Here is a 72,089-nt window from a genome sequence, read left to right on the forward strand (position 1 = left end):
ATTTACTTTTGATTCTTCCTTAGAGTTTCCATATCTCTGTTTACTTTACTCATCTGTTCTTTCATGTTGTTCTTTTTCCATTAGCACCCATAGCATATTAATCACAGTTATTTTAAACTCCTGGTCTGATAATTACAAAATCTCTGCTATATCTGAGTCTGGTTCTAATGTTTGGTTTATCTCTTCAGATTATGTTTTTTGTCTCTTAGCATGTCTTCTAATTTTGTTGTTGAAAACCAGACATGGTATATTAGGTAAAAGGAACTTAGGTAGATAGGCTTTTACAATAAAGCTTTATGTTTGGCTGGCGAGGAGATAGGCTATGCTACTTTTTGCTGCAGTTGTGGTGTCTGAAGCTAAAATTTTCTCTAGTGTCCTTGTTTTTGTTTCTCTTATTGTTTTCGGATATCCCTAGTGATTCTTTAAATAGGGTCTGAGTCTTGCAGTTCTTTTAGCTCTAATCCCCTGTTATTACCCAGGAGCCCTACTGATGTGGTGGTATGGTATGGTAAGGTGTGGACGGAGGGAAAGCGTTCTATAATCCTATGATTAGGGCTCAGCCTTTTTGTGAGCCTGAGTTGAGTATTTCCCTTCTCTCATGTTGAAGGCTAGAAGGGGCTGGAGTTGAGTGTTCCCTTTCCCTAAGGTAGGTTAGGCTCTGGTAAAATAGCTTCCCTTGAGGACAGATCTTGTTAAGAACAGAATGCTCTGAAAGTATTTCAAAAAGGTAATTTCTTCTCTAGCTGTGCAAAAAGCAAGAGATTTTCCTCAGAGCTTCACAGTGATTATCTGTTAGGCTCCTGGAGTTGAAACTCAAGAAAGTTGTGGGGCCCCTCTAAGGCTGAACCCCCTTTGTAGTTTTTAACTCTCAAGCTGGTCCACACAGAGCCTCCAGCATTTCCTCACTTGCAGTTTAAAGTGTTCCTACTGATATTGGCTCCAACTGTGATGTTGACTTCAGCTTCTGGCTTCCGCTCCTGGTAAACTGTGATCCTCTGGTAAGCTTTGATTCTCTATATCTGTCTATCTGTCCCTCCAGGTTTCAGGGTAGCAGTTTGCCCTGTGACCTCATTTCCCTGGTGGATCTAAGAAGAGTTGTTGGTTTTCAGTTTGTTAAGCTGTTTTTTCTTATTGCAAGGATGGATTCTTCCAAGCTCTTTTTCAGAAACTGAAAATCCTTTGTAAATTTATGCTTAAAATGTCTATCATAACTGAAAAGTGCTAGTGTCAAAATTTCAGTCTATTCTTATTCTCCAGAATTTCAGACAAATATACATATTTATTTTCTGTTTTGATCCTTGAAAGAAAAAATAAAAGACTTTTAATGTCTATTATCTGCTAAGCACTTCCTTCCAAATGATATGCTTTTTTGTTGCTCTTAGAATAGAATAGATCAAGATGGAGGAGAGGAGGAGCACTAAGGATAGTAATGAATCAGGAATTACTTATCAGGCTTCCCTGGTGGTGCAGTGGTTGAGAGTCTGCCTGCTGATGCAGGGGACACGGGTTCGTGCCCCGGTCTGGGAAGATGCCACGTGCTGTGGAGCAGCTGGGCCCATGGGCCATGGCCGCTGAGCCTGTGCGTCCGGAGCCTGTGCTCTGCAACGGGAGAGGCTGCAGCAGTGAGAGGCCCGCGCACCGCAAAGACAAGAATCACTTATTGACCACTAGGTCTTCTTATATAGTTTGATACATTCTAAATTATCTGAATCTGATGTGTTTCACTCTTTAAAAGGCTCAACGCTCTATGTTATTTAGTACTAATCTAGATTTCAAGTTTTACCCTGCCTCTTCCTGAGTCACTGCCTAACTTACTACTATAAATATGGGTTAAGGGTCAACTGAGTCATTCGCAAGTAATCTTTCAGCCTACTTAGAAAGTTCTGCAAAGTGGCTTGGAATGAAATTTGGACACTTACAAAGATTAGAAAATAATTAAGTAAGGTTGTTCGTTAAGGTTTATTCACATTATAATAACTTAAATGCATTTATTAATGGGTGTTTATAAAGAGGATAATTTAAAATTTTACCCCATAGAAAGTTTTGCTTTTTAGAATTCTGTTGTTTAACAGGATTGATTGAATTAGGGAACACTATTTAGCTACTTTGTAATTATGTGAAAACAAGTTGAATATTACCGCTTTCCATGTTCATATGTGTGAGTATACACATATATATGTCTACATACACACAGAAAATACCATATTTTATACATTTTTCTGAAAGCAAAATTGAACTTTGAGGCAAATGTAATGACTATTCAAAAATATCTTTTGCTGATCGGATTATCATTCCGCTTTAAACTTTTTTAAATGACTTAGATTTGGTATTACAAAAGGCTCACTTTTTGTTGTTGTTGTAATAAACACTATACATGTTAGCTATAATCACTGGCCAGAGAGAATTTCTCACCAGCATAATGAGAGGAAATGATTGAAGATCTCTGCCATCATGCTCATACACAAGGGTGGGAACATTATGGGCAGTTCCACAGTTGAAAACAGAGAATACATGTGAGTTTATATTAACATAATTGGCATTCTTAGGAAGTTAAAACTGGCTGAACTGCAGTAGAAGCCCAAGTAATTATCACTAGCAGAGGCACAAATTTGGGGGTAATAATAATGATAAGAATAATGAAAACAAGACCGCCAACAATACTAATGGCTAACATTTATTGATAGCTTACTATGTGCCAGGTATTGTTCTAAGTACTTTACATGTATTATCTCATTTAATCATGCCCAGATTCTATGGCATAGATATAAATTAGTAAACTGAAGCACAGAGAGGTTAAATGACTTGTTAGAAAGTGTCAGAGCCTGTACTCAAGCTCACTCTTGACTCTGGCATCAGTGTTCTTAACACTGAGTTTTCAGAATTTTAAATTAAAATGTTTTTAACTTACAGAATTATTCTTTCCACAATTAAAAAAAGAAAAACATGAGTAATTATTTTTGGTCCTTTCCTTTTTTCAGGCATTTCCCATGTTACTTTTCAAGAAGACTTATCATTCAGTGTTGTAGATCTGGAAAAAAAAAAAGTAGCATTAAGATCAATCTTTAACCATATCTCTGGATCTGCTGACCAGTTAAGAGGTGCTATGTGAATTGATTTTTGTCTTACCAGAGTTTAATGCTTATGCTACGTGGACCATTGTTTTTACATGACAATATAATTGAAATCTACTACAGATATCCACATTAATTTATAACCCAAAGCTAGATTGTAACAATATAACTAATAAGGCAAAGGTGAGAAGTAAAATAATCTAGTGCCAGCTAGAGATATGTGTGCAGTGCTTCTTTGTTTGGCTCAAAACACGTTTCTTTTTCATTTAAAAGACTGACAGGCTTGAAATGTACGCTTCAAAAGCCAAAAAGTGATTAAGTCTTATCCAGGAGCTTGCAAAGTCATGCTAGCAAACAGGCAATAGTGGCTGCCACCATATCGAGTTGAGGTCCCCTGCTCAGGTCTCGGTGCCGGTTTTGGAGTCTCCTTCCTCTTTCCTGTCTGCACAGTGAACTCACTTCAAGGTGGTAAGTCTCAATTCAAGGTGGTAAATCGTCTTCCCCTTTTTCTAAATCCACCTAAGATTATTTTCCACTCTTTGAAAAGTACCAAGAAAATAAATGTCAACCTAAAACCATTTTTCCTACTCTTTTTTTCTTTTTTTCTGAAATTCGGGCTTATACTCTTTTATTAAAGTCACATATCTATTTGTAATGCTTAAAATAATTTGATTTTAAGAGTTCCTGCTACCTTAACTACTTCCCTTGAGAGGTTTACAGCAAGAAGAGTTTATTTTATATTTTTATTCGTATTTACGCAGTAATCAAACTTCATCACTGAGAAACTTAGGGGACAAAGAGAGTACCCTAGTGTTCTATGGCAAAGGCTGCGGTCGGTGACATGGCCCATGGTTGGGTAACCTGGCAAGAAAGACCCCACCGTAACACAGCTGAGCAAAGGGACCAAGGGTTTGCTGCCACGAAGCGAAAAGTCTGCTTCTTTAAACTGAGACTTGGCAGAGCGCGCGGCAACCCTGCACAGCACAGCTGCCGGAGAAAAAGACAGCGGGAGACTTGCTGCTCCGAAATCAGGAAGTGTGATGCAGGCTTGGGACCCAAAAACCGAAATCCCTTCTCAGCAGCGCCTCCCAAAGCCAGCCAGTGCTTTCCCTAGGAGAAGGCGCAGAGTCCCCAGACCCAGGCTGGCCGCACCCCCATCTCCTTTCTCTTTCCTCCGCAGCGGCACACAGACGAGCACGTGAGCTCGGCAGCTCGTCCCAGCTGTGCCTCAGCTGACCGCCTCCTGATTGGCTGAGACAGACGTGGGCTGGGGTGGGGACTGGCCGCCTGCGTCGCTTGCCATTGGTTCTCAGGGAACCCGCCTCCCCCTCAGGTGAGGCGGGCTTGCGTGTGCGCGCCCTGTGCTCCGCGGGCGGGCGCGCCCCCGACACTCCCTCCCACCCCCCGCGCGATCGCGCGCCCCCCCGCGCGCCTCCGCCTTTGCCCGCCCCCTGCCGCTGCCTCAGCTCCTCAGTGCACAGAACCGCCTCGTCTGAGGGGACGCGAGGATCGCCCTCGCTGCTGCTTTCGCCAGTGCGTTGGGCCGGGCCCTGACAAACTGCCCCAGGGGAGGCTCTTCGGAGCCGGACCTGGACCCCTGCGATAGCCGTCTGCTCTCCCGCCTCTGGTCTCACGAAGGGTTTCCCGCCTCGCACCCCCCACCTCTGGACGTGCCTTTCCTCCCCTCCTCGCGTGTGGAGGGAGCCAGCGCTTAGGCCGGAGCGAGCCTGGGGGCCGCGGGCAGTGAAGGCATCGCGGTGACCGATTCGCCATGGAGGGCGCCGGCGGCGCGAACGACAAGAAAAAGTAAGCCCACTCCCCCAGCCGGCCGCGTTCTCCGCCGGCCCTCCCGCCTGCCCGCCCGCCGCCGGGGGCTCGCTGGCCGGCCTCCGCGTTCCGGGGGGCCGCCTTTTTGTTCCTGCCTCTCTCCCCTCCCCTCTCTCTCCCCCAGCCTCGCCGGCCGGCCTCCCCCACTGTCCACGTCGCCATCTTGTCGTGGGGGGTGGGAGACGCGTCGAAAGTGCTTTCAGGGGCCGGGGGCCGGGGGCTGGGCCCTGCTCGCCACCCCTCCCGGCCGCCCGGGCCTCGCACCACCCTCCTTACCCGCCTCAAACCCCCAGCCTGCCCCGTGCCCCACTCCGGGTGGACTTCCCCGAGCCTGAAAACCCCGGGAAGAGAAATGAGCCGCAGCTCAGTCGCCGCCGCTTGCACCCGAGCTTCCGCTCCTTCCCGCCCCCATCCTCTCAGGTTCCATTGAAAACTCGGCCCCGGGGCGGCCCCTGCACGCAGGTCCTGGCTTCCCTGTGGGCTCGGGGCCCTGGGTTTCCGACCCAGGGACTCGCGTGGTTGGATGAGCTTGCCCCGCGGTTGTCCGGCTAGGCGTGTGTCTTTGCCTTTGTGCATTAGGGATTTACCGTGATGGCCTGGGATGCTAACTTTTTAGTTTGCACGTGCAGGTTTGGTTTGGTTTGGTTTGGTGTGGTTTTAATCGCCTTGAAAAACTTGCCTAGAGCGAGAGTCGGAGTAACGGGAATTTAGGGGAATGGCAACATTTTAATGAGAACATAAGAATTGGATACTTTCTGTCACCTGTCAAGAGAGCCCAGACTTTATAAGTGAATTATATGCTTCATTTATTCTTGGAAATATTTTAGTGAAAACGTAGCGGCTGGCTAAATTCAGGCAGACACTTTTAATGAGATTGAAAGAAAAGTATATGATCAGAGCAATTGAAATGCTGCAGTAAAATGTTGCAAAGTTTTTGGACAGACCTGCCTCATTTTCCTGAAATTGAAGTATATTAAGATATACCCGAAGTAAATAATCATCCTGTTAGAACTTAATGCAAGTTTTAAAAACACCTTGAATTTTGAGTCTTAAGTGGTACATTATAGGATTAAGAATTGTGAGTCCAACCAGTGGAATTAAGTGACCCACCTCCACTCCCACCTTTTGGTCCACTCTGGTATTTTAACCTTTGAGGAAATTATTTTAAGGAATTGAAGATTTATGGTAAGAGTTCTGGTTAGTAGGCTGGCTTTACTGTTAAGTCCTCCCACTCGTCTGGGAGAGATTAACTGCCCTAATCAGCATCAGCAGAAGATAAACTTGTTTATGTTCTTGCTATTTTGTGGATTCCTTTTTGGTCTTTATCTAATGGAATGATAAGTTTGCAGTTTGTATACACCAGAGGAAGCACGTATTAAATTCAAAAAGTGAGAAAACAGGTCTAGATTTCCATTCCAAGGGTTGCCAGGAATTAATTGCAATTAATTTTGTAGAAGTGATTACAAGGTTTTTGATGAAATGATGAGGCTGCTATATTGTAAACCTAAGGCATATCATCTCTATGTATTGCCAATATTCTGTCCTTATATGCTGAATCATATTTAATATTGTGCATGAAGTTATGCACCAGTCACTCCCTTTTTGTATGCAGTGTTCTACTTATTTCTCCTTTGCAGTTCATCAGTTGAGAGGAGCATAAGCAGCTTTAATATAAATGAGTTAATTAGCTACTGTGCTTCACTCCCAAGTCTAAACTAGTTCTTAGATTTTCCTCAGTCACATTTGTTATTTTCAAAATATTCTCATTTGAAAATTTAGCAAACTTGGATCAGATTTAATGTTTCTTAATACAGAGGTTCTTAAAACTGAAAAATTAAGTTAAACAATAAATGATAGCTACTCAACAACTTTTAGATGTTGTTTGTTAAAGATGTCTGTTTTTTTTATCCTTTTCTAACTAATAATTTTAAAACTTTTTGAAAAGATAACTGAAAGATTGAGGGGCAGAGATTTTTCTCCTTAGAATTTTTCCATTTCAAGTGAGCCTGTAGAGTGCAGGTGGGGAGACAAATTTGTCATTTTTAAAGGAGGGTTAGGAAATTCAAAAGCTGAAGGATTGGAAAAAATCAGAACAGAGGTTGGGTATAGTTATAATAGATTTAACATAGGGAATTTCATGTTGATTCCTTAATAGTAGGGATTGGACTTAATTAATAGCACATTAATGTTGATTTTTAGATTTCAGTGGAATGTCACGAGGTTCATTGTTCGCTTTCAAGTTTCAGGCCAGACTCCTTCAGTGTTTTCCGAAACATAGTTATTGGATCATTAAAATCTCAGAGAATGGACTTTCCTTAACTTCCTTCTTTAACTTTGGTCATTAAAAATCAAGAAGCTCTCATTTACTAGTAAACTTTTTTCTTGTTACAATTTTACTTTGATTTCCTCTTGAAACTCTTGAAGAGGTTGCCTGGTGGTTAAGAGCATAGGATTTGAACCTGACACTTCTGAGTCTAGCCTTTTCACTTGTTAGCTTTGTGAGCTTGGGCAAGTTACTGAATGCTTGTGAGCCTTTTTCCTCCTTTTGAAATGATGATAATAATAGCAACCATCTTAGTGGTTATTATGAAGATTAAATGTGATAATGCCTAGTGCTTGGTTTAGGAGTCTTGGTAACATTATATACTTGAAAATAGGTGTTACCTGTTAAAGTTTTAGTTTAAACTTCCACAACACTTTAAAACTTTTTTGCAAGTCCTTCCAAATGTTGCTTTGTGTTAGTTCTCCTTCTCCCCACTTTCTTTTCTATATCTCCTAAAAATGAAAAGACTGTCATTGGATCCATAACTTTAAAGGGGATTCTTTTCAGTTAAAACAGTATATCCCTGGATTATGTTGGCATCTAGCGTCAATTATTCTTGAGCATCTGATCTACTGTCTACCTTAGGCCCCCTTTTTTACATTTCCTTACTCCCTTGTTTCCTCCCCAAACAGGCTACTAAAAATTTCCTCTGGACTTTAGAGACTAGAGTCATAAACACATATACTAGTCAGACAGTTCATTTCAGCAGGGTATGTGCAAGGCACTGCAGTCTTAGGAATGGCAGTAACTTAAAACATTTTTATTTTGTCTTGATGCCACAGTTTGGAGTAGAAAATTTTATAAATATTAATCTTTGCTAAATATGATGACTTGATAAAATACTTGTGGTAAAACATATGAGCCTACATAGTAGAAAAACTGTACTTTACTTATGAATTTCTCCAGAGGTAAGATCTTAGGCTTTTATCTCAAGGCAAGGCTTCAAGCCTGTACGGTTTGTCTGATTTTTGTAGCTTGATTTGTATAAAATTTATATTAGTGCACTCTTCCATGTGTATGTGTTTACTGAATTATCATGTTGTTTTAGATTATGTGTGGTAGTTTATTCCTGCGGTCCACTGCAAAGCATTTTGTGCAGTTTAGATAACATCCAGTCTTTCTACCTATTGACTTCCATTGTCTTTGCAGCTCTAATGGTGTTTGGGCTCAAGGTAAAGATTTTGTGGTTACATTCTATTGTTTTATGTTAGGAATGGTGTACAGGAGGCTGAGGAGGATTAGTCTCGACTGATTTTTTTTCAGAAGAACTCATAATAGTTTACTGTGTTTGGTGGTGAAATAAAAAACTTACCATGCATGGATGTTAAAGATTTGGGTTAGATTACTGTGCTTATTTATAGACATGTTCTCTTAAAATATAATTTTAAAAAATTTACATATTTAAAATACTATATTCTTTTCTTGTCTGAGATGGTTAACATAGGTCTGTTTTTCAAGTAGGAGAAAATAATCTGACTTAAATGTGTTGTTGGATTAGTTTTCTATTAAGATATTGATTTTAATTCATAAGAATGCTCTTTTTTCTTGTTTCTTTCTCTTTTTTTTTTTCAACATTGGGACTAATTATCCAGTTGGTGGATTTTACCCAGCCTTCTGCTATTTGTGATGTATGTATGTATGTATGATATATGTGTTGTGTATGTTTCTGCTTAACTAGAGGGTTCGAAAAAGAATTTGAAACTAAGACGAGCCAATCTTCTTGTTGCTCAGTATTTTCGGTGAAAGTATAGTGATAATTTTTAAATCTACTATAGGCCTTGGAATTTTAAAGATAATTGTATCCGTGTGTCTTGGCGCATCAAAAATTAACTATTTTGTATGTGCATTGAGTTTTATATTAAAACTTGTATTTTCTGCAGTAAAAAGTAATAAACCCATATCTGTTTGCCAGACATGACCCTTTTAGGAAAATATAATGTATAAAATCTAAATCTATAAAAACAAACTTTAATGATTACCTCATGACTTATTTTTCCTCCATAGCTTTTGAAGTGCTTGTAGGGTTTTTTAAGTTGTGGTTTTAAAAAACAACATAATATTTCCCATCTTAACTATTAATAACTGTACAGCTCAGTAGTGTTAATTCACATTGTTGTGTAATCAATCTCCAGAGCTTTTTCACCTTGTAAATTTGAAACTCTGTAACTATTAAACAACTACCTCCAATTTACCCCTCTCCCTACGCCGCCCCCCCCCCCCCCCCGCCGGCAACCGTCATTCTACTTTGTTTCTATGAGTTTGACTACTAAATACCTCATATAATTAGAATCATACAATTTTTGTCTTTCTGTGACTGGTTTATTTCACTTAGTATAATGTCCTCAAGATTCACCCATGTTGTAGCATATGTGAAAATTTTCTTCCTTTTTAAGGCTGAATAATGTGTATTAGATTTTATTTATCCATTCATCTTTCGATGGACACTTAGGTTGTGTTGACAAAAATAATCAGTAGACAATCTATAATAGAAACAGGAAAGGGTTTTCTTTGAACCGAACTGAGGACTATAGCCCAGAAGACAGCCTCCCAGATTACTCTGAGAAACTGCTCTGGAGAAGCATGGTTTTAGCATAGTTTTATGACTTGTCAGAACAAAAAACATCAAAAACAAGTCAGAGATACATTCCTTCAAGGTTTCAAAAAAAAGCAGATCAGCAAGTACACAGCGAGTATGGCCTTGGCACCTGGGATGGGAGTCTTATCATCGAAGGAGTACCAGCTTTGGCGTCCCAGAAAGGGAGGCATTTAATCTTTATTTTTAACATGGACATTCTTTACTTCTGGTCAGTGTGCCCTTTTCTGTAATAATTAAAGCAGATGTACAGTGTATATTTGGTAGGCCACAGTCTGTTCTAGTTAGCATAAAATTCAAGTTAACTTATGTATAAGCCAGAATGATTTCCCCACACCTCAACATGTGAACATTTCTTTTGTCAGTTGCTTCCATTTGTTGACTATTGTGAATAGTGATTCTATGAACATGGGTATGCAAATATCTCGTTGAGATTTTGCTTTCACTTATTTTGGATGTATACCCAGAAGTGGATTGCTGAATCATATGGTAACTTAATTTTTTAAGGAACTGCCCATACTGTTTTCCATAGTGGCTGCACCATTTTACATTTCCACCAACGGTGCACACGGGTTCCTATTTCCCCACATCCTTCCCAACACTTGTTATTTTCTGTTTTTATGATAGTAGGTATCATAATAGATTTGTTGAAGTGGTTGTGTTTTTAAGGGTTAGTTTGTGAATAATTAAACTTAAAACTAACAGCAGAGAACAGTTGCCACTGGAAGCTTTATCAGAAGTGAGATTAAGCAACTCTAAAATGAGAATTAAGTTTTTCTAGTGACTTAGAAAGATTTGATGTGCCAGTACTTCTTCAGAAAAATACTTACTGTTTAAAATGGTCTCTACCTGTTCTATTGTTGATAAAGTCCCATTTCATTAGTAACTTTGTTTTAAAGAACTTAAAACTATAATTGAAATGACTTATTTTTATAAAATAACTGTTCCCAAGATGTTATCTTTTAGTTGTTCTGGTGATCTCACCTGTTATTTATGCGTGTCCTCATTTAAAAATTTCACTTGGTTATAATATTAAACATAAAGATTATTTCCAAGTATGATTTTCAAAATTTATTGTTTTGTAAATGGGACAAAAATTAGTGATGAAACATAACTTACCGTAGTTCTTGTAGTTCTACCAGTTGTTTTGAAAGTCACAATATATTTAAAGTGTCTCCTAGCTTATATTGCAGTTTTCACTCATTAGTGACAGTTCCCTGTGCTTCTCCACTTTTCCTAATAGTTTGTGAGAATTTCTTTTTCCAACTGAATAATAGTATGGTAAAAATAAACAAGGTTTAAAGGCAGAACATTTAAGTCTTTGAGTTGGAATATATTTCTATTCTTATATATAGATCTTTTCTCATGATTTCAGATGCTAAGCAAATTTATTTAAAGTGACCCCTTCCCCTTTTTTCAGTTATAAAATTGAAACATGTTTCAATGAGCAAGATCACAAATAGACTGAATTTGAAACTTGTGATGGAGAAGAGATTACTGGCATACAGTGACCTCCTAAGTATTTGAATGAATAAATGAACAAAATGAAAGGATAACTGAATGAACAAAGAAAGCAGAGGACGATTTTAAGATTTTTAAAAGGATTTTTTGGAAGTCGTTATTGCTCTTCTATGTTGCACTTTTGATAGGAATTTTTCTTATGCTGGGGCATCTCTTGTGCTACTTTAGAACTTTTTTGAATCTCGAATTGTAATTTTTCATCACTTAAAAACATTTATAGTATCTATTAAAACCAGGTCAGAAAACACTTTTGTTAATAAATATAGCTAGGTAACATGTACTGGCCTTGAAAAGATCTCAATACCCTATTTTAAGGTATGTTAAAGGTTAGTGCCTGCCAATTCTATGTACTTAGAACACTGAGTAAAAAGTTTACTAAGAGGCGTGTATGGCTGGGGAAAATCACCTAGGCAAATGTGGAAAATATCTTTACCCTTGTTTCATCTTTAGCAAACATTTCTTAAATTTACTCTAAACTTCCAGAAAGTTTAGACCAGTTTACATTCTCTAGCAGTATTTGAGAGTGCCCTTTTCTTGTACTTTATCATCATTAAAGTTTGTTTTTAATATGAAACACTGGCAGTTTGTAAGTGTATTAGGATTCTTTTTATTGCAAGTGATGAAACACAGCTCAAACTAGTTTGGGGGGTGTGGGCTGAGAGGCTGTTACTAGCTCACACAATCTAGCTTTGGTTTAAGGGACAGTTAGATCCAGAGTCTTAAGTGATGTCCTTAAAGTGTAATCTCAGGCTTTCTCTTGAATATTACTTGGTTTATATTTTGCTTGATTTGCATGTTGGCCTCATTCTGCCATTGACAAGCTATTAATATGGTATGAATTATGGCCACTAAGCATTCCCATGTCTGCATGCATACAGTTTGTGATGATAAAAAAAAAAAAAGAAACTCCCTCTGTCTTCTAGTATCCACATATCAGTCCCTTGGATGAATGCCCGTTTCCCTGCTTGGACTATTCATTTTTAAATGTCAATGGGGTTCCCTTATTACATGAGTCAAATGTCTTTTTGTAGATTATTTGATTGTCTTGATGTAGATTATTATCTCCTTATACAGGACTCTTGATCAATGCTGGGCTATAGGTTTTTGTTGCAAATCACCAGAATTCATATTCTGCAGAGTTCTCTATCAAATCTAGTTGGTCTACAATTGTTCTTGCTTTGGGAAAGCTTAAAATCTCTTCTCTGGACTAAGGCTTTCATTTCTTTAAGAAAGATGTAGTAATGAATGACTGATGGCTAAGAGGTTTGGCTCTAGAGGCTGGCTGCTTACTTTTCCACTTTAGCTGTGTAATCTTGCACAAGTTGCTTTACCTCTTTAGGTCTCACTTTGTTCATCCGTAAATTAGGGTAAGGGTAATTGCCTTATAGTATTGTTGTGAGGACAAAAGAGATATTAACCCATGTGGAACACTCATAACAATTCTTGGCACAAAGTAAGGGCTTAATAAACTAGAAACCAATTATATCCATATTATTATTATATTTATTAAGTTGTTTTCAGAAGAGTTTCACTCCCTTGAAGTCTCATGGTATTATTTAGAATCCTTCAAACCTTCTTTAGGACAGTCTGACAAAGGCTGATGTCCTTTTGAGCCAAACCATCAGTGAACTTATAATAGTAGTAGAATAGTTGGTGGTGCTTTTCCTCTACATTGCTATTTTTCCATGAATGTCTGGCCTTTGAAAATTAAGTGAAGATACTTGTTTTTTTTGTGTAGACAGGTTATTCTAAAATAATCATTTCCTACAGTGATAATAGTAAAGGAAGAAGAATATTCTCAAGGGTATTTGTGTGGCTGTTACAGGATGGGAAATTAAGAAAGCCTACTTTTCCATGCTCTTTTGATGTCAGAACTTCATTAAATGTCTATTTAGTCTGTTTGCAGAGGAGAGTTGGAAATTGCCTACCTTTGCAGGTAACATAGCTAAAATGTTTAAATGAGTTATGTGTCAAATCAATAGAACCTTCATTGTGAGTGGAGGAAGGGATATTTTCTTGGATAATATGAAGAAGTTGATTTATCTCAATGATTCAAAAATTTTTTTCAACCCTAGACCACTACTCTAGCACCTAACCACCATGGCCTGTAACATATTATTGCACATTCATTTATTCAGCAGATATTTGTGCATCTAATTTGTCAGGCAGAGCAGTGAATTGTTGATGGCTCAGGCCATAGTTGAACATTCAGTTTTTGGTGTTAATTGATTCATCCATTATGTGTTCCATGTTTTATTTTTTAGTACAGTGTGATTTAAGTTTGAGGTTATTGCAAAATAATTGACTTTAGGATTGAATTTTTTTTATTTGTTTTATTATTTATTTTAATATCAGCCATCACAGGAGTATCTTCTATAATTGTGTTTACAAATTTGCCAGTCTGCTGTGAGAATTTTCTTAGACACACACAAAAAGCACTCTCACATTTTTGCAGCTTTAAATGTTAGAAAGTTCTTTATCCCAGCATTTCTCAACCCTGACTACTGTTTAGATCTCTTCTGGAGCAAAGTAATCCTTGTGAACCTTTGAGATGTGCCCAGTGACCTCAATCTGTGTGTACCATGTTTAAAAATGTAACCCTGTTCCTTTTAGTGATCATTTGGTACCAATTTGATCATAAACAAATGCAACTTCAAACACAGAACGTTTCTAACAATGATAGAGATCTATATAGAGATCTTCTAGATGATCCATAACATGCTTTTTTCCTTTTCTTTTTCTTACATTGCCACCAAAATGAGAATAAGATTTAAAAATTCTTATAGCTTACCTTCAGCACTGCTTAACTCTATTGAGCAAACCCTGCCATGTTGTAACTCCCACTTATTACTCTCTGGAATTGCATAAATTATGAAATCTGCCTTCTGTGTGACATCCTTTTCAAATATCTGAAGGTAGTTATCATGTCTCTTCCTTCTATTCCTAAGTAAAAACATCCTAAATTTCTTTAATCTTTTAATTTAAATTTAAAAATTATATGTTAAGCATCTGATGTGTGGAAAGGCATCGGCCGTATTAAATACAGAGGCATCCTTCCTAGGTGGAATCTGAGAGCTGCCACTTAATAATAGTATTACTTATCCTCTTTTTATAGACAAAGAAACGGGATCAGAGGGTTAGTTGAAATTTTAGTTGGTAACATTGGATAGGATGGATTGGTGTAGGTGGAAAATCAAGACATTTGCTTCAGAAGAGCTTCTCTTTTGTCATCGTTTCCAGAAACTTCATCATGGTCACGGCTTAGAACTGAACAGGAAAAATCTTCAGGGTGTGATTTCTGTGTGTATACCTTCATTCCATGTGATTTTTTTCCTACTATATAAGAAAGAACTTGATTATTATAACTTACGTATCGTTATATTTAAGCAAATAATTAAGGATACATTTTTCTGAATATACACATGCATAAAGTTTAATTTCACTGACCTTGATTTCCAGTCTCAGTTCTACTACTATCGGAAAGCATATGATAAGGGAAACAGAAAGGCATTTACAAGCTGAGAGGGAGGTAAATGCTAAGGGAGAAGGGTAGTAGCGTAGGTGACGTGATTTCGGGAAAGCCATTAACACACAGCTGTTACTCACGGACAGTGAGTCTCAATCCTTTGATGTTTGTGGCATTCATAAAGAGTTTAAAAGGTGATTTATAAAAAATTATTACAGAGAATTGAAAAAACGTCGCACCATTATCACATTTTTCATTTGGTCATCTTTAAAGCCTAATTATGCTCTGATCTTTTTGAGGAAAATTATGGTTTTTACTAAGCACATACTTTATTACTGGCTTGTCATTGAGTGGTACCTCTAGCTTCTTATTCCCAGCAATTGTACTTCGTTCTACATAGTATTGCCCAATCCACTCAGTTCAGTGTTCTGCCTGACAAACACAGTTATCATGGTATGTGTAGGTAGCTGCAGCTACAAATAAATTTTTCTGTTTTCAGATTTGCTGGCTAACCTGTTAAACTTCTGCTATAAGATCTGCTGATGGTTCTCAAATTTCTGTGGCTTAAGAATCACCTGGGTGTTTAATTAATATAAGGGTTCCCAGGTACCCATCCGCAGAGGTTCTGATTCGGTAAATTTAGGATGGGACTCAGGAATGTGTAAACTTTACAAGCACCTATAAATGAAACACAAACCTTGAACAGCTAGGATTGCTCATCAGAATCACCTGGAAGATTCTTTTTTATTTTTACTTTTTAATTGGACTTCGTCTATTTTTTTCTTCCAGTTTTCTTGAGATATAATTCACGTAAAGCACTGTATAAGTTTAAGGTGGACAGCATAATGATTTGACTTATATACATCATGTAATGATTACCACAATAAGTTTATGGAACATCCATCATTTCACATACATACAAAATTTTTTAAAAAGTTTTTTCTTCTGATGAGAATGCTTAGGATTTACTCTCTTACAAACTTTCATATATAACATACAGCAGTGCCAATTTATTAATCATGTTGTACACAGAAGACTGTATTTTAAACTGGCATGCCAAGCCTACAAGTTGAATTTCCAGGATTGGGATCTAGGTACAAACATCTGGGGGGAAAAGTTCTATTGGTGATTGTGATGCAGACCACAGGTCAACCATTGATTAATTTTGTGTAAGTCCATATTGTATTTTATAGTTACTGAGTTCTAAGTATGTGGCTATGTTAATGTCTTAGAGTCTGGATATGTTTTCCCTGTTTGTAAAGCATTTGGGCAGATTTTTAAAGAGAAGGTATTTAGTAGACAATTTTTGAGTGTTGATGAACAATCTTTTACTTCTCTGGGCATTTTTGAAGGACACATAATGAAGTATTTTCTTAGAGCAGAGGGGCTCAAGGTATTCTCCAGACCAGCATCTTTGGTATTATCTGCTAATTTATTAGCATTGCAGATTCTCAGGCCCCATCCAGCCCTTCAAATTGGAAACTCTGATTGTGAGGGAAGCTAAAGTTTGAGAACCTCCATCTTAGAGTAATAGCTTCACATTTTTAAAATTTATCTAGTACTTTATATATTGTAGGGGATCAAAGATTTTTTGAGAGGCTCAATACCAATTCTGAACTGAGAGAGTTGATTTTTAAATCACTAGTTAAGAATAATCTAAAAACAAAAGCATATTCTTTTTCCAAACAGAACTTCAATACACAATCATTAAACAGATGTAAATGTATTAGCTAATTAATTTAATTAGTGCATAGATAAAACATTTACATATTAATGCTATCTCAGATGTGATACAGATTTCATTTTCAGAATGTACCCTCTAATTTAAAAGTGATTCTTTTTCCCCCTATTTATTTTACTGCAACATTAGAAAATCGAGTGTTAAAACTAAGCATTTTTGTGAGGTTATTGGAAAGTGAATAATCCATCTTTCTCTAATTGTGGACATTTAAGAGATCTTAAGTTAGTAAGTTAGTAAGATAATTATCATCTAAACCAAGAAATTTTAAAGCTGCTTTCAAAAATAATACAAGTATATGTATTCTTAATATTTTTTGTTATAAACCATTTCACCTGCCTTTTGGAATTTCAAATTAATTACAAAATGATGAATTTTCAAAATCTGAAAATTAGATTAGAATGAGAAACTGAAAATACTGAATTATATTGCTTACTCAGTTTTACTTTCCATTCCCTGGAAAAAATATGATTGTTCTTGCGTTATTCCAAAATGAAGAAAAAATTTAACTTGTTTTCAGTTAGTCTTTTTAGAAGACAAGTTTAAAAGATGACTACTTTCAGATTTTTCTGACAAGTGCAGGTGTCAGTGTTAGTGTTAGTTCAGTGGTGGATATTCTTAAAGAACAAAATAATCTGTGATCCTGCCATCTTGAAACTGCTATTGTTAACATGTGTAAACTTTGCTAACACTTTATATATTGTATCTTTCTGGTTTTATCTGTGCATTTATAAGTTATACATTTATTTATATACATAAATATGCATTATATAGACACAGAGAGAAATGGATTCATACTCAAATTTTGTTGTAGAGCCTGCTGTTTTTGCATACTACTGTATTGTAACATCTTATATAACTACAGATTAATTTTTGTAGACTTTGCCTTGTCTCCTAAAATTTTATATTACTTGGTTTTGTGGGAAGATTATTTCTGTGGCTAATGTTCTGTCAGTTAGGGATTGACCCTGGTAACGACTATTGAATAAAGACAAGAAACGAAGACATATTTGTGCTAGAATATAAGCTCCATGGGAGTAGGAACTTGGTCTGTTTTGTTTATTGTACTATGTCCCATGCTGAGAACAGCATCGGTCTCATAGGAGATGACCAAGAAACATTTGTGGAATAAATGAATATATTCTCTAACATGAGTATCCTAAAGGTTCATTTTTAAATTTATTGATTAGAATTCAGAGACATTTTTCTGGAGAAATTAATTATAAATAATAGCTAGCTAACCGTCCTGAAAATTTAATTTGAAATGTCAAATTTTTGTTGATTTGTCCATTAAGAGGGATTTTAAAAAATTAAACATTATCTGAAGTATTCTGGTTTTACAGCAATTACTAGATGGAAAATATAACAACAAATCCTATTTATGATGAGAATACTCCTAATAATAAATCTAAAATACTTGTCTAAGGCTAACCCCCCGTTGGAAAAAAAGCCAATAAGATTAGAAATCAACTTACTGAAAACTTTTGTGTCTTATGATAATAATTACAACAGTTTCTAGAAAAAGATTATAGAAAATAAAAGGAATCAACTCTCATGTTTCCAGCTGGACTAGGAAGACATAAATGTGATAAAGGTATTGATTTAATTGGTTAACAACATTAACTATAACTCATGCATTTTCCTGACATAGATTGCAGTGATAAGGGAAGTAATCTTAAACTTCAAGCTTCTTTTTAGCAGATAGGTATTCTAGTTTCTCAGCTCTCTTCCTATGCTGTAAATCTCTTCTCTGTCAAGATCACTTACTCTCCTTGGTGATGGTATCCGTGCTATTCACTGTTACACCGCTTGGTGAATTTTTTTTATTTTTAGCTTTTTTTTTTTCCATTCTAACATCTAGTATGGTTACTTATATTTGAAAGTGCATATCCAGATAATTGCAGTAAATCCAAATAGTATGCCTTGTTCCCAGTACTGACATCATTATGCTGTTTAACTATGATTGTAATCTATAGGATCACAGGAATGCTGGTGAATCACAAATTCAGTGATACCAAAAAAGAATGTTGAAGGGGCAGTTAACCTTCCATGGACTGAAGTTAAAGTCAAATAGCAGATTTGGGCCAAATACTTAAAGCCACTTACACACATGCCTACTAAGAACACAAAACTGAACGAGGCAGTCTCCTGCCTCCAGGAAGATTTAAGGACTGTAGAGGAACATAAATATAGCAAAATAACCAGAGTGGTCAGATCTAGGGGAGAGGAGCAGTTTTTGGAAGACAAAACAGAGACAAAGTGATGATGGAATTGAATCTTGAAAGTTTCTCACATAAATTTACCAAGTTACATATTGAGAAGGATACCCCAGCAGAGAGAGTGGAGTGAGTGAGCCATAAATGAATAACATACTATGCTTTTGAGTAACTACAATGTGGCCGAAGAAATGTGGGAAATGATGAGGATGAAGAGATGGGCAGGAAACTAGCTAAAGGAGGGTTTCATCTGAAAATAATTAGACTTTGTCCTGTGTACCTTTGATGGGATTTTAAGCAGGACATAATATCAGAGTTCTTCGTTTGGAAGTATCATTGTGGTAGTGATTTGAGGGCGAAATTGAATGAAAATGACAGTGCAGATTAGTTCAGTCAGTGGTTCCTAAATCTCACTGTGTATCATATACATGTTGGGAGTTTTAAAAAACCCAGATTTGGGGGCCCTACTTCAGATCTACTGAATCAGATTTACAAAGGTAAGGCCCAGAAGTCTGAAATATTGACTGTCCCCAAGTAATTACAATGCAGCTAGATCAGCATTTGGGAATATCGCATTAGGTAACTATTTCAGTAGACTAAGTGGGAGGCTGGCTATGCTCCATGAGGGCTGTTCTGCTTATCACTATATTCCTAGTACTTACACAGTGCATGGTACTTGATAAATACTCAATAAATACTTATTGAATGAATAGTTCTTGAATGAAGATGGTTATTCTGAGGTTCAGGAAGGCCACTTCCCATCTAGTGTTTTGGTTCTCTAAAGAGTTATGATAATTAAATGAGCTAATATATGAAAGCATTATATTTAAGTGAAAGCAATACACAGCGCCTAGCACATAGTAAGTGCTCAATAAATGTTAGAAGGGGGAAAATTCTCTTCATCTTTTCTCTCATGGTACTTTGTGTAAATAGGTATCTTGGCAATTGGTTTATGCCTGACCAGAGCTCCTGAAGTAAGTATGCAGATTGGTTTTACTTTGGGGATCTGGATGTTAAGCAAATAAAAAAACACCAACAATAGTGAGCTTAAGATGTTCAAATTAAGTACAGAGATGCTCCTCTGCACAAATTAAAAATAAAGTCTAGTGGGAATGTATGAGTTGATTGGATTACTGATTCTCTCCCCTTAGTGGCTGGCAGTACCCATTAAAGGGTGCTTTGCCTTGAACAGGTAGTCGGTGGGGCAGAAAGGATTGTCATTGTTAGATGCCTTTCAGTTAGAATTTTGGATTTATAAGCAGACTCCAGGAAAGAGCCTGGCCATGAGTTCCTCTGAATAGCTTAGGGTCAGGTCCTAAGTTCCAAAGCCAACCCCTATACCTCTCTTTTATGTCTTTGGAGATGTAAAGTAGACCAATTTTGAACTTTATAATAATGCCCTGGACTTATAAATACTTATCTTGGTTATTAAAATGAGTTTCTGAGAGGCAGCATAGTCTAGTGTTAATAGCATGGTTTCTAGAGCCAGACTGCTTAAGTTTGAATATAGGCTTACCATTTATTAACTGTGTAAACTTGGGTAAACTATTTATCCAGGTTCCATTATCTGTAACATGGTGATGATATAATGGTTTAAATAAGTTAATAGGTGAAAAAAGTTTAGAATACCACTGTGTACATAGTACGCACCATGTATAGATGTTTAGATTTAAAGCTGCAGGCCAAAATGCCAAATAAAGAATGAAAATTTCCTTGGAATTTCCTCTGACCTGAGACATTAAGAAGTACAGGGCAGCTAAAACAATGAGATATACAAATTTCATATCTCAGCTTGGGAAAAATTAAAACAATAAAAAAGACCCATAATATATATTACCACAGAACACATGGGCAAATAAATACACATTCATGGGTTGGCAGAGACAAAAATGGAAACAGATCTTTTTGGTAAAGGATAACTTAAATGCCATATCCTTTAGATCATGGAATTTCACTTCAGAATGTCTATCTTATAGAAATACACAAGAAGTGCAAAACAACAACAACTTGTACCTTCAAGGCCAAAAAGAATTTTTAAAGCCGCAAATAATAGAGCTGAGAGATTTTTTTTTAATTTATACCTTAACTTTATTAGAAATGTCTGTTCATCTGTTAACATTTCGAATGATTATGATCTAACTTCAGTTCTTTTTTTTTTTTTTTTTTTTTTTAAATTTTATTTTATTTTTTTATTTTTGCTGTGTTGGGTCTCCGTTTCTGTGCAAGGGCTTTCTCTAGTTGTGGCAAGCGGGGGCCACTCTTCATCGCGGTGCGCGGGCCTCTCACTATCGCGGCCTCTCCTGTTGCGGAGCACAGGCTCCAGACGCGCAGGCTCAGTAGTTGTGGCTCACGGGCCTAGTTGCTCCGCGGCATGTGGGATCCTCCCAGACCAGGGCTCGAACCCGTGTCCCCTGCATTAGCAGGCAGATTCTCAACCACTGCGCCACCAGGGAAGCCCTAACTTCAGTTCTTAAAGTCACCAATATTTACAATTAGGAATGCCAACAGGCTTTTCTTGTGCAATTAGTAGACAACACAGATGAATTAACATATATGCAATTATTCTGTGTTCTTATTAATCTGAAGAATAATAGGCTTTCTCTGTAAAATGGCTATTGCTTATTCATGAACTCTGTACACAAGAAGCTTAATAAGACAGCAGCTCTAAATGTATTTCCTATACAAAATCATATGAGGATATAACTACTAGCTTCTTGTCCAGTACTGTATGCTAAATAATAATGAAATAGTAAGTATGTGAAAACTATAGTACCACAAAGATTAAGCTGTACTGCTAGTTTACTCAAACATTGATTCTAAAATGGTCATGGAAATGGGTAAGCAAACTATTCAAAAGACAGAATTTTTACTGTACTCTTGACTGATTTCTAGTGTGACTATCTTTACTTGATCTGTACTTAATAAAAACAACATAGATGGAATTGATAATTTAGAGAATAACGGTGCCCTTATTTGCATGCTAAAAATCTGCCTGTTCTGGTCTACAAAACTTTTATTGTGCCATCTAAATAGTAAGTAAATAAATAGTACAGGATTCATGTTTGTGGGACCTAGATTCCATGCTCTACCAGAAATAATTTGTGGTCAATAGTACTGTAATTCTGTGGGGTATGAACTGATAAAAAGAGCCTTCCTGTGAGTAGACAAGAAGCTGGGCAGTTCAGATGCTAAAACTATTAAGAATTTTGGAAGTTTTAGCTTTAAGCTGAGAAATGTTTTAAGAGCTCCTGTAGTCACATGTGAAGAACATCAGATAAATTTCTTCATTAAATCTTTATTACAGGTCTCCTGATTGCTTTATGTCTAGATTGATTATGAATAGAAGACATACTGATTTTCATCACCTTCTTCATCTAATTTAGGTTTGTCAACTCTTGAGATATCATATTACTTGTTTTATTGAGGCTTACTTTTTTTCCAAAATCCTGGCTCATGCTCAAATTCTTATTCTCACAGTCTTCACTAGCTTAAATATATTATCCTTTAAATGTTCTATCCAAGCTCACATTTCTAATGGATTTGTCTTATAAAACTTGGTTGCCATATCTTGGACATTCATTATCTTCAAAGTTCTGAACAATACAACTATTTCTAAAGATATAGAGATAATCCATCAGCATGGTTAGCTTGATCAGATGCCCTTTAAAAGCATATAGCATGTAATATAAGGATTTAAGTTTTTCACCAGGTGTTTCAGTTGGGTAGTAATTTGTTGGTAGCTTAGATTTGGTTGAGTAATTTAAAAGAAACGGCTTAGTAAATCTGATGAAAGTTGCTGATTAAATTCTGATCACCTGGACTAATTGTGGCATTTGAACCAATATTCAGGTTTATCATGAGATCATTGATCATCACTGTTTTTTTGGTGATTTTACTTGAACCAGATAGAAATCTGTTTCCCGCTCCACTGCTGCCTCTTACCTGCCAATTCAAAAGGGAAAAGAAGTGAGAGAAACAGTATCTGAGATGCTAGGGCCAATGGGGACACACTAGATGTCTCTCCCACCCCCAGGAACTTCAGTACATGTATAAGATAGGTTTTTTAAACTTTTATTATTGTACATTTTAAAGTTCAAATTTAATACATTTACTTAAAATCAATGAGAACAATGAAGTTCTAATGCAAATAAAAAATGAAGTTGTAGACTGAGGACACTTGGATTTTCATGTTAGACTTATAGCATCGAATATATTTTTGTGTTTTTAAAAAATTCTACAGCATTGAGAAAATCCTGATTCATATAGGTCAGTAGTTACAAGTAGTAATAATTTTTAATAGCTCACCTTCAATCTCAAGATACTCAAGTTAAATTGATCTACTTGCTTGAATTGAAATTTTTGTATCAAAGTTCACTAATAATAGCAAATGTTCACATTCCTTATTAAAGTATAAAAGTCAGATGAGCACACAAACGTGAGCAAGTGCTAAAATTATATCATCACTATTGTCACAACACCGCTGCTGGAATTTCACTTTGTAATTATACAGCATAACAGGAGCATACTCTTGAGAATGAAGAGCCTTGCTTGTTTTTGAGAATGTTACTTTTATGACTGAACCTCATAACTTTGTAGATCATTGGAGGGAGGAGAGATTTAAGGTGGAGACAATCATGTACTTAATTCACAGAATATAAGGAAGATTAAGTGAAATAATGCTGGCAGGGTTCTTAGCACAGTGCTAAGTGCTCAATAAATGGTAATGGCTATTTTCAACATTTAATAAATAATTGATTTAATTGGATTAGGTTGAGGGTCATAGGAGAGCAGCTGAGTATTTGAGGTAGAAGCAGCATTCTCCATTAAGAAGATAAAGCCTTGTGGAAGAGCAGAGACTTAAGTAAAAATTTAAAAAAACCACCTGTGTTGAAATCCTGTCTCCTACAGCATGGCTATTTTTAACCTACTGAATCCCAGTTTCCTCATCCGTAAAATAGGGATAATATTTAACCTGTTTACAGGTTGTTATGAGAGAACTAGTACAGGATAGTGTTTGACACATAGTAGGTTTTAATAAACAATAGCTATTAAAGAAGAAGCTACGGATAGAACCAGGTTAGCCTTGTTTACCTTCAGCTGGGTCAGGAGGAATAGGTAGTGCTACACAGTGAAGCAAAGGAAGATGGCTCTGCTTGGATGACTTATGAAAATCTTTCTGACTGATTTTATTCTTGGAAGAGTTCCCTAAAGATGTATGATTATATTGACACCCTTATTAGTTTTTCTTAAACTGTTCTCTTAAATTCTTAGTATTATGCCACATCATTTTTTTCTTCCATACGCCTGCATTTATTTGGTACCTTTTGTGCCAGTAATACTGAATAGGTAAGGGGTTGCTAAAGGAGTAAGCAAGCTGAAAACAGTAGCTGATTATAGATGCTGATATAAATTCCTGTAGCTCACAGTCAGTATTGCTCATGTGGTAGCATAGAGGGAAAAAAGTCTCTAAGTTGAGACTACTTTTGAATGGCTATGAAAGTGCAGCCTTAGATATACAGGCTACTTTTAAGATTTTGGCCAAATCAAAAACATCCTCTCCAATTTGATGTGCCAGGGAGGAAACACTTGCTTTGGACAGGTGTGAAGCTTCACCTTGGACTTCTTGTGAGAGTTCCTTTTGTCTGCAGTAATCCAACAATTTGTGTAGCTGTCTTTAAAAAAATACATTTATGTAGTAGGATAAATCTCTCTATATAAATTTAACTACATGGCATCTTCTTATCCTTTCATGGTAAGCAGAAAAATGTAAAATGAGTTTTATTCAAGCAGACGCAAACTAACGTATTGTCTTTTTTCTCTCCTCCTCCTCCTCTCTTTTGTTAAATAGGATAAGTTCTGAACGTCGAAAAGAGAAGTCTAGAGATGCAGCCAGATCTCGACGAAGTAAAGAGTCTGAAGTTTTTTATGAGCTTGCTCATCAGTTGCCACTTCCCCATAATGTGAGCTCACATCTTGATAAGGCTTCTGTTATGAGGCTTACCATCAGCTATTTGCGTGTGAGGAAACTTCTGGATGCTGGTGAGTTGGTTTACAAGGACATGATAGGTCTAAAAATTAGAAATCAGAAGTAATTGGAAATTACTTTTAGAAGGTGGTCATACTCTCACTTCTTTTGTAACATAATATCCTTTTTATTACCTGCCTTTAAAGCTTCATTCAGGAATTTTAAGGTATTGGCCTCCCTCCCCCTCTTTTTCTCTTGCTGCACTTACCTACCTACCTACCTGTATCTAATGACATGACCCGTCTCTTTTCAGTGGTTTGCCTTGCTTCATTAGTTTAAATAATCATTAAAAGCCCTTGGAAAATCTAATTTTAGTCTTCCTGTCCTCTGGCCTTGACTGTGTTTTGTGTTAAAAGAATGACAGGAGAAAAAATTTAAATATATAGAAAAAATATATGCTGCATGTATTAAATAAAGTATCTGGGGAAAACTTTATAAAAACATCTGAATATTACTATCATTTAAGTATAACTTTTTAACTAATTTTTTTCTTCTTGTGCTTTTTTTAGGTGATTTGGATATTGAAGATGAAATGAAAGCACAGATGAATTGCTTTTATTTGAAAGCCTTGGACGGTTTTGTTATGGTTCTCACAGATGATGGTGACATGATTTACATTTCGGATAATGTGAACAAATACATGGGATTAACTCAGGTAAAATACCCACATATTAAGAGCCCTTCTGTATGTGTTTATGATTTTATGTTATAAGTCTAATTTTTTTTTTTAATGTTTTTACAGTTTGAACTAACCGGACACAGTGTGTTTGATTTTACCCATCCGTGTGACCATGAGGAAATGAGAGAAATGCTTACACACAGAAATGGTGAGAAGAAAAGTTTATTGTTTGATTTATTGTGACAGGTGGTTTTACCTAATTGGATACTGTCACTAATTTAAAAATTTTGCTGTTGTAACCTAAGGCCAAACCTCATTTCATGCTTAATAAAATGTTACTCTATTCTTTGTTAAGTCCATGTTATTCTATTTTTTAGGAATTTCATAAAAATACCTAAATGTTTTAAAAAGCCCACCTAATCCATAAATAATTATACAAATATAAGAATTGATAAAATGGAAAAATAAATGAAAATCAGGACCAAGGAAGTTAATTTAGAATGTAACTTTAAGGCAAGGGGAAGTCATAATACAAATAATAGGATTTTAGACAGTTATTAAAGTTGAGGTGCCAGTTTGGGCTCAAGCTTCTAAATGCCCAAGAAAAAGAAAAAGTTTCCCCAATTTTAAAGAGTATAACTGCTGTCTGACCCCTCAGGTTGTTCACAATAATTTGAGACTATGCAGTTCAGTTAGAAAGTATTACATTATGGATGCCTCCGCATTAGCAGTAACAAAAAAGACCTGCTCGGACCTTTAACTCAGGAATGAATTGTTAAAAATAATCAAATCTTCCAAGATTTGGGAGAAAAGTACCTTGTGAATTACAAAAACTGAATTAAAGTCTTTTCACAGCTGTGCCTTCTTAAATAGAGTATATAGATCATAATTTGATCTTTCTTTCATGACTCAAAAGTTACCACACTGAAAATTTGTCATTTTGCTCTGTGGTTGTTCTTTGCAGCTCTCCCACTTAAGTGTAAGTTTGTTTGCTTCTACATTAAACAACCTCATTTATATTTCTTTGTTAATAATTTTTTATGGTTTTCTGTTTAATCTCACCTCATTTATACTAATAGTTAACCTTTATTGAGAGATTACTCTGTGCCAGGACACTGTTTTCTGAATTTTATGTGCTTTAACTCCTTTAAAAACCCTGTGAGGTTAACTATTTCTGTTTTACTGAGGAAACTGAGTTACAGAGTTATTGAATAACTGGCTGAAGATTACTTGGTTAGTAAACAGCAGAATAAGGGTTAAACTAAGGTAGACTGGCTCAAGTCCACACTCCTTAGTACTTTAGAGCTCTTTTCATGTTCACCAACTCTCATTACATTCTACTGCCATTTCTCACCTTGGAGCCCTCTTCTGTTATTTAATTTCATGCCGTGTTCTTACTGTGAACTTGGAAAGCAAATGAATACTTTTTAGAATTCTGTGTAAAGGAGGAGTAAATATACTCTAAGCAAGGACCTAAGTGGGCCGTCGATGAGTTTAATATAGTGTTTACACTTTGAGGTTTGTATTGGCAGCTCAGTGCTTCCCTTGGGCTAGACTATAAATGCATGGATATATGGAAGTCTTGTTTTGATTTGGTAATGATGCTAATGCATTATTCTAAATCAGATATAGTCTACTTATTATAGCTTAAATGTATGTTTTTAACCAAATGTTTTTTTAAAGCACATGAACGTTCAAAGCACATCTGCTCTCTTATAATAAATTTGTGATTTAATTATGAACATTTAAAAAAATCATTCCTAATGTTAATGAATTTTTGATATCTTGTTGGCAAAGAAAAATGCAGATTTTCACTTTTAGCAAAGCGCGGCTGCTGCAATGCATCACATTTTGATGATACACTAAGAGCCTGTGGTATTGTTTTTACAGCATAGTCCTATTTCATTTAAATTCTAAAAATAAGATTTAGAGTTCATTAAATTATTATAAAATATTTATTTTTATAGGGCTAAAAACTTAGTTGTTTAAAAACTTTTTTTCATTAGGAAAATGCTAGTACTTTTCACTTACCATAGTTTTTAAATTTATTAATATCTTCATGTCCCAGTTCAAAGGCTTTGGGTTCCCAAAGGTCAGTCCAATTCAAGTTTAGATTTTGAAGGACTGAAAATACCCCAAAGAATTTACATGTGGATCTCTGCTGCTACCACATCGCCCACCCCCCCCCACACACATCCCTAATACCATCACCAAGACCACTGTGGTTCTTGTGTCTTTTTAAAATCCACTTTCAAATGCTTCTAGGGAGGGCAAATTCAGTCCTATTTAAGTAAACCCAAATAACTTGTATCAGCACCAAGACTGCCCCAACTTGCCTATATTCTGTAATTGTGAGTATGAACTAGAACTCTTCTTTCTCAAGAGTCCAGTATTTCTAGCTAAGCAGCCTAAATTTAAACGTATTATCTTGTTTCTTTTCCACATGTTACTTTTCTTTCAATATACTAGGCTCAAAATCTCCAGGTCTTTTTTAAAAAGTTCTCTTCTCCCTTATTTCCATTAATCTTTGAGTTTTTATAGATTCTACCTCTTCACTTGTCTTTTGTTGCCCTTCTTTTCACTTCTACTGCCTGCTGCTCAGCCCCTCATTACCATCATTGTATTCTAACACATCATATATATTGCTGCTAGATTAATGTTCCTTAAGTTCCTATTGTGCTTCCCAACTCAAATTTTTTAGAAGCTGTATTTTGTATATGTAAGGCTGAACTCCTCATTGTGGCATCCATAGCCCTCTATAGTTATAGGCCTAACCATCCCTTCTAAGTTTGTCTCATTACTCCTCTGCATGTACTTTATATTATAGTCAAACTGGACTATGCACTGTTCCCCAAATATGTGCTGTTTTTTCTCACCTCTCTGTTTTTCGTTCTGTTCTTCTGCCTGGAATACTCTTCTTATTCATCTCTACTTACTGAAATTCTAATGTCTATTTTTCTAAGAAGGACTTTTTGGTTTCCCCTTGACTAGATTTCCCCTTGACTAGAAGTTATCTTCTAATCTCTCTCTGTACTCCTTTAAAGAGTTTTTGTAAGCCTTGGGCGCTTACTCTACATCATATTGTTGTCATTGGCCTCACTACGTATACTCAATTTTTAACTTCTTCAGGAGAGGCATTGTGTCTTGTTCATCTTTATATTGCCTGAAGTATCTAGTCCAGATCCTGAATAATGAATATTTTTGTATTTGTTGTGAATCAGACTGATCAAGGAAGAGGAGAAATCAAGTTGCTGTTTGTTTAGTCACCTGAGTCTAATCTCATTTTTTTAGTTATCTGAGGCTTGGAATGGGAGTAAATAGACTTGAGTTTATTTAAATCTAACTTTGCTTTGAAAAGTCATTCAACATGTTTTTTTTTTTCCTAGTAACAAAGTAGAGATAATTTCCTGCTTGCTTTACAGGAAGATTTAAGAAAAATCAGATATATAAAAATGTTACTTGCTATTGAAGAGAAATTTTCTGTTTTAAAAGTTCTATAAATATACAGAATATTTATTATAAATTGAGCTAGCACATCTAGTAAAAGTTTGGAGGAGTTTGCTGAAGTTCTTTTTTTGGGTGTGCTTTGTACACTGATAACACAGTTATAGGGCAAATTCATACAGTGTTTATATTTCTTTGTAATTTGACCAACCTTACTGGCTTGAATGTGAAATGATTAGGTGCTATCCCAAATATGGATTCTCATCCCACCAACTCAGGGAATCACTACTACTGTGAACCCATTACTTACTAGAAGTGTGTTAAATCCCTTGGGTATGTTAAAATGCGCAAAGCAGTTGTGCTCATGTTGACACTTTTCATTGAATAGCACCTGGGTGCTGGGGACTATGCTATTCTTACTGTAATAAATTTGTGTGTTTAATTATGTTTTTTAAGTTTATTTCATGTTTTCATTAGGCCTTGTGAAAAAGGGTAAAGAGCAAAATACACAGCGGAGCTTTTTTCTCAGAATGAAGTGTACCCTAACTAGCCGGGGAAGAACTATGAACATAAAGTCTGCAACATGGAAAGTAAGTAAAAATGATCTGTGAATGCACTTGATTTATAGATAAATTAATACATCTTGACATTTCTAATATTAAGACAGCATTAGAGGAGTTCCCTGATGGCGCTGTGGTTAAGAATCCGCCTGCCAATGCAGGGGGCACGGGTTCGAGCCCTGGTCCAGGAAGATCCCACGTGCCGCGGAGTAACTAAGCCCGTGTGCCACAACTACTGAGCCTGTGCTCTAGAGCCTGCGAGCTGCAACTGCTGAGCCCATGTGCCACAACTGCTGAAGCCCGCATGCCTAGAGCCCGTGCTCCACAAGAGAAGCCACCACAACGAGAAGCCCGCGCACCGCAACAAAGAGTAGCCCCCACTCGCCACAACTAGAGAAAGCCCGTGCACAGCAACAAAGACCCAGTGCAGCCAAAAATAAATAAATAAATAAAATTAAGATAGCATTAGAACTATGAGGGAAAAACTTACTGTTCCTTGGCATTTATAGATTTAACATCCAAACAGTGTAGTAATTCACCAATTTGAGGCATGAACTTATGTGCATTGTGATGCTACTGGCTTTGCCAACCACCCAGTGTTTGAATCTTGATAGAGATTAATTTTCTATTCGTTGTTGTATCATTTCTTTGCTCAGTGTTGAAACACAGTCATCAGATCAAGAAATAACCATCAAACAGTGACCAGATGAGTGAAAAATCAGCTCAGATTTGTATGAAGGCAAATTTTTTTAAAGAGTAATCTTATGGTGCCTGAGGGGTCATAGGTGGTGTTGTAGGGAAAACATTTATTGATTTTCAAAAATGTAGTAATCTACTAATGACAGTAAATTTTATCAAAGCTTACTTGCCATGTCAGACTCAACTGTCTCTGCATTTTGTTTTTTACTAGCATAAATTTTTTTAAAAACTGCTTTGTTTTTCTTTATACATAGGTACTTCACTGCACAGGCCATATTCATGTATATGATACCAATAGTAACCAATCTCAATGTGGGTATAAGAAACCACCTATGACATGCTTGGTGCTGATTTGTGAACCCATTCCTCATCCGTCAAATATTGAAATTCCTTTAGACAGCAAGACTTTTCTCAGTCGTCACAGTCTGGATATGAAGTTTTCTTATTGTGATGAAAGGTAAATGAAATATAAAATATAACTTGAAATTTTTAATTAGTCCACAGAACTTTTTTTAACTATTAACTGTAATAAAGACTATGTATGCTTTCTTCCACTTAAGTTGAATACAACCATACATCCTAGAATTTAGTAAAATTAACTTTATAGATTAATTCAGCCACATTTATTGCACATTTACTATGTACCATACATACTTACTCTAGCAGGTGCTATCCAGAGATTATTAGGATGAGGTCTTTTTCCTTTAGGGGTTCTAATTTATTTAAAGAGAAGATAAATATATTTTAGAGATATACAGTGCATAATTTGAGGAAGGATTACTTCTGTTTGTGGATTAGAAAGGAAAGTCTTTGGTCAGCTCCTCATCCTACATATTTTTCCTGAGCAGCTCCATCCTTGCCCATGGTTTCTATTGCTGTTTCTCAAATTTCTACTCATAACTATTTCCATTTAATTGCCAATTTGATATTTTTATCTGGATATTCTTCTGTATTATAGACTAAATATTTCTGTACTTGACTGAAACACTCCTACCCCTAAACAACACTTCAGAAACAGCTTTTCCTCTTTTAATGCCTATCACGATTAATATACCACTGTAGACACATGACTCCAGCAAACATTGGGAAGTCGTCCTTAACTTTTCTTTTGCTTTCATTATCTACACTCAGTTGGTTCCTAAATCTTAATAGATTTACTATGTACATATACCTCCTGATCCATTCCTTCCTTCCACTCTTGCTTTCCTGCCATTGAGTTCTTCAGCTTATTATTACCTTTGGCTTGAACTGTTGCCATAGTCTCCTAACTGCATCTCTGCCAACAGATTTGTGCCCTTTTAATCTCATCCAGGTTTCCAAGAAGTGGAATTCCTCATGTGAAAATCATATCATGTCATGTGAAAATGCCTCAGTTGCTTCCCTTCATCTTCACACACAAAAAAACTTTTGTTTATAAAAAATATTATAAGAGCAGGAGATTTTTATCAAAGGAAGACATACATTTTGAAAAGCTGAAAGAAAAACAGACCTATGCAATATATCTAAACTTCTTAGCATGGCAAGCAAAGATATTTATGATCTGGCCCCTGGTGACTTCTCCAAATTAATCAGGAGAAGGGGAAGACCCCTTCTGATGCGGCCCCCAACACCCTACAGCCAGAGAACTCCACATGCACTATTGTCTTAGTGCAATGATGGTTTTCTCAACTCCAAACACGTACTTAGCTTCCAAGAGCCACCTACTGCATCTACTTGTAGAGCTTTCCTTGTTTCTTTAAAAAACTACCATTCCTTATACATATTCTGTCATAACCTTTTTTCAGCTTTTGTAATTAGTTGCTTGGTTGTCCCATTTTTTACTGTAAGACTGTGTAACACAGTGGCTGAAGGCATAGGTTCTGTACCCAGACTACTAACTTCTGACTTTGCTGCCTATATCCAGATGACCTTAGACACATTACTACTTTTCTTTGAGCATCAGTTTGTTTAGAGTATAATACATGTATCTGTATTATCTTCAACTTGAACATTATGTGAGAAAACCGATTTGAAGCCCTTAGCTCTAACATGAAGTGGATAAGAAGCCCCAGCCCTACTGGACAAGAAAATGTGACAGAGCACTGGCTTTGGAATCACATAATTCTTGATTCAGTCCTGGCTTGCAGTCCTGGTACTTATAGTGTGGCCTGGGTGTTACAACTTAACTGTTCTAAATCTCATGTTCCTTATCTGTTAAATAAGGGTCACGCTTCAAAAGGCCGTTGTAAGGAGTTTGTTGAGTGCCTAGTACGCATAGTGACTGCTTCACCACTGGGGTTAGCTTTAAGAAGAATGAAGACAGAAGAGCTAAGAAGTATTTTATGGTGTTTACTGCCTGTATTTATGTCAATGTATGATAGAACAGAGATGGCCCATCATTTTTTTAGGAATTATTTTTTATTTTTTGAACTCAGTATGAAGTATAGGGGTGGGCTGGGGAGAAAGAAAAGTGATGGAGCTACAATGAGAAAACAAGAAAGGGAGTGACATTCCCCTTCTGGTTATCTTAGAAAATAAGCAAAATGGTCGTGGCAGAGGGGTAAAGGCAGCCTGCTTAGAGACCAACCAAGTAAGGTTTTGAGTCTGACCAGGAGATTGTTGTTTTCTGGTTAGAGCTCTTTTTAGGAACTTCTCACAGCTATAACCCCTAAGAACCAAGATATAGAAAAAATTTTTCTCAATTTTGAGAAAATCTAACATATCAAACTTCTTATATCCAAAATGTCCCACAAATGGCTATTATTTATTATACTAATTTCCACTTATAATCATTCAAACATTTGAGCATCTACTATGTTTGTGGCACGACGACTGGCACTAAAGTAGAAATGAAGTTTAATTCCCACCCCATGATACTTAGAATGAATGAATCCTGTACTGCACAGTTGCTTTAGATTACAGGTTTCCTAGTCCATTAAAAACACTTTTTGATTAAACTTTCTGGATCACTCCTCCCCTTTTTGGTATAAAAAGCTATGTAATTCTCTAATGTTAAATTATCTTGACCTTTCTCCCTCAAATATGAATACAATTGACCTAGGAAAATAATGCTGTATTTTGATGTTTATATTTTAGTGATAGACATACCTCAGCTCAGATTGAGAAGCACTGATTGACATCTGATTAAATCAGAGCTCCTTAACGTGATACACAAAAGCTCTCATGAATCTCATCCTCCTGCCTACTTCTCCAGCCTCACCTCCCCATTTCCCCCTGCTAACCACGTCAGAGTATTTGTTGCCTGTACAGTGTTGACCATTTTCTCATCTCTGGCTTTGCTTATAGTGTACCTTCTTTCCGAAATGGTTTTGCTCTCTCTTTGACTCTCTTTTATACTCAACTCATAAGTCTCCTATAAGAAGCTGTCCCTCACCGCCACCATTCCTTATCATGGATAGGGCTGGTTCCTCTGATTCCTGCACGATTCCCATCACTGCACTTGCCACATAATTTCATAAGTACTGTGGTAAGTGCACCAGAAAATTCACCATACTTTGCCTTTGCATTTTCACATCTAGAACAACGCCAGGCACATATGGGAATATAAAGGTTTAAATAATGAAAAAAATTTAATTCCATGAGAGTTTTATTCAAACATATAACCTATATGAGACCAATTAAAATCATTTTTAAAGCATAATTTAAAGAAATAGGATTTTTGGGTTTTTGTAACAGTAGTTTCCTTTGTAATGCTGCCACCTAGTGTAGATGTGTTTAGAGATATCCCTTAGTAAAGAATTCTGGATTTTGGCTTAGTTTTGTTTAGTTTCTGTTTTTTTCAGCTATTTATCTGTTTATTTATTTTGGAATACACTATGGCAGATCTTGCCTTAAGGTATGACAACACAAACAGTATTAGTTTTATACATTTTTTAGGAGAAGGATATCTCCCCTGTGTGTTTTCTGGAGTTAGCTGGTTTTTTGGATACAGTGCATTATATAACTTTTGCTTGTGCCTCAGTTAGAAAGTCCTTTGAATCCTAAAGTCTGAGAAATCAAAGAACTTAACTCATGTTTTGCTCCCTGAAAAGGAGAGAATATTTATGTTTAGCATGGTGCTAAGAAGACAGCTTTCTTTTTCTCATGAAATGGGCTCCATTTCAGACTGTGGTTAGAGGAAGTCATAAGATCTAGTCTCTGTTCTAAAGGAACTGCCAGGGAACCAGAATGGGTAAATGGATTATTTTCCAGTTCATTTTCACTTTGATATCACAGTTTCATCTGAAATGAATTCCTATAATTTTATGTAATTTCAAAAACTAAGTACAAGAGTATCTACCCAAACCAACAAAATATGAATTTATTTAGTTCCTATATTAAAATTTTGTAGTAGATATTGATCCCCCAAAGTGTAAAGCCTTGCCTAGAGGAACTGTTATATAAAGAATCTGATTTAGTATACACACACACAAAAGGAATCTGGTTGTATGGTAGAATAATGTTATGGGTTTAGTCTATAATTTAAATTAAATGTCATTAACTACTTTTAAAGCTTTTATCATTTAATTTAGCAGACCTTCATATCTATCTATTACATTAATTAACTGTCTTATTAGCAAAAGTGTGTACAATAAAACGTGATAAAAATAGGTAACAGATAAAAGGGTTAAATAGCAGGATGAACCCTTAGGGCTTAAAGAAATGCATGGTGCTGCATTTAGTAACTGTAGAGTTACTATAGGTGAGATATAAGTTTATCTAAACAAAGAAGAATGCTCTTTATTTTTGAAAATTCAATTGTCCATAAGATTAAGGCATATCAGTTACTCTGGAGAAGCAAAATGTCCTTCATTAGTTAGTTTCTGTCATTTTTATTCTTACTTACATTTTTTATTTAACAGAATTACAGAATTGATGGGATACGAGCCAGAAGAACTTTTGGGCCGCTCAATTTATGAATATTATCATGCTTTGGACTCTGATCATCTGACCAAAACTCATCATGATAGTAAGTATAGATATTCTAATTATTTTTAACTCTTGCAATTTCTACTGTTTGGTTATATATCTAACTTTTTGGTTAAAATTAACCAGTCTTCCTAGACCACACATTTTAATAAACCACTTCATAAGTGATCTGGGTCATTAAATCTTTGTTTTGTATTTATTGTAACCAATACCAGTTAAAGCAGAATCATTTAATGATATATAAAACTACCCTGGCATTTTACAAAATCTAAAAAATATGTATCATAGAATATAGCATCATTTTCAGAATTCTTACCTAAGTATTCAGAACGGTTAGCACAAAGAACACACTGAGAAAATAACTGTTCAGTGAATCAATGAATGCAAATATGATCAACATCATGCACTAGTTAGTGGAAACAGGTACACTTGACGTAAGACATAATGCTCAGTTTTACTCATATGAATGTTATTTGAGGATCCCATGATAAGTAAAACTTTGGAATTTCTCAATTGCCTGTTTAATCTGTACCTAAACATGACTTCCCAGTGTGATTGGGAATGCCTGAATGTCACTGAGTTAGCATGATTAGCCTTGAACTGCAAAACGGGCCTAAGTCCAGAGTCAGGGTCCCAATACTCATGATGATATCATTGTTACTATTTATCTAGTACTTTCTCCCAAATCAATAATTAAGATTGCCTAAATTGCCAGAAGACTTCAGCATGATATCAACTGAGATTCAAATATGCTAGCACATCTATTTGAAGCATCTTTGGTTCTCTGGAAACTACAGCAGGAATTTAAGGAAATGATAGCAGTGCCACTTTGTTGAATGTTCTCTGTGGAATCAGGGTTATTCATTCTCTAATATTTCTGATACTTTCAACCTGTAAGTAGTTAAAGGAATTTTAGTCGCTGCTGTCCCTCATCCCTGGCTTTCATCTTATTTAAAGTGAAGGTTGGCAGGAAAGGAGTTTATTGGGGGGATTAGAAGAATGAAATATGTACATTTTCAGCTATCCTGGGGTGTTTTCTCTGTCTCTCAATTTAAACAGTTAAAACTGATTCTATTAAACATTTCTCCTTTTTTCTAAAACAATGATCAACATTCAGCATCTATTCATTCGATTAAAAATTCAAAGTTATTTTCTCTACATGACTCTTTTCCTTTTCACTCCTAGTGTTTACTAAAGGACAAGTCACCACAGGACAGTACAGGATGCTTGCCAAAAGAGGTGGCTATGTCTGGGTTGAAACTCAAGCAACTGTCATATATAACACTAAGAACTCTCAACCACAGTGCATTGTATGTGTAAATTATGTTGTGAGGTAAGCTTGGAAAATAAATATTTGGGGGGAACAAGTAGTAAGTCTTTGAATACTCTCTTTTCTTTTATAGAAAGATTATAAATGTTCACTGAATTTTATTTTATTTTCACATTTCTACCTAATTATGGTTTTCAGTATTCTGACCTGAGTTTCTAGGCCAGCTATTTTAGTGATTCCACTAATTACCATCAGTAGCTATTCATCCCCATCCTTTTTTATTCCCATTTTTTAAAAGACTTTGAAAAAAATACCAGATCTCCTATGGATTAATTTGTTCTAGTCATACAGCTATCAGCATAAACTATCTCAAGGCAGCTATGTTATTTTTATAAGAAGAATTCTGGCCCTGGAATAGTTAGGTTTGTATCATACCTCTGTCCCTCATTAGCTCCATGACTTGGGGAAGTCTCCTTACTTCTCTGAATTTCATCCATTTAGGAATCCTTGCCTCAAAAGGTTAAAATGAGGATTAACTGAAATTCTACGTGAAATTACTGTAAAAGGCTGTATGTGTGACACATGGCTCGTGTGTATTCATGAACTCTTCTCTTAGATGATTGGCTTGTGAATATTATGGATATCATAAACTAATCTTTCATTTGATCTATTTCAGTAAGCAATTGCCCACTTCTAGTCCATCTTCTACATTACCACCAGGCTGAGTTTTCTTGCATGGATATCTGATCATCTCATTTTCCTTAGAGTTGTTTTAAAGATCCCTTTATCACCCCCAAAATAAACCCTTGCCTACTTGCGTAGCATCATTTGTCATTATTTTCTGTACTCCCATGCTTTTGTAGATTTAGCCTTCTTTCTAAAATCTGTGGCCACCCCTCTCTTAGGAAGACTTTCATCATTTGGTTTTTATTTTTGCCACTTCTGACACCATCCTTTAATGTTTTAAAATTAGGCAAAAGAGTTCTTTTGTGACCTTCCCATTATATAAGAATCACCCACTTGGAATGTCCTTCTTTTCCCCTATCCCAGTCTGTCTAACAGATCCTACTTGAGTCCAAGTTTCAGCTTACTGGCCTCTGTGACACAAACCTTCTCCATTTTAGCAACTATCACTTTGTATTTCAGTTGTTTGCACACATACTTTCACAATGGGTTTTAAACTTCCTGAGGGCAAGGGTTAGATATTTTAAACTTTGTATCCTCAGTTCATTTCACATAGTAAACACTTAATGTTTGTTGATTAAAGGAGCAATAAAATTAAGCCAAACATGAAGATGGAGCTGTTGTTCATCATCTCTCTTCAACTCTATCCTGTAGGTGGTATCACCAGATCATTTTCTTACCACCAAGGAAAAAACAGTGCCCCTCTTAGAAGGACCTTTGTCATTTATATATCTTTATATTCTAGGGCCATCCTTAGGTCATGCTTCATATATGAATGTCAAAGAGTTCTTCTGTGCCAATATCCTTACATGTGGGCACAAAAGATCTGCTTATCGTCCTACATGTACTTGACTGTTACATTTCTTTGTCACCACCAATCTTCTCAAAGGAATGGCTGAAGTTTCTTAATTGAAATTAGTCAAATACCTGAATTATCTTGTATTGTGAATTTTAATAGGTCTTTATTTCATATTGGTATTTTAAACCCTGAATGTGACCAGGTAGGCATGAGAGATGTTTTAAGGCATCTTAAAATGTTCCTTTCCATAAAACAGAATTTTGAATTTTTTTGAGAGACAAGGCCATTTCAGAGTCCTTCTCCCCCCCACATTGTGTCAAGTGCTCATTTAAGAATTACTAATCTCTCTTTTTTGACAGTGGTATTATTCAGCACGACTTGATTTTCTCCCTTCAACAAACAGAATGTGTCCTCAAACCAGTTGAATCTTCAGACATGAAAATGACTCAGCTATTCACCAAAGTTGAATCAGAAGATACAAGTAGTCTCTTTGATAAACTTAAGAAGGAACCTGATGCTTTAACTTTGCTGGCCCCAGCTGCTGGAGACACAATCATATCTTTAGATTTTGGCAGCAATGGTGGGTCTTTAGTTATTTTGTTAATTGCCTAAACTATGTTAATTGCCTAAACTTTAACATTTTTGTTGGTAATCATTTGGACATTGTGGTCTTTGCCCCTGTAATTTCTCAGCATTCCTGCTTTTGCACATTGTTGGAAATTGTGCTTCAAAGTGTTTTTAAGGTATTTCTTTTTCCCACTTTTAATTGTTCACTTTTAATAAGCTCTGCTATTTCTATAGCCTACTGTCATATTTTTTCACAAGTTAGCAGGTATACTGCAGTAGGCGTAAGTTGCATTAAAGGATAAATAAGCAGTCATACCAGAAATCAAACATTGAAAAAGAAAACTGTAATTTCAAACTATGTTAAATTTTAATGAATAAAAGGTATGAAAAGGTTGGAATTGAAGGAGTTTTTATGCTATATAGATTATAGAAGTTGTCAGTAGTGGATTGGAAAGAACTTAGACTTATGGTTATACCATAATATCTGCAGACTTTCGGATTAAGTAAAATTTGGTAACATTTTTGTTACTTGAGTGAACTAGATAAACCTTTTGTAAAAGGGGGCATACATTTCTGTATATGTTGAAATCTAGATAGTCTTTAAATTGACTAATTTTTTCCCCTACAGACACAGAAACTGATGAACAACAACTTGAGGAAGTTCCATTGTATAATGATGTAATGCTCCCCTCATCCAATGAGAAATTACAGAATATAAATTTGGCAATGTCTCCATTACCTGCCTCTGAAACTCCAAAGCCACTTAGAAGTAGTGCTGACCCTGCACTCAATCAGGAAGTTGCATTAAAGTTAGAACCAAATCCAGAGTCACTGGAACTTTCTTTCACCATGCCCCAGATTCAAGATCAGCCAGCTAGTCCTTCTGATGGAAGCACCAGACAAAGTTCACCTGAGGTAGGTGTCATGATAGAACAAGAAAAGGATAACTTACAGATTTTAATGTTTAGGGACATATATATAAATTTGAACCACATGTCATAGTTTTGTTTCTATGAATTTTAGCACTTTTAAAATTACTACAAAAGCTATGCCTGACTTAGACCTCAGTCCATGCTTTAGGCTCAAAGACAGTCAGGAACATGGGAATGAGCTGCCTTAACATAAGGCAAAAGGTAAAACATATGTTGCTCCTGTGTGTATTTATATCAGTAGGACAAAAAAAGTCTTGAACTTAGATATCCACAGAGAACAATACTGTGTGCCTATGAATGATCTAAGCCCATTCATATTACCCTTTGAGTTGGAGAATTATCCAGTGGCAAAGGGCTTATTATTAGCAAGGCTTAAAAGGGAAAGGACTCTAAGCTCTTTGCCCAATTTAGCACAATTTCCATCACTATTTTGACATTCTGGATAAGAGTAACATGAAAGTCTCACCAAGTCTTACTCAGAAAAATTACTTAGTAACTTTTTAATTCAAGTTCTGTCTTGATACTAGTTTTTCTATAAACAATAAAAATAGTCTTTAAGGGCTAGGCTAGGCCAAGACTGAAGGTATCATATAGGGCTCTATTTCTCAATCTAGAATGATTTGATTTCAGAGCTTCCTATGTCTAAAAACATGCTCATGAGTACGGCAGCTCAGATTTGAATATTATGACTTGATAAATGAGGCTCAAATAAGCCTAAAAAAAGTGGTATATTATTTTACATTAAATATTTACTGACTCAAACTGGCAAGCTAAAAGTAGGAGATTTGACATCTCATAGCCTTCTAGAAAATATAGCCTACTCTCTGGTTGCTCAGTTTGCCTAGCACAAAAATGTTCGAGTCATTTTGTTTTTAATCCATAAAAAGTAAATCTAACAAAAATGTTAAGATGAGGGAAGCAAAAGTTTATGCTTAGAATACATAGCTATAGTTTTTTGGTTAGAATTCTTGCTGAAAACTAAACTAGTACTGCATTCATTTAAGGTGAATACAAGTAAAGAACTTAAGTCTCCAGCCCTATCCTCGCCTGCCCCCCAGAGTAGCTGTGAGATTTTTAGGTAGATCACCACAGCAGTATGGCCTCTCATTACACAGATTCCAGTGAGTATATCATCTGGTTATTGGCCAGTTAGGTACCATTTGGGAGTTGAATTATTAGGTGAGTTTTATTCTTTAGAATAAGCAGATAAATGCATCTTTTAATCTTATAAATGCTGTTATATTACATACAGTTAGAAATGGATGTATTGACAGAATTATAAGTGTAAGCTCAAAAAATCTCATTTCTCACTAGTTAGATAAAATTTGATAGAAGAGACAGACTTTGTTGTGTATTCTCTGAGATTAGGTTTTCACATTCTAACAACCAGCAAAACATTTATGTAAGCTTCTTCAGGGAAAAGTAAATATATTAATTCTTTTTACAGCCTAACAGTCCCAGTGAATATTGTTTTGATGTGGATAGTGATATGGTCAATGAATTCAAGTTGGAATTGGTAGAGAAACTTTTTGCTGAAGACACGGAAGCAAAGAATCCATTTTCCACTCAGGTATATGAACTTGTTTATTATATATATTATTCAAAACTGGCTTTGGGTTTAACTTGTTTTTCTTTTATATGGTGTGGCCATTGTAAAAACTCATGTATTTGTTGTTTTAAAGGACACTGATTTAGACTTGGAGATGTTAGCTCCTTATATCCCAATGGATGATGACTTCCAGTTACGTTCCTTCGACCAGTTGTCACCATTGGAAAGCAGTTCTACTACTCCTCAAAGTGCGAGCACAATTACAGTATTCCAGCCGACTCAAATGCAGGAACCTCCTATAACCACCAACACTACCACAGCCACCACTGATGAATTAAAAACAGTGACAAAAGATGGTATGGAAGACATTAAAATATTGATTGCATTTCCATCTCCTCCCCACGTACCTAAAGAAACTACTTGTGCCACAACATCACCATATAGTGACACTGGAAGTCGGACAGCCTCACCAAACAGAGCAGGAAAAGGAGTCATAGAACAGACAGAAAAATCTCATCCAAGAAGCCCTAATGTGTTATCTGTCGCTTTGAGTCAAAGGTATTTATATGTAACATTAAAGTTATAGTTTGTTATTTTTGAGGAAACATGTATGATGGTAAATTATTTCTAAATGTAGCAAACTTTCTGATTTATATGCTTTAAGGAACATAAAATTGACGTACAAATTCTGAACTTAAAACAAGCACTCAAAAAACCATTTCTAAATTAGCTTGTGTATTACTTTATAGTCATATCACTTATCTAAATGTAGGAGTAGAAGGGTCTTCTAATACCTCTAAAAATAAAATCCAGCCAGTAAGTTCTGTAAATGTACAAAAATTGGCCCAGTTTCTTGTAATTGCTTAAATCAGACTCATTAACTATCCTTACTTGCCTCCATAGCTTGGAGCTCTTTTTAAGCTTACCTGAAAAAAAACCTTTCCAACTTAAGGGTATTTCCAGTTCTCCAATCCAAATTGAACTTGATGGTCTTCAGTCCTCAGTATTCAATATAGATATTTATAAGCATTTAAAAAAAATTGATGTACAGTTATAAATTGCTTTTATTTTTCCTTTTTATTTATAGAACACTAGCTATATCATAGGTTAAGTATTTTTTAAAAGCTATAACAAGAATCTAAGCATGTGTCATGGCATTGCTTCTATGGAGCTAGTTTGAGCAAACATATGGACACTATCCAAATTTTAAGTTATAATTTTTGTGTATAATTTGTAATAGGATTTGACACATTTAAAATTTAGGCTGTAGTCAGAGGAAACAAGTTAGTGGAGCAGTGTGTGGAGGAGAGGAATGATTCCTCTACAGTGCCTAGACTGAGTCAGATATCAATAGCAATAGGAAAAAGCACTGCCATAGCCAGAGCTTATGGCTTTATTCTCCTGCCCTGCATCACTGCTTTGACCTAGAATGCTAGGAGAGGCCTTTTCCCAGAGCTAGGAAAAGATCTTAGGGCTTTAAATTATCAAAGAAGTATCTAACATTATTGTTTTACTATTATCACCAACCGACTTTAGAGCTCCTCTGGGAGGTGACAGTGCCTCGGGCATTTCTGTGTTACTAATACTTAACTCAGTACCTAACATGTAGCACTCGCTTCAATAAATGGTTATTAGATGGAGAGAAGAATGAACATAGCAGTAGAATTGGCAGTGATCTGTAATTTTCAGTTACAGCTACAGAGAACCATGGGCTGTTTGGTTTTCCGAATAACTACGTACTTGTCAAAACCAAAGTCCAACAAACATCTAGGCATTTTTAGCAATTTTTTTTACATTAGTTCCAATATAGTATGTACTAAACACTTTATGAACTTAACCATTCAGAACTATATGGAGGCTTTTTCTTTACTACCTCTGTAGGTAATTTGCGAAATCAAAGTGCTACGGTAAACCAGACAATTTGCAGCTTTTAGAGCAAAGATTAAAAATAAACCATTAAAAGTACTACTACTAAGATGATATTTACATGATAGACTGAGTTACGCTTAACAGAGGTAACATTTATATAAAAATTTAAAAATCTGCCTGTCTATATATTGACGGTTTCATAGAATTTTTTAAAAATACAAAACAAGACTGCATGTAGGAGAGCCGTTAGAGTAGTACATCCCTTACCCATATGCCATTCTCAACTAGTACATCCCTTACCCATATGCCATTCTCAACTTTGAGCTATTGTGATTATGTTGGGGGTGGGCGGGCGGTTCTTGAAAAGGCGAAACAGATATAACAAAATCGATGTACTTGACACATAAAACAGTTCTTCACTATTTAGTATTAATTTTAGATGCAGATCAAGTTTGATAACCAGATCAATACTGAGGGCAAAATGGCTTAGTGGGAGGATCACTGGGAAGGAGACTGGGTATCAGGAGACCTGCAGTGTACTTCCATATCTGCAGCTAATTAGCAACAGAGCAAGTTACCTAACAAGCCTCAGGTTTCTCATTTATAGAATGTGTATTATATTACCTGTATTATCTTGGGGATTGGAGTGAAGCTACAGTGAACTAATGAACATGCAATGTTTTATAAACTGAAAGCGTAACACAAATGTGAAATTAATCTTTTATTACAGTAGTCCCAAGAATATCTGTGTATTAGGTGGGATGAAAGGCCAATATTTAACTCTTTGACATCAATTTAGTTCTGTTCAGTTCTATTTTCTAAATAGGGAAATGCATATTTTAGGAAATTTTGTTTTAAAAAATGAACTTGGGCTTTCAAGGTAATAAACTTTAGTAATCAGGACGGTTCTCTTATGTATAACATTATATTCCTTAATGTTGGAAAATAGGCATTATATATTTCATTTTAGAAAAGTAACTGGATATTTTTTAAATAAATAAAACAACCATATTTTTATTAAAAAATATTTTTCAGAACTACTGTTCCTGAGGAAGAACTAAGTCCAAAGATACTAGCTTTGCAGAATGCTCAGAGAAAGCGAAAAATAGAACATGATGGCTCACTTTTTCAAGCAGTAGGAATTGTAAGTGTGACAGTATGTTTGCTTTTCTATTCTAGCTAATGTGCTATTTCTAAGTTAGATATATAGGTAACTCCTTGTATCTTCCAAATACTAATGTTACATTTTCAGAAGTTATACATTGTTTTTTTTCACTTGTACACACTCTTTCTTAAAAATACAAACATTTAATGAATCCAGTCTTGGTGTAAAAATTCCAAACACTAGAGATGTATTTTGAGTAAGTACAGTTCTCCCCTCATTCCACACCCAGTGTCACCACCAAGTCTCTTTCTCTTCCCTTTAGGTTACTTTCCCTTCTTACCCAGAGAACAGTCAGTGCTGGTGTAATCCATACTGATATTTTCAGACCAAATTAACAGGAAAGCATTTACACATGTAGCTGTCATAATGACCGGCAAATGAATTCACCGGTAGTATGAAGTAGTATGAAGAAAAAGAATTTAAAATAACTTAGGGCAGTATTTAAGAATCTTGCCCACATATTGTTAGCAAACTTACACTGATTTCAAAGTTTTGACTTAAAAAAAATTCAACATAGTAAAATTGAAATAACTTTACTGTTTTTAGGGAACATTATTACAGCAACCAGATGATCGTGCAACTACTACATCACTTTCTTGGAAACGCGTAAAAGGATGCAAATCTAGTGAACAGAATGGAATGGAGCAAAAGACAATTATTTTAATACCCTCTGGTTAGTTTATTCTTTCTGCCCTTGAACATCACAAAGAGAATTAAAATATATGAAACTTTTATTTAGGAGCTTTACTCCAATTGAGAGTGATTTTCACTCCTTAGCAGGATTAAAAAGTAAGGTTGCATTTTATTTGATCAGTAATAGCTATTTCAAGATGGAACTATGAATTTTTAGTAATTATCTTTGATCTGAGTCTGTGTGCTATCAATATTGAATAGAAGCTGAAGCTTGCACATTTTAATGCCTTTTTCTAAATTGGTTTATCACGCCTTTGTGCCTTCAAGGTACCTTTAAACATTTGTGACATAGCACCAGTAACAATTTTTTGCACTTTCTTGTTTACACGATTGTGGTTTTGCCTAATAGACTAAAACCCTTCTAGCGCTTATTTGCCTTATTTTCCCCAATACCTAGTGCATAGTGGCTGTTTAATAATATTCATGGATTAGATGAATAAATACTTAAGTATCTTTGTTTTTCAGATTTAGCATGTAGACTGCTGGGGCAATCAATGGATGAGAGTGGATTACCACAGCTGACCAGTTATGATTGTGAAGTTAATGCTCCTATACAAGGCAGCAGAAACCTACTGCAGGGTGAAGAATTACTCAGAGCTTTGGATCAAGTTAACTGAGCTTTTTCATAATCTCATTCCTTTTTTTGGACACTGGTGGCTCATTACCTAAAGCAGTCTATTTATATTTTCTATATCTAATTTTAGAAGCCTGGCTACAAATACTGCACAAACTTGGTTAGTTCAATTTTGATCCCCTTTCTACTTAATTTACATTAATGCTCTTTTTTAGTATGTTCCTTAATGCCAGATCACACACAGCACATTTTCACAGTTCTTTGGTATTTAAACCATTGCATTGCAGTAGCATCATTTTTAAAATGCACCTTTTTATTTATTTATTTTGGGCTAGGGAGTTTGTCCCTTATCGAATTATTTTTAATAAGATGCCAATGTAATTTTTTTTTAAGAAGGCAAGTAACCTTTCATCATGATGAGTTTGAAAAATTTTTACTCAGTTTTTTCACATTTTACATAAACAGTAATGATTTGCCAGCAGTACATGGTAGCCACAATTGCACAATATATTTTCTTAAAAAAATACCAGCAGTTACTCATGCAATATATTCTGCATTTATAAAACTAGTTTTTAAGAAGAAATTTTTTTTGGCCTATGAAATTATTAAACCTGGAACATGACATTGTTAATCATATAATAATGATTCTTAAATGCTTGTATGGTTTATTATTTAAATGGGTAAAGCCATTTACATGATATAGAAAGATATGCATATATCTGGAAGGTATGTGGCATTTATTTGGATAAAATTCTCAATTCAGAGAAATGATCTGATGTTTCTGTAGTCACTTTGCCAGCTCAAAAGAAAACAATACCCTATCTGTAGTTGTGGAAGTTTATGCTAATATTGTGTAATTGATATTAAACCTAAATGTTCTGCCCACCATGTTGGTATAAAGGTATTTTGAGCAGATTGTGAACAAGAAAAAAATCATGCTTTGTTAGCAAAATTGCCTAGTATGTTAATTTGCTCGAAATTTGATGTTTGGTTTTACGCACTTTGTCGCTATTAACATCATTCTGTTTTCATATAGATTTCAATAATTGAGTAATTTTAGAAAAGCATTATTTTAGAAATATATAGTTGTCACAGTAAACATCTTGTTTTTCTATGTGCATTGTACAAATTTTTCATTCCTTTTGCTCTTTGTGGTTGGATCTAACACTAACTGTATTGTTTTGTTACATCAAATAAACATCTTCTGTGGACCAGGCCCCCTTTGATCAGCTTTTATGTTAAAATAATATTTGCTTTAACACCTCCAACTCATAATATTGTTTACCAACAGTTTAAGTATTTTATGAATATTACATTACTCTTGTTTATTTCTACATTTATCGTATTGCCATCACCTTAAGTTATACTGTGTCCCTAAATGTAATGTTAAATAATAACAAACCGTAATGTTCCACTGTGAAAAGTATGCTTTTAGAAAAGAAACTTGTCATTTATGAACCTTTAATTTATTAAAGTAAAACAAAATTTTAATGTTCTAATATGAATGGGATGAATGAAGCAAATCCTGAACATTATAGTTACATAATGTTGTATGGGCTAGAAAGTTCCTCTGAAGCAGCGGTCCCCAGCCTTTTTGGCACCAGGGAACGGTTTCGTGGAAGACAGTTATTCCACGGTTGGGGGGTGGGGGATGGTTTCGGATGATTCAAGCGCATTACATTTATTGTGCCCTTTATTTCTATTATTATTACATTGTAATATATAATGAAATAATTATGCAACTCACCATAATGCTGACAGGAGGAGGAGCTCGGGTGGTAATGCTAGCGATGGGGCGCGACTATAAATACAGATGAAGCTTCGCTCGCTCACCTGCCGCTCACCTCCTGTTGTGGGCCCGGTTCCAAACAGGCCACAGACTGGTACCAGTTTGTGGCCCAGGGGTTGGGGACCCCTGCTCTAAAGATCTCCGATCTATTGTCACTCACAGATAAAGAAATTTAGACCTCAAATGATAAAGGATTTGTCCAAGCCTTAAAGGTAATAGTGGCAGACCGAAGATTTAAACTTAGGTATTCTGACTCTAATATGAAACTAGAAAAACGTTGCTTTGTTTTTGTCTTAATGATACTGTATATTTAAAATTTTTTAAATAGCTTTTTTCCCTATATTTTTAAAATGAAATAGCGTTATTTCTTCTATGATTGTAAAAGTAATACATTCCTACTTAAAATTTAAAAAATCAGACAGCACAAAAAGATATAATAAGAGATAGTGAATCCCTGCTCCTAGAAGTAACAGCAAATTATTTTTATGGACAAATTACATAGGCAGTGCCAGAGCCTTAGGCCCTGTATCCTGAGGTTAGAGGAACAAAATATCCTGGACAAAATTAAGCCACAGATCTTAGGAGGCTGTTTTTATCTTAGAATGAAGAAAATCTGATTACAGTTACATGAAAATATGGGAACAAAAGTTTACAATATTAAGACTCAACCTAAGTTTTTAGGGGCATATTTCACTGCAAATACTATGATCCAAAGTGCTTCTGCATTTAATTACAGATAGTACTAGAGGTGGTATTTTAGAATAAAGTAGTTGCTTAATATTCCCGGGTTGAAATTTAAAATTCTGCTCATTTTGTTAGCAAATTAACTTAAGCTGAAATCTAGAAGTTGATCGTTTTCAATTATTAGTTAATGGTCAGATCTGTAATGACCACGAGTAGGAAAATGACTTGTGGAGCAATGATTTAGATGAGAAAGCCACTTTAAAGGATGGTAAAGCTGGGAGAAAACAAGTATCCACCCCTTGGTCATTCAGAAAATAAGTCCCCTGGAGTGCTTGAAGCTGTTTTAAATAGCAGAACCAGCCTTTCCTCCCAGCATTGTGCCAGCCTCTTTGAGACCGTAACAAATGTCTTTATAATGCCTTGAGCCAAGTATAGCTCTACCCCAGCAGCTACAGTCCTGTATTGTCTCCCTTCCTGATGAATGCCTATACTTCTTCCTCTGGCGGTGCTGTGAGTGAATGACCACAGTATTATTTTCACATCTGAAAAAAGTATGGCAAAGGAGCTTAGTGTATTTTGTTCATTTGTTCTAAGCCTCACTATTAACTCTGGAACTGAAAAAGATTTCCCCAGGGAGCCTACCATTGGTAGGTACAACTTCTTTTAGATTAGGAGTTAAAATGAATCTAATGTCTTTAAGTGCTATATGCTAGACTTTGTGCTAAGCATTTTGCATGTTACCTCACAATCTTCAAAAAAACACTATGAAATAGTACCTGTATCTCATTTTGTAGATGAGAAAACAGTCTTGGAGAGATGGCCTATGATTCAGAGTGTCTGAGCTGGTGAAGTGCTAGCCAGTCCAGTAGAACCTTACCCCTTTTCCCATTAACTGTTTAAATGGCAAATAGAAAGCAATGAGGGTGTAGGGAACTGAGAGTGGTTGTCCCTTGATGGTAATGAAATCATAGAGGACACTGAGGGGATGTTCTATGAGAGGAATGGCAAGGCAAATGGAAATGAATAAAAGAGGTGTTCTGGTGCTATTTAGTGGGTTTTGAGTTTGAGCTAGAGATTTTGGTGTGTGGTTACGGAGACATTAACTCAGGTAAATGAGGTGGTATATGAAATGCATGTTGATAAACTATAAAAGGCCAGATGAATATATGGTATGGTTCTGTCAGCGCTGTTCGATTTAATAGCATGCTAGACACGTTTATTTTCTTGTAAGTTTGTATTAACCTCACAACTACCATTCTAAAGTTTGATTTCCCCCTACAACCTCTAAAATGGAAAAATGATGAACTTAAAGTTACTGGCTTTGCAGAAACGTCAACATTCCAAAAGTTCAAATTTCCAATGTAGCAACGTCAAAAACAAGTTGCAAATAATACAAAATCTTTTTTTTTTTTTAACGGTGTTTGGTTAAATAAAACCTTTGCAAACATGTTGCTATGTGGAACCAACAAAAATGTAAAAAAAATTTTACTGGGGTGTTTTTTAAGTCTGCCACTAACCACTTTGCTCATATTTCCTCCCTTTAAATAGCGCTGAGCCTGTTGTCCCAGATCATTTTACAGAGAATTAGTTCAATCTGTAGGATGTGAAATGAAAGTCTCCCTGTAAAACAAAAACTACACCTTACCTCTACCCTCCTATGAACACCTTCGGAGCTTTGTTGTGTTCACATCTTTAAGAGGTTTGGACATAATTTTTATTCTTACCTGTAGTGGACGGCATTATCCAAGACGCTGCTCAGACACCCGATCTCCTTGTACTATTTAATTTCTTTTATTCCTTTGTCTTGGCTCCATCCCGGCACGGAGAGGAAAGACAGGTGCCTGAGAGCGGCAGTGATCAGACCCTCAGCGGGGAGAACAGCAAGGATGCGGAAGGGACCGGCACCACTTCTGGCCCTGGCGCCCTGGTGCCTACATGATGACGATGTGAAATGTGAGCCGCCCGGAGAAACTTCTCCAAACCCCGCCCGCCGCGCTTCAGGCCACGCCCCAGTACGTGCTGGGGCTCAGCACCGCAGCCCCAGCCCCGCCCGCGGCCGGGGACTGGGGGCCGGCGCGAGGCGGCAGGAGTGGCGCGTGTGGCTGCTGCTCCGGGCTCCCGCCTACGTGTGGGAGCGCATGTGGAGGCACCGCCCCGCCCGGCTTTAGAATGCGCGCGCGCGCGGACGGAAGGGCCGGCGGGGTCTCATGGGCCCCGCGCTGCCCTTTGTCTTCCGTGATCTGCTCGATTCGCCTGCCAGCCCTTACTGAAACTTGGCCGTTTTGGATGTTGGAGTTTGCGGGGCGGGGGGAGATTTGAGGGAAGGAGAAGTGAAGTGTTGCTGTAGGTAGAGCTGTCTTCCGAACTCCCAAGCAGATGCTTTGGAGTGTTAAGCTGTGCTCTGTAGAACAGAGAAATGTCGAGGGGTCGCCTAACAGATTGCGTAACTACGCAACAGTTTAAAAAGATTAGTCCTATCTACTAATCTTATCAAAAACAGAGACGTTGTGTGTACATTTCAACATATTCCCCCTAAGGTACTCAAAGGCTTCGTTTATTTTAAATAAAGCACTTTGAGATATGCTTGATTAAGTAATTAAATGGAAGCTAGCTGCCCCGGGTGGGTTTTTATTGTTGTTTTGTTTTGTTTTTTTCTGCTTGTCGTGTTTTTTGAATTTATTGTGTGTCTGCACCCTGAGAATCCTTTGGGAGAAGATAATCTTTTTGGAAAGAAGGGAGGTGAGTTTGGAAAACAGAAAAGCTTGGGGCATTAAATTTAGTCTCCTGTAATTAGGTTATGATTGCGCAGTTTGTTGTAAAGTACGGAGCCAGGTATTGTTTAGAATAAATAACCTCGCTTTTGTATATACACAGCTGACTACATCTTATATTTTATTTGAAATTGGTTTTTTTCAGGAAAATCCATTGTTCATGTTTTCTCAAATAGAATTTCCTAAAAAGTAGGACATTAAAAATTCTCTTTTAATTTTAACATTTAAAACAAGTGGCTGAGGTGTTCTAAATATTTTTTTCCTAATAAAAACTGAACTGTAGCCTCAGTCACCATGTTTGTACTTAATTAGGTGTTATTTAGGGAGAATACTACAACTCTTTTGGTCTTATGGATGCTTAATAAATCATTGTAAACTGGTGATTCTTCACGGAGGAGAGCAGGCCAGGGGATTGGAGGAGTAGGGTTCTTTAATGTTAATCACAAAAGCATTTTTTAAAATTGAGAAACATCATATATAGCCTGACAAGTAGTCTAGGACGCTGTTAAGTCATATTTTTTAGAGATCTTTGAAATATTAAAACATGAAACATTTTTATGTAGAGATCCTTTCCATATATTTCTGGATAATATTACTGGCTCTTTAAAATGGCTTTTTTTTTTTTTTTTAATGGTTCCACACACAACTGCTTATGACATACTCTAATAGGAGTACTGGACAAGCTTTGGGGTAAGCCATTATAAGCTGTTGCCTAATTCTCCAGCCTACTAGTAGAGTATTTAAAGCAAAAACCTAACTGAAGTAAGCTACGAACATCGCAAATTAGAGAGCAGCCAGCACAGCCTGGGTAGATGCTTTTCCTCTTTGTAGGCAAATGCAACTGCAGGTATTTGCCATCCCTGTGAACTTCACCTTTAGTCCTTCTGCTTTCTTACTTCTCTTTCTTTTTTTCAATGTTCTGTGCTCATTTATGCATGTCTTATCTCCCCTACCAAACTCTTAGTTCCTTCAGAGTGAGGTTCCTATCTGATTCATCTTTGATTTTTCCTAAAACCTTGCACTCTGCTTGCACAAGGACAACTCACATGATTGAAGGTAGGAGAGGATCTTGTGTGACAGAGACCAGAGAAGAAATGATCAGAGGAATGGAATGGGGAAAACAGGACCATTTTCTAGCTTTTCCAATGAAATCCATTTATTCAAAGAACAATTACCGAGGGTTGACTGAGTCTAAGATGTTTGTGATGTTTTGAATGTTTGTGGTCCCTCAGAATTCATATGTAGAAACCTTACCTCCAAGATGGTAACAGTATTCAGAGGTGGGGACTTTGGGAGGTGATTAGGTCATGAGGGTGGAGCCTTCATGAATGGGATGAATGAAGCCCTTCATGAAGGGCTTCATGAATGGAGCCCTTGTTGATGAGGCTCCAGAGAGCTCCATCGCCCCTTTGGCCAAGTGAGTATACAATGAGAAGTTAGGAATCTGCAACCAGGAATAGGGCTCTCACCAGCTAGCACTAACCGTGATAGTATTCTGGTCTTGGACTTCCAGACTCTAGAACCATGAAGAGTAAACTACCCAGTTTATGGTGTTTTGTTTTAGCAGCTTGAACAGACTAAGACAGGGTTATTCTGAGACCTGTAGGTGATAGAAATATTCTAGAATGTGGTGCCTGCTATCAATGGGTTAATTCCCATTCTACGAGGTTCTAACACGTTCAGCTATAATTGGGTAAACACAAGTGAAGTTTGTATTGGTCATTAAAGATGTTCTAAGTCATCATTACCTTACCTAGAGTTATTACCAAGGTAATATAACTCATTATCATCATCATTACCTAGAGTTACCTCTAGCTTGATAGTCCATGTCCAGGCCAGACTGCTCCCCACAGGCACGTCAAGTTTGGCCTCTCAAAAACTAACTCCCCATATTACTCAGCCATAAAAAGAAATGAAATTGAGTTATTTGTAGTGAGGTGGATGGACCTAGAGTCTGTCATACAGAGTGCAGTAAGTCAGAAAGAGAAAAACAAATACCATATGCTAACACATATATATGGAATCTTAAAAAAAAAATGGTTATGAAGAAACTAGGGACAGGACAAGAATAAAGACGCAGATGTAGAGAATGGACTTGAGGACACAGGGTGGGGAAAAGGGTAAGCTGGGACGAAGTGAGAGAGTAGCATGGACATATATACACTACCAATTGTAAAATAGATAGCTAGTGGGAAGCAGCCGCATAACACAGGGAGATCAGCTCGGTGCTTTGTGACCACCTAGAGGGGTGGGATAGGGGAGGTGGGAGGGAGACGCAAGAGGGAGGAGATGTGCAGATATATGTATATGTATAGCTGATTCACTTTGTTATACAGCAGAAACTAACACACCACTGTAAAGCAATTATACTCCAATAAAGATGTTAAAAAATAAATTAAAATGATGAAAAAAAGTAAAATCCTAAAAAAAGCAAGAACTAACTCCTCATATGCCCTCCAAATGGCTCTTCCTCCTGCATCACCTGCTCAGTGAATGGCGCCACCCAGTCTCCAAAATCGGAGCCCTAGACAAAACTTGTCACTTTTACCCTTATCCACCACAACCAGTCTGATGCTGTCCTTTTCTTAAATGTTCATTATGGAAACTTTTGACCATGCACAAAAGTAAAGAGAATAGTATAATGATGTCAAAGTGTCTCTGCAGTTTGGGTTCTTGGGGAAGTAGACTCCAAGATGGAGATTGCAGGACATTTATCAGGGAGTGTTTTAAGGAAAAAGACGGACAGGAAAAAGCAGAAGTGGGCAGAGGGAGAAACTGAGCTGAGATGCAGTCCCAGCAGAGGCTTTCAGCAGCCACATGGGAGGTGTGGACCTGAGATAGCCCTTGAGAAGGGTACCAAGTTACAGAGAGGGCTGAGGCCCCTACAGTGATCAGTCATTGAATGTGGGCTGCCCTGAGAAGAAATGACCTTTAATGAGGGCGCTTTTCTTCCGCTGAGACAACCCCCAAGCAGGACTGACAGCTGAGGACCACCTGCTGCTGCACTCCCAGCAGCCAGAAGAGTAAGTCATTCCTGAGACATCTGGGTGCCTTATCCAGCATCAGCCGCAGTACCAGCTTCAAAAATCTCAACTTGTGGCTTTTTTCATCAGTACCTTTACGCATCCCTCCCTTCCCCACCCATTATTTTGAAGCAAATTCTAGACATCATATAATTTCATTTGTAAATAATTCAGTATGTATCTCTAAAAATTATATTCTTTTTTTTGACATACCGCAATACTATTATTACACCTAAAACTTTAACAGTAACGCTTTAGTGTTATCAAATCGTCAAAGTAAGTGACAGAGTCTTTTTTTTTTTTCTAGGTATTTAATTTACACCATTCTCTACATGTCCACTAATACAGCCTCATCCTTTCTTGCCTGGGTTTCCTCTACCTCCTCTGTTATCTGCCCCATCCCTGCTGCACTGCACTGTTGCTAAACCAATCTTCCTAAAACAAAACTATGGTTATGTTATTTCCATACTTAAAAATTCTGAATGTAAAATAGTAATTGTCCTTGAGGGGTGGAGTATCAGAAGACTGTTACTACTAATAAATTCTGTATCTTTATAATATTGTATAGGAAATATGATTACTTCTGTTAACAGAAAACAGATATTTAAAAATATTCATAGCTATTGATTGTCTTTAGCTGATAGTTCAAATGCTTTTATATTTGGTATTAAGTCCAAAAGTGAGGGTCTGATACACACACACAGGAACACCAGACCTCTAGACCAGAGAACAGACCATTTATTATTCATAGAGCTTGTTAATTCTGGTTCCCTGGTGCCCCAATTCCCCACAGGCTACACAGTGAGGGCCAGATATTCACCTGTATGTGCAGCAGGCTTTGTACTACAAGAGAGGAACCCTCAAATTATGAGACTTGGCGCTTACATGCAGCAGCTGGCACATCTGCCCATCTAAGGAATGTAAACAAATTTCTCTGTGGGGAGGGGAGAAAGGAGGGTCTCTGTCTTTCCTTTACAGCCTTGAAATGCAAGCAAATGGCTCCAGGGGAGATAAGTCTCTAAACCTCTTCAGAGTTTTCTGTCTTTAGGACTTATATTCAAGCATCTTCACTCAGAAGGCTCAGAATGTACAAGAACACTAAGAATTTCGGGGCGGGGGGGCGGGAATCTCCCAGCACAAAGCATTCCAGACCTTGGGATCTCCTGCCTATTTTTCCAAATACTACAACTTCTTTCTTTTGCATCCAGTGCCGCAGTGATAAAACTTCCTAACATTCTCTCTTCCTCTTTGCGCATTTGCACTTGCTTTTTTTCTGCATCAGCAGCACTCTTCCTATTTTCATCTTCATCTTCTTAATTCTTTCCCTGATTTTTCACAATTCAGTTCTACTTTAGAAAGCTTATCCTCTCAGGGACTGGTTAGGAGTTTCTCCTAGGTGTTCCCATGTTGTGCTGTGCTCACCTCATTCATGTTTATCACACTAAAATTTTAATTATCTTCTTCAGGTGAGTTGTTCTACATTAGATGGTTGAAAACCTGAGTAGCCTTTAAATGCATCCCCAGGAAAATGGCAGTATGAGGAGCCCTATGGACTTACTACCCCGTGAAACAACGATAACTTGTGAAAATTTTAGACAACAACAATTTAAAGTTTCTTGAAATCGTTTGAAGGGAATACAGCAGATGAAGAAACATTTATTCAAGAAAACCTACTAAATCTTGGTAGGAACAGCAAGAGTCAGTGGCACCTGAGCCATGACCTGCTGCCTCCCCCACCCTGCTCAGTATGACAAAAGCTCCACCCTGGGCGGGCATGGCCAAGAAGGTGGAGCTCACTCTTCCCCCAGATCTTAGTAAAAATGCTATGGATCTCCCTGGGAGAGCCAAGCTGCCAGCATTTCTCATCCTCCTTAGCTTCATGTTGCAAACGTTAAATTAGAGATAAGTACGTCCTGCAGGTTGGAGAGATTAGGAACTCCTTTCTTCCTTTCAGACACTGTTCATAGGACAGAGGCCGTATCCCAGATCCAGGAGGCTATGAGTGCTGAGACCCCAGCCACCCTCGCCCCAGCTCACACAGCTCACATGGGGGTTCCATGCCAGGAGAGGCAGTTTGAGAGGCAGAAGCTAATGCCCCCTTCCAGAACCCTGCTTATAAAGCAGGGGTATCACTCTGAAAGACATGGCACACAGTCCCCGTTCCCAGCTTGAGCATTGGCTCAGAGATTTTGCCCAGGGGGAGAGAAAAGTCCACTAAAACAGAGAACTCTGAAGTTCTCCCCAGAGGAACTGATTTTATTTGGAAGAGTGTGAGAAAATTCAAACTTCAAGGTGCTCTTGAAAACAATGCATATTTTGGTGGCAAGTAATTAAGAGGAGGCTGGTAGCTCCATGCAGCAAGAAGCTAAACCGCAGACCAGCTAGTTTACCAGAGAGAGCCCGAGAAAGAGACAACTAAGAAGAGCCCTCTGGGATCAGAACAAACCTCAAGACTGCATTCAATGGCCATCTCTGCAAAGGAACCTAAACATAATTGAACTCTGAAGCAGTTCATGCCCCAGGACATTGTCAAAAGCAGTAGAACAATCAGCTGGCATTTAGTGGAGTCTACTAGCTGGGTGTGATACCAAAAGAGGCAGACAGCTTAACAGAAAGACCAGGGCAAGAGACAGTCAAAGAGAGCCCTGCTAAAACCACTATCATCACACTGTGGCTGTGTGCATAGGCTCAGGGAATTGATCCACATGCAGGAAACATTATAAAACTTTATTGATGATGCTAAAGATTACTTAAATACTTATAGGATAGGGAGACTCAGTATGATAAAAATGTTATCCTTCTCAAAGTGACATGGATTTAATGCAATTCAATCAAAATCCCAATGGTACTATTAGAGAAATTCGACAAGTTCAATTTAAAATTTATATGAAAAAGCAAAGGTCCAAGAACAGTCAACATACTCTGGAAGAAATATAGCAGAGGGAGGAACACTCCCAAACTCATTCTACAAGGCTACCATCACCCTGATACCAAAACCAGACAAAGATGTCACAAAGAAAGGAAACTACATGCCAATACCACTGCTGAACATATATGCAAAAATCCTCAACAAAATACTAGCAAACAGAATCCAACAGCACATTAAAAGGATCATACACTATGATCAGGTGGGGTTTATCCCGGGAATGCAAGGATTCTTCAATATACACAAATCAATCAGTGTGATAAACCATATTAACAAATTGAAGGAGAAAAACCATATGATCATCTCAATAGATGCAGAGAAAGCTTTTGACAAAATTCAACACCCATTTATGATAAAAACCCTCCAGAAAGTAGGCATAGAGGGAACTTACCTCAACATAATAAAGGCCATATATGACAAACCCACAGCCAACATCGTTCTCAATGGTGAAAAACTGAAACCATTTCCTCTAAGATCAGGAACAAGACAAGGCTTTCCATTCTCACCACTATTATTCAACATAGTTTTGGAAGTTTTAGCCACAGCAATCAGAGAAGAAAAAGAAATAAAAGGAATCCAAATTGGAAAAGAAGAAGTAAAGCTGTCACTGTTTGCAGATGACATGATACTATACATAGAGAATCCTAAAGGTGCTACCAGAAAAATTCTAGAGCTAATCAATGAATTTGGTAAAGTAGCAGGTTACAAAATAATGCACAGAAATCTCTTGCATTCCTATACACTAATGATGAAAAATCTGAAAGAGAAATTAAGGAAACACTCCCATTTACCACTGCAACAAAAAGAATAAAATACGTAGGAATAAACCTACCTATGGAGACAAAAGACCTGTATGCAGAAAACTATAAGACACTGAGGAAAGAAATTAAAGATGATACCAACAGATGGAGAGATATACCATGTTCTTGGATTGGAAGAATCAACATCGTGAAAATGAATATACTACCCAAAGCAATCTACAGATTCAATGCAATCCCTATCAAACTACCAATGGCATTTTTCACAGAACTAGAACAAAAAATTTCACCAATTGTATGGAGACACAAAAGACCCCAAATAAGCAAAGCAATCTTGAGAAAGAAAAACGGAGCTGGAGGAATCAGGCTCCGGGACTTCAGACTATACTATAAAGCTGCAGTAATCAAGATGGTATGGTACTGGCACAAAAACAGAAACATAGATCAATGGAACAGGATAGAAAGCCCATCAATAAACCCACACACATATGGTCACCTTATTTTTGATAAAGGAGGCAAGAATATACAATGGAGAAAAAACAACCTCTTGAATAAGTGGTGCTGGGAAAACTGGACAGCTACATGTAAAAGAATGAAATTAGAACACTCCCTAACACCATACACAAAAATAAACTCAAAATGGATTAAAGACCTAAATGTAAGGCCAGACACAATAAAACTCTTAGACGAAAACATAGGCAGAACACTCTAGGACATAGATCACAGCAAGATCCTTTTTGACCCACCTCCTGGAGAAATGGAAATAAAAATAAACAAATGGGACCTAATGAAACTTCAAAGCTTTTGCACAGCAAAGGAAACCATAAACAAGACGAAAAGACAACCCTCAGAATGGGAGAAAATATTTGCAAATGAAGCAACGGACAAAGGATTAATCTCCAAAATTTACAAGCAGTTCATGCAGCTCAATATCAAAAAAACAAACAACCCAATCCAAAAATGGGCCAGAGACCTAAACAGGCATTTCTCCAAAGAAGATATACAGATTGCCAACAAACACATGAAAGGATGCTCAACATCACTAATCATTAGAGAAATGCAAATCAAAACTACAATGAGGGGGCTTCCCTGGTGGCACAGTGGTTGGGAGTCCGCCTGCCAATGCAGGGGACACGGGTTTGTGCCCCAGTCCAGGAAGATCCCACATGCCGCGGAGCGGCTAGGCCCGTGAGCCATGGGCGTTCGGAGCCTGTGCTCCGCAACGGGAGAGGCCACAACAGTGAGAGGCCCTCGTACTGCAAAAAAAAAAAAAAAAAAGAGGAAAAGAAATTTCCATACCATTTTAATAAAGTTCAAAATCAACCACAACTAAACAATATATTGTTTAGAGATCCGTACACGTGTGATAAAATATTTACAAGAGAATGAGAAACAAAATAAGGTGGTCATTACCAAACTAATGGCAGAGGCAGGAGAATAGGTTAGAGGAGGAATTTAGAGATTGATGTGATCGGTGTTGGTCATGTTCTGGTTCCTATACAGGTAGAAGGTACATTCGTGTTTGTATTCCTGCTATGCTTTTTACTCAGACATGTTACGTAAGTTTTCCTGTAATGCATATTACATAAATTTTTTTTTTTTACAAAAGATCAATATCAGGAAAGTTGAGTGAGTTGAACCGCATCTACAGACAGAAAGCCCTTGTGTTTTTTGGATATCTCTCCTTAAAGAATAAGAATAGCATGACATGCAATCAGAGAAATAGTGAAAGGTACAAAATACTACTTGATAGCTAGCTCCTGAGAGAAGCTAGGAGATGGTGTGTACACACAAGACCAATTCAACCAAATAATCAAGTATATATAAAGCCGATACAGTACTTTCTGCTAAGTACTGTGCTAGATTGTGGTGGTGCTGGGGAGATGTTTAGAAGAGCTTCTCAAGAGTGGCTGCAGAAGACTGTCAGCGATACAACGAGAGCCACACATTAAGCACCGTATTATGTGGGTACAGACTGTAAGAGAATTAGTCCAGTCTGCTTCTCAGTAAACCCTCTTTAGATCCTCTTTCCCCGTGAGGGTGGTTTGAGGTTAGGAATTTTTCCTCCTTAGCTGTAAAACTTGACTTCTGTCACTCTAGGATTTCTTTAAAGGAGAGGGACAGTAAGGGTAATATCGATTTGTATAAGCTAGCCTCACGTTGACCTAAAATCCTTCTTGGGCTCACAGGCCACTTGAGATGTAAACTTCTCTACTGAAATTAAACACGTCCATCTTACTCCTCTAAGACAGCTGAGCTGCTAAAAGCAAATGCGGCAACGCAGGGGCAGTTAACATCGCGCGGTATTGGGCGGACCCGGCTGGAGGTGGAGCTGCCGGGGCCGGATATAACGTCACGGGGCCGGATATCACGGAGGGTGTGTGCGTCCTGTCGTAGGGGGCGGGGCTCAGAGCCAGGTTTCCTCGGCTACCATCGGCTGGTGGACCGCGCGTGGCGTCCTAGCTTTGCAGCTATGGGGGCTACTGCAGGTTTGAAGGCAGACTGCGAGGCGCTGCTCAGCCGCTTCCAGGAGATGGACAGCGTGCGCTTCGAGGACTTCACCGACCTCTGGAGGAGTATGAAGTTCGGGACCATCTTCTGGTGGGTGTTTCTTGTCCACTACCCGCCTGCCTCCCCGCTCAGAGGCGGCGTGACAGGTTTCTTCCTTCCCCTTCGCTTCGCCGCACCTGGGAAGGGCTGAGAAAAGCGGCAGTCTCTGAACACTGCCTCCATCTCCCCTGAGCTCTCACTTGTACTTGGCCGCGCGCTTCCCCTGGGCGATTTCGTTGGCTTGGGTTCCTTCCATTTGCGGCCTCCTCCCGAATACGTATACCTCTACTTGGCCGCCCTTCTAAACTCTTCCACTGCTTCTAACCACCTCCACTGCTTCACCCGGACCTAGGTCACCATCTTTTGCCCTCCTCTAGTCTCGTTTTCTTAGAACTCCATGTTTAAAAACAAAAACAAACACACAAGCAAAGACAAAACCCTGCATGATAGATTTCATTTTTCACACAACCGCCGAAGTTCTAAAGTGCAAATTTGCTCACGTCACATCCTTGCTTTCCACTCTTCAGTGGTTTCCATTGCCCTTGGGGTGCAGCTCAAATTCCCTAACATGGCTGGCAAGACCTTTCGTGACTGGCCCCTGCCCATCGCTGCAGCTTCATCTACAGTCCACTCCATGCACTCGCTTTCTTGCTGCAGCGTCTGCACGCGGCCCTCTACAGGCGTTTCCTCAGCCTAGAGCTTTACCTCCAGCTCCCTTTGCCTGGGTACCTTATTCTTCACTCAGGTTTAAGCCCACATGACAGTTCCTCAGGGAAGGCTTCCTTTGCCCTTCTAGACTAAATAAGGTGTTCATGCTCTCTTTCTCTTTTAGCACTTTGTGCTTATTTTATCGCTTGACATTTTTTTTTTTTTGCGGTACGCGGGCCTCTTACTGTTGTGGTCTCTCCCGTTGTGGAGCACAGGCTCCGGACGCGCAGGCTCAGCGGCCATGGCTCACGGGCCCAGCCGCTCCGCGGCACGTGGGATCTTTCCAGACCGGGGCATGAACCCGTGTCCCCTGCATCGGCAAGCGGACTCTCAACCCCTGCGCCACCAGGGAAGACCTGTCTCTTGACTTAACCACATTTTATTATAAGTGTGTAGTTCAGAAGGCAGTATAGTGTAGTGGTTAAGGGCATAGATAATGGAGTCCAACTGCCTGAATTTGATCAGAGTCCACTAACTGTGATTATATGGTAAGTGCACTCTAAGTGCTCAATAAATATTCACTGTTATTATTATTTTTAAATTTACTTTCCACTAGATTGAGCTCTGTGAGGACAGTGACTGGATGAATCTGGTATTTCATTAGCATAATACTTACAATATTGAAAAGACTAAATAATTGACTGAATGAATGAGTCCTTGTGATTAAAACTCTGTGTTTTGCTGAATAAAATGTAAACGTTCTCTCTTTTCTCTTAGTTGATGTAAAATAACTACCTGTGTAGTTTGTACATTGTAGGGGATGGAGAATGGAGAACTGTTTGTTGTACAGTTAATGAAAGGGGAGGAACTAATTTTTTTTAATGGTAGTAAATGTAATGCATTTATAGCTGTATTTAATCCATAGAACAACTCTGAGATCAGTAATTATCCTTGTTTTATAGATGAGGAAATTGAGGTTTAAGAAGGTTAAGTAATTTCTCCATGATCACGCAACTAGGTGGTAGAGTAGATATTGAAACCAGTGTGTCTTACTGTTTCTGAAACCCATGATCTTTCACTGTATCCCTCTTGGGAAAAGTGGTAGTTTAGAATCAATTTTCAGGGGTTACCCCAATTCTTTCTTTTTTTAAAAAAATATATTTATTTATTTATTTTTGGCTGCTTTGGGTCTTCATTACTATGTGCAGGCTTTAGTTGCGGTGAGCGGGGGCTAATCTTCATTGCGGTGCGCGGGCTTCTCATTGTGTTGGCATCTCTTGTTGTGGAGCATGGGCTCTAGGCACGCGGGCTTCAGTAGTTGTGGCACGTGGGCTCAGTAGTTGTGGCACGTGGGCTCTAGAGCGCAGGCTCAGTAGTTGTGGTGCATGGGCTTAGTTGCTCCACGGCATGTGGGATCTTCCCGGACCAGGGATCGAACCCGTGTCCCCTGCATTGGCAGACGCATTCTTAACCAGTACGCCACCAGAGAAGCCCCCTACCATGGTTATTTTATATATTAAATATTTTAAATTATTAACCAGTGATAATTTATAACCCCACTCCTTTTGCTCCCAGTTCAGCAATAAATTTGATGCTTTAGGAAGATGCATCATGTTTACCTAGTGTCTCAGTGTAAAAAGCACAGCAGAAAATTAGGTCTTCGTGCTTAAATCATGAAAGGATCAGCTGTGGAATGCCCATCCACTTTCTAGCAGCTGCTATTTAAACAAGTATATACCTCTTCTGTTATTTTTTTTCACAGCCATAATATATTTTCTCTTTGTTTTCTAGTGGTAGAATGAGAAATTTAGAAAAGAACGCGTTTACAAAGGAAGCTTTGGCTTTGGCTTGGAGATATTTTTTACCTCCATACACCTTCCAAATCAGAGTTTGTGCTTTGTATCTGCTGTATGGATTATATAACACCCAACTGTGTCAACCAAAACAAAAGGTAATATTCGGTGAGTTGTTTTCTTCCAGCAGAAATATGAAACAGGTACAATATTTTCACAACCAACTGATTTAAATAGAAATGCCAGTGCTTCAAAATTATAATACATTTGTGAAAAAAGATTTACTAACAACTTTTTTATTCCTCTTGTTTGCAGATTAGAGTTGCCGTGAAGGATTGGGATGAAATTTTAAAATTTCAGCAAGATTTGATAAATGCACAACATTTTGATGCAGCTTATATTTTTAGGAAGCTACGACTAGACAGAGCATTTCACTTTACAGCAATGCCTACATTGGTATGTTATCTAAAATAGATTGTTTCTCAAAATGAGAAATTATGCTTTATTGTCCATAAAGTACCTAAGTCTCCAGAAAGTGGAAAGACTATTATATAGTTTCCAATACTCGAAGAAAGCCTTCTTAAAATAGGAAACAGTGTTGGGGATTCCTGGCAGTCCATTGGTTAGGACCCCGCACTCTCACTGCCGAGGGCTTGGGTTCAATCCCTGGTCGGTGAACTAAAATCCCACAGGTTGCGTTATTTCAAAAGTCTAACAGTCTTTGAAACATGGATTATTTAATAAATATATACTTAGAGCTGCTTTTTTTTCATCCATGTTTACTGATAGACAGTTTTTGCTGCTGGCTTACTTATTTCAGTACTTAAAATATATCTTATAAAAGACATCTATTTTAAAGACATTCATTATTATTTAGCTGTCATACAGAATGAAGAAAAAAATTCAACGACCTGAAGTTACTGAAGACTTTAAGGACCCAAGTGATCATGTAATGAAACTTATCACTTCAGATGTACTAGAGGTAAATTTGTTCTTATGTTCCTGAATTTTTTTAAAAAATTGTTTTATTAACTACATATTGAGGTTATACCTTCATCTACTGGATACTGAAAACTTTTCTAATGCTTTTAACCAATCATAGAATGCTATTACTTTCTCTAAAGTGTCAGGAATGTTACATCAAAATTTCTGGAATAAATCTTGAAACACAGTGAGAAACAGAAAGATGTAGAAGACTTGTCTTGGACTAAGGATATTTAGATTCAAATACTGAAACCACCATTTGTATTTGACTTTAGATAGGTCATAAAACAAGAATTTAGTGACATTATTTTTTTTAATAATATGTGTTCATTTCCTAAGTTCCTTTTTACAATGCTTGTGTAAAAACCCACCACTGAAAACAGTGAAGCTATTTTGGTGAAACGAAAATTTGAAGTCAAGAATAATGGATAACATGCCGCGGAGCAACTAAGCCTGTGTGCCACAACTAGTGAGCCTGCGCTCTAGAGCCCACAGCCACAACTACGGAGGCCAAATGCCACAAATACTGAAGCCTGCGCGCCTATAGCCTGTGCTCCGCAACAAGAGAAGCAACGACAATGAGAAGCTTGCGCACAGCGATGAAAAGTAGCCCCCGCTCATCACAACTAGAGAAAGCCTGCACACAGCAACGAAGACCTAACAGAGCCATAAATAAATAAATACATTTAAAAAAAAAAAAGAATAATGGATAAGGGGTACGGTCTTAAAACAGCTTTTCCATCTAATATATTTTGGTATTTTATTTGAGTTGTGCGGTGTTGAGAAAAATCTTCTTTTGCATTGATAAGTAGTGATACAGAGTTTTACCTGAGAGGGAATGTTGCCCTGAGGTTAAAACAAAACCTCACTAAAGGGCTGCAGCCTTCTGATCAGTGATCCATTCTCTTTTCAAAAGAATGGATTCATACGTACACAGAGAGTGCGCAGAGCGAGCACGAGCAGGTGGGGGCCTTAGTCATGTGTTTTTCATTTCTTTGAGCTTTAGTTTCCCCCTCTTTAATATTAGGATTGCAACCCTTATTTCATCCAGTTGTAAGAATCGAGACCAACTTGTACCTGAAGAGTGCTGAGTGTGGCCTATAGCACATAGTAGATTCTTCTTAGTAAATGTTACTGCTTTTCCCCTGAGCCCTGTTCAGTCTTTTCCTATATCAGGAATGAAAGAGGGATCAGATCTTTGATTTGCTCAAATGTTTCTCTGTGTTCTGGGTGCTGCCGTGTTTTAATAACTTCAGCCGTTAGGTTGCATCTATGATTTTCTAATTCAGATAGCAAATTGATTTTTGAAAGTGCTCTGGGTCTGCTCTGTATACTGACTTTATTTTTGAGCAAGAATTGCTAATCTGGGGTCCATGGATGGCCTTGAAAGGTTCATGGATCCCTTTCCCCCCTAAATTGTATTGAAAATTATTATACGTATGGACACTTGGTTAGGGTGAGGTACTCTATCCTCAGATTCACAAAGGTATTCATGTCCCCCAAAATGGTAAGAATTACTCAGTTAGAGGGGAATTGTTTGCTAAATATCTAAAGACATGGTATAGTGCAGGAGCTCTACAAGATGTTTTGTGTATATTATTTTACTCCTTAACATCTCTGCAAATTAGGTGTTTTAAACAATTTAAAATTTTTTGTTAATTTTTTTTTAAAGTAGGTGTTTTTATCCCTGATTTAAAGTTGAGGAAACTGAGGCACAGAGACATTAAGTTAGGAAGTGATGGAGCTAAGGTTCTGTATGGCTGCAGTGCCTATTTGTTGGATAGCAAAGGCCTTGTCTGAGCTGGGACTGGGGTTGGAAATTATCATTTGCAGACATCTCGTGAAGTATAACAAGAATTAGGATCTTTGCCCTCTAGCAGCTGAGCAAGAAAGAGGTGGGAGAAGATTATGTAGAAAAATAAATGTGAGAAAAGAACTTTGTGTAATAGAGGGAATTTGTATTTTGTCTTTTTGGCAGAGGGGAATCATTTAGAAGTTTTAGAGATTGGAGAGACTTAGAGTGTATATTTAGGTTTGGGGTAAGGAGCCAGTTAGAAGGAGGGTTTGTGTAGAAGAGAAGCAGCACAGTCCCTGCTGTGAGGTGGTGGGTCTGTGACCAAGAGCCTAGTGGAGAGATTAGCCTTGAGCAGGAGAAGGCACTTCTTCCTTTGAAACCTTAGGGAAGGAGGTGAAAATGGATTCCTATAATTGGTTGTGAAGAAGAGAAGTAGAAGGCAAACAGACCCGATAGCCTGAACTTTAAGAGGTCTCCTGCCAGAACCAAGAACTGAGAAAGTTTGGAATAGCCGTCGTGGAGAGTGAAAGATGCTGGGATACCAGAAAGGATTTGCCAAGAAGTACTGATATAAATTATAAAGAGAGAGGCAGAGAGTGTTCTATAACAGTAAGATGTTGTTCTTATCAGTATTCTTCCAATGAAAAGAAGATGATTTGAACCCAGTTGGTTGTAATTTTTGATTGTTGACTAATTTAGTGGTAGAATGTTAATTTTTTTCAACATACATTGCTAAACTTTTTTTTTTCTTCATTTTAAGCTCTTTTACTACAATATGTTGAGGTAAAGATTCCTCTGTTAAATAAATTGTATATGTCGGCAAGCAGGTATGGGAGATTTTAGAGAACAGAGCTGGGGTGATGTGCAAAGCCATATCTTTTAGGGTGATTTGAGAGGAGGGTCAGAAGGGCAAGGCTATGAAATGCCTATTCCTAGAAGCTTCTGAGAATGGAGTAGTCTGTGTGAAGTCATCCTGACTTTATCTGGCATCTTTATCTTTGGTAGCCTTTTCCTTCAATACCTGTGTTGGCTTTATTTGTCCTGTCCTAGCATAGCCCATGACCCATTTTCACTGATAATCCCTAAATTTATTACTTTTCTATTTTCCTTCTACTGCCTACAAATGCTATTAAGTCTTCATGTCAGCATACTTGAATTCTGGTCATGATTCTGCCGCTCATTAGTTCTCTTTTGTGGTTAAGGAGGTATAATAAAACAAGAGAATAGGATATTGAATCAAATTATCTGATTTTTTTAAAAAATTGAGGTATAATTGATATAACATTATATTAGTTTCAGGTGTATAACATAAGGATTTGATATTTGTATATATTGCCAAATGATGACCACAGTAAATCTAGTCAACATCCATCACCATACATAATTACAATTTTTTTAAGGCATCTGCCTTCTAATTCCAACTCTGCTACTTAAATATGACGTTTAGCAAATCATTTCACTTTTGAATCTGTTTCTTCATTTATATTTACAATTATATTAATGGCATTACATGTTCAGTATTCACCATGTGCCAGGAACTATGCTGAATGTTTTTTGTATGTTATCTCACCAATCATCATAATAACCCTGCAGAAGAGATAGTATTTTCCCAGTTTTAAAAACAAGGAAACTGAGGGACTTCGTTGGCAGTCCAGTGGTTAAGACTCCGCACTTCCACTGCAGGGGGCGCGAGTTCGATCCCTGGTCGGGGAACTAGGATCCCACATGCTGTGTGGCATGGCCATAAGAATAAATAAATAAATAAAAATTAAAACAAGGAAACTGAGGATCAAGAAGTTGAGTAATTTGCATAAAGTAAGACACAGACACTGGATTTGAATGTCCAGGTGTGTAAAGCTCCAAAGCCCATACACTGTCTTTTATTTCTTAATCCTTTGATTTTGTATAGTGGTTTACATCATACAGAATACTTCCACTTGTATAAGCTCACTTAATACTTTTATAGTGCATTAGGCGTCGTTACTTCATTTTGTACAAATGTGGAACGTGATTCTTAGACTGAGGGATTTGCTCAAGGCCACAATCTAGCAGGTGCCGGAATTCAGGCTCAAAACCAGGTCCAGCTAGTGGTCTTTGCCCTGTATTGTAGTGCATGTAAAATAATGGGAATATAGCACATTGTACCGTGTAAAAAGTTAGGGGCTTCCCATGTCTGGACACTCTTCCCCCTTGAAGATCTTGCATATGTGAGCACTCGCCACTCCTGAACAGTTTTGAATTGCTTGAACAGATATCGATGGAGTCCGTCAAAATCTCCTAGAAAGGCATTGAGTAGCCTATCTTGGGGATGACTCAGAGGTTGTTGACCATCTGTGATGGATAGTTCTCTGCTGGTCTGTGAGCCAAGTCCCAGTGTTGGTTTTATGTGATTCTTAAGTCCGCCTGCCGTATTTATGCTACCTTTCTCTTTACCCTGTATACCTGCCCATTTGTCTGGAGTTTCCTGGGGGAGGAAGGTCTAATAAATGATGCCTCAAATGGTGTCATAAATCACTATTTCATTTAATCTTGAATCTTATCACTGAGGTAATGAGGAAGCTTATGGGGACAGGCACAGAGCTTTGAGATTCGTGAACATCAGCCCATCTCTGTGGAGGATTGGGAGAGAGTCATTAGGTAGGAATTTCCAGCTGAGCATAAAGAACTGTGTAAATGTCCTTCATGTGACAATATGAAATAAAAATGTGATCTTAGTTATCAGGAGTAATACTTGAAGGTATGCTATACTATAAATCATTTTTGTTACATCTAGGAATGCAATCTTATATTTACTAGTCTCTCCCCATCGTTTCTGCATACAGTGTGTATTGCCTAATGTTTGTTGAGTTGAACTCAATGATTCCATACTTCTGGAAAGCAGACTCTTCATTAATAATGTTGTACTAGTTTGCATAATTATATCATTTTCAATATACTGTAGTATGTTATTCCTTCTCAACTCTGTCACTTTGGAAGGTGATTTTATTTTGTTATGGTTTTGCCTTTAAGATTCTCCTTGAAAATTGAATTAAAGGACTCATCGTTTCACTTTTAGGAAATGCTGAATGTTCATGACCATTATCAGAGAATGAAACATATAATTTCAGCTGATAGATCCAATCCAGACAAAGCCCTCAGCTTGATAAAGGATGATTTTTTTGACAATATCAAGAACATAGTTTTGGAGCATCAGCAATGGCACAAAGACAGAAAGGTTTGTAACTGTTTGATATGTCACCTTTGCATTTGCATCATACGTGACTGGCTATACGTGACTGAGAGGCAGCCTTGCTTAGTGGCTACCTCCTGTGAAGCTAAGATCTCGAGTGCTTTACTTTTTTAGTATCAGCTTTGCCAGTTATTAGCCATGTGATCTTATTTAATCTTACAAATGGATTTTATATGTAATTATGTAGCATATTATTAAATAATTATAATTAATAATTGTAATTATATAATATATAGCTAAATAATATCCATTATACACTCACACGTACACTATGTAGTATACATAATTATAGAGGAATAAATAGTCTTGGTGTACCATGGATTTATTACAGTCTTTATAATTTAGCATTCTCCAGAGGTTACACATTGGCAGTCTTTGGGCCAAAGCCTGCATATACTTTTTTTTTTCTTTGCATAACATTGTTCCTAATATTTAAAAAATTTGAATTAATTACCAACATTTAAATATTTGTGGACTTAACGTAAAATTCCAGACATCCAACTTCTGTTAAAAGTGAGAGGTTTGGTAACACTGGTCCTACTTTGCTGCATGGCAGTGGACAGCTAGACTTGAGTGATGGCTTCTCCCATTGTGACAGAGCATGTGCTTTCTGTTTCTCACGTGCTCTACCTGCCTTCCTTTATCCATTTACAAATCGCATCAACACAAGTCTTCCATTTAGTTTTCTGATCCAAATACTCATGCTAGAACTGCCCATATTCCATATTAGCCTTTTCAGCTAGAGAAACTTTTTTACTCCAGAAACCTGAAGACCGGCCTTGCTAAATTTACTTTTGAAACCACTACTCCATCTAATTTTACTAAATACTTCTAGGAAAAAATAAGTAATTTCTGATTACTTACTATGTGTTTGATAATGTGTTAGTGTTTTCACAAATGCTAGATAGGCATTATTATCTTATATAGCATTATTCAGAGAGATTCGTTGCTACTTTTTGGATTATATAAAGGGAGATGGCTCAAAACTCAATTTTAGAAAAGATAAATAAGGAAAGTGGTGAGATAACGGCCTTGGGAAGAAGGAAATAATTTGCTTCCTCTCCGGACATTTATTTTAATGAGAGCACATTTTAGGATGTTTGAATATTTTAAGTGCTACAAATGGGTTGCACAAATGACCTAGGCACTTAACGTAAACATCTATTGTAGTGCTGTCTTTTAACAACTCTCTTTAATGAGCATTACTAAGACCTTTGAAAACCTGAAGGAAAGGAGAATAAACCAGCTTTCTCACTACCAAATAAAGTGCATGTCATCTTTCATTAGTTAGGAGGATTTAGGTATTTTCTTGATGAATTTTGTAACTCTTCTTTAACCTAACCACGATCTTAATGTCAGGTGGTGAACCATGTTTTGATACTGTGAAATATTCTTTTAGTTTTTTAGTAATTAAAGTAAATGATTTTCATTGGTCTGAAATTGATTTTCAGTTAATTTTTAGCTGGTTTGAATTGTAAATGTGTAAATATAACTTTTTTGATCTTTCAGAATCTATCCTCAAAATTGAAAGCTAAAGATGGAGAAGAAAAGAGTGAAGGAAATTCACAACAGTCAGAGGTCAGAAAAATTCACTATATGATTGCTTATGGGGCAATAGTTTGGTTAGCTTCTTTTCATTTTATGTGTGGCTGTGATTCTGTATATTAACCATAATGTCCCATGGTCAGTATTCTAATACATATCTCAGAAAATTCTGTAACATGGGTTCTATGAAGGGCTAGCCTGTTCTCTGCTGGAAACCTTGTGAAAGACCACATCAGTTATAGATTGGGAGTGGGATGTTCACAGTTTTCAGCAGGGGGAGGGAAGGATGGTGGTGGAAGGTGTCCTCAGTCCTGACAGGGGCAGAGTAAGGCTTTTGTAATACTATGTCTTTTCGGCCTTTCAGCCAGTGTGGAGCACAAGCTACTATTTACTGCCTTCTGTCTCCAGAGTTTTCATCCATCTTAGTGCATGAGGCAAGGAGCCATCTTTGGGCATAGGAAGATGAGGAGGGAATGGCCTGGTCACCAGGAATTTCATTCATATCCTCCTTAAATCCTGAATGAAAGCAATCCACAGCCATGGGGATGTTATCATGGCACCTGTTAGAAAGTAGTGCATGTTTATATGCCTTTACTTAATATATGTCCAATAAATGTTAGTTCCTTTTACCCTACCTTCTGTCTCAAATCTTATTTCTGATAAAAAAAATACTTGGGAATTCATAATTTCACTCAGTGTTTGTGTGTTTTAACTTTTTCCCTTTCCTGTTTATTTTTACTTCCAGAGAAGTGAAAGGGCAGAATCATTAGCGAAAATAAAATCAAGGGCCTTTTCAGTTTTTGTTGAGGTAAGTTATTTCTTTAATAAGGTAATTTAGAAATTTATGTGATGCTTTTTTAGTCACGTTTTAATTTTTTCATCAAAGTAACACTTGTGCATAGTTTTAACTAATAATACTGTAAAGTTTATATAATCCAGCAGTCTCCTGCTCTACCACTTCCTGCCCCTGTACTTCTGATCTCAAGAGGCAACCATCTTCACCTTTTTCTCTTTTTTTTTTTTTTTTTTGTGGTACGCGGGCCTCTCACTGTTGTGGCCTCTCCCGTTGCGGAGCACAGGCTCCGGACACACGGGCTCAGCGGCCATGGCTCACGGGCCCAGCCGCTCCACGGCATGTGGGATCTTCCCGGGCCGGGGCACGAACCCGTGTCCCCTGCATCGGCAGGCGGACTCTCAACCACTGCGCCACCAGGGAAGCCTCAGAGAGATTTCTTAAACTTTATCTTCTGAGTCATTATATTGAATTTTTATTATTTCTGCTGATATTTTTTGATTACTAAGATTTTTTTTCTTGTTCTCTGAATCTTTTCTTACTTAAAAAATGTGTTCTTTATCTTTTTGTTTTTCTGGATTAAATATGCTTATCTGCTTGAGGATGTTATTTAGTTTTTTGAAGTTTGCTCCCCAGAGTTTTTATTTTTGTTTATTCCATTCTCTGTCATTCATTTTGTTGGCTTTTTTCAAACGTTTGAAGATCCTCAGATCATTAAGAGTGGTCATGTGGAGATATAGCTTTTTAGCCTCCATGCTTTTCTTGGATCTAGTCATTTTTACCAGAGAGCAGGCTTCCATTCCCTTGCCTGGGGGAGGAAAGTGGTAAATAAGCCCAGCTGCCAATGTTTTGGGTGCCTACAGCGAATCTGCCAGCAGGCTCACAGTTCCTTCTGGAGGCTTCACTCAACCCACCTATTTCTAGTAAGAGGCTTTACCCCCTTCTTAGCTATACTGGTCTCCTCGAGCCTCAGCTTCTCTGGTTTAGCCTCTCCAGAGAGCAAGCCTCCTGTTTTCTACAGGAAGAGGTCAGTTGTTCAGCTTTGAGGCTGCTAAATGGGCTACTATTCTCTATGTAGATTTTTCATATATCTACCCATTTTTTTAGTCCCACTTCTGATGACCCCAATTCCTGATCCACTTGGACCAGCTTTCCTTGTAGACTTCCTCAATACAGGCAATTAGATTTCAGCTTTCTGCATTCTAAGTCAGCCATCACTTTTACACTTCCAAAATTTTGTTGATTTGTTTACAGCTGCATTGTTTCCTATTATCTCCGTTTTGTGAGTTTATTCATTTTTATTCCTTTCCTCTCATTTTAGTGGGGTTTCAGGAAGGAGCACCAATAAGCTCGTATTTTTTTCTGTTGTTTTTTTTTTATGAATCTAAAAATGACTTTATTCTGTGGGAAACTACTATCATTCTCTGGTTGTAGAAATAAAAAGGAATAAATGAAAAAATTAAAAGTGACTATAGATTAGTTAAGTGTTATATATTTGCTGTACTACAGTAAATTGAGTACAAAATATTGTTGAATGAAAGCATCAAGGACAATAAATTAATTATTCCAAATTCATTTAAACCAGAACTATTTCCATATTATATAAGCTAATTGTTGTTTAATGTATTTCTTAAGACATTATGAAATACTTTAAAAAATTATTAAACAATTAAATTATAATCCCCATAA

The 72,089-nt window shown here is 37.2% G+C and overlaps 2 protein-coding genes across 3 annotated transcripts in view; both read left to right on the forward strand.

The window, feature by feature from the left end:
• Positions 1–4,518: 4,518 nt before the first annotated feature.
• HIF1A (hypoxia inducible factor 1 subunit alpha) lies at positions 4,519–46,328 on the forward strand. Of its 2 annotated transcripts, XM_030855169.2 has the most exons (16): positions 4,519–4,877; positions 22,060–22,138; positions 24,604–24,794; positions 25,290–25,435; positions 25,523–25,607; positions 29,321–29,433; positions 30,357–30,559; positions 34,944–35,050; positions 36,196–36,343; positions 38,123–38,343; positions 38,959–39,245; positions 40,710–40,832; positions 40,945–41,369; positions 43,716–43,824; positions 44,392–44,518; positions 45,004–46,328. In XM_030855169.2, the coding sequence occupies exons 3-16, from the start codon at positions 24,746–24,748 to the stop codon at positions 45,153–45,155; spliced, it is 2,295 nt and encodes a 764-aa protein (XP_030711029.1). In that variant the 5' UTR covers positions 4,519–4,877; positions 22,060–22,138; positions 24,604–24,745; the 3' UTR covers positions 45,156–46,328. The 2 variants fall into 2 exon arrangements, with proteins under 2 accessions (XP_030711029.1, XP_030711028.1); XM_030855168.2 differs by lacking the exon at positions 22,060–22,138.
• A 13,141-nt stretch (positions 46,329–59,469) lies between these two features.
• The window catches only part of SNAPC1 (small nuclear RNA activating complex polypeptide 1), a 26,858-nt gene continuing 14,238 nt past the window's right edge, over positions 59,470–72,089 (forward strand). The window contains exons 1-7 of the mRNA XM_030855170.2: positions 59,470–59,664; positions 62,053–62,212; positions 62,370–62,510; positions 62,932–63,036; positions 67,889–68,047; positions 69,572–69,640; positions 70,353–70,415. Of these exons, the coding sequence (XP_030711030.1) occupies positions 59,537–59,664; positions 62,053–62,212; positions 62,370–62,510; positions 62,932–63,036; positions 67,889–68,047; positions 69,572–69,640; positions 70,353–70,415 (825 nt within the window). The 5' untranslated portion in view covers positions 59,470–59,536. The remainder of the gene's footprint in view (positions 59,665–62,052; positions 62,213–62,369; positions 62,511–62,931; positions 63,037–67,888; positions 68,048–69,571; positions 69,641–70,352; positions 70,416–72,089) is intronic.

This window comes from Globicephala melas, chromosome 2 (genome assembly GCF_963455315.2).
Source record: "Globicephala melas chromosome 2, mGloMel1.2, whole genome shotgun sequence".
In the NCBI taxonomy this organism is placed as follows: Eukaryota; Metazoa; Chordata; class Mammalia; order Artiodactyla; family Delphinidae; genus Globicephala; species Globicephala melas.

Excerpts from the sequence above, each read along its gene's own strand:
- HIF1A (XM_030855168.2), top strand. The coding sequence starts at position 4,843 with ATGGAGGGCGCCGGCGGCGCGAACGACAAGAAAAA. Across the intron at positions 25,436-25,522 it reads AATACATGGGATTAACTCAG|TTTGAACTAACCGGACACAG; the intron begins GTAAAATACCCA and ends ATGTTTTTACAG. Across the intron at positions 25,608-29,320 it reads AATGCTTACACACAGAAATG|GCCTTGTGAAAAAGGGTAAA; the intron begins GTGAGAAGAAAA and ends TGTTTTCATTAG.